The 69,717-nt window shown below is 56.3% G+C and overlaps 1 protein-coding gene across 1 annotated transcript; it reads right to left on the bottom strand.

Moving 5' to 3' along the window:
* Positions 1-1,438: 1,438 nt before the first annotated feature.
* ONECUT3 (one cut homeobox 3) lies at positions 1,439-31,887 on the bottom strand. Its single transcript, XM_014884395.2, has 2 exons — positions 30,858-31,887; positions 1,439-9,489 (listed from the first exon to the last, which is right to left on the bottom strand). Exons 1-2 carry the CDS (start codon positions 31,885-31,887, stop codon positions 9,197-9,199), a joined length of 1,323 nt encoding a protein of 440 aa, XP_014739881.1. The 3' UTR covers positions 1,439-9,196.
* Between the last annotated feature and the right edge of the window lie 37,830 nt (positions 31,888-69,717).

The raw sequence follows: 69,717 nt of genomic DNA on the forward strand, positions 1-69,717 counted from the left end.
TGCGGGTGCTGAGCCCCGAGCCGAGCCCTGCCGTGGCTCCTGAGCCCACGCTGGGTGCCCATGGCTCCGCAGAGCTGTGCCAGCCGCTGGCACCGAGCTCGCCCCTCGCCCTGTGAGCCCCTGGCCCAGCCCAGCCCCTTCCCTCTGCCCTCGGAGCCGGGCATTCCTCTGTGTGAGGCTCATCCCACCCCAGGCTGGACCCACAAAAGCAGAGCTGCTGACCCACACTCATTAACCCAGCTCGGAATTAATTAAACGCCCCGATGGGGAGCAGCAGCGGGGCTGGGTGGGGGTGCAGCCCCTCAGCCTTGCTCATTCCCACCCCTGGTGCAGGGGCTGCACCGGGAATCTTGTTTTGTGTTCTCCACCAAGGGCTGGTGTCAGTCCTGTGGCTTTCCTGTCATAGAACAGGTCACAGAATCCTGGAGGGGTTTGACCTTAGAGCTCATCTCATTCCACCCTCTGCCATGGGCAGGGTGACCCCCACCAGCCCAGGGAGCTCAGACTCGAGCACTGTAACTTCAAAATATCCCCTAATTTCTGGAGAGGTGTGATTGATTGATTGATTGATTGATCGATCACCTGCAGGTTTTTCTTCTCCAGCCCGACCAGCCTGGCTCCTGCCGCCCTCCTTGTCACCCCCCAGCACTCCCAGCTCCCGCCTTTGCTGTCCCTGCACAAGGGGCAGGCTCCTCTCTGTGCCTTGCCCCATCCCCACACCACTCCCTAGGTCCGGTGTCCCCACCTTTGGGGACAGCTTATGGCCACAGGCTCTGCAAAGTCCCAAAAAGTATTTCTGGGGGGAATGTGGATAAGTTCTGCCTGGTGGGCACAGAGCCAGGGCCACCAGCAGTGGCTGCTGGAGAAGTTGTGTGTGAACAGCTGACTGGTGACTGGGTCACCCTTTTCATGGGTTTTGGTTTTTAATTAAAAGGACTTTTTAGCTTTTCTCTCCTCTCCTGGAAATCTCTGCTGTGCCACGAAGGGTGAAAGCAGCACTGAAAGGTCCCGTGGTCCCTTGGTCTGTGCCAGAAGTGCTCGTGCCATGGCAAAAGATAAAGTAGGAGAAGAAATTTGGGTAAAAAGATGCACAATTAAATCATCCATGGGGCTTGGCCCTGCCTGCAGCACGTGATTCCATGCGTTTGTTTTACAAGTGCTTTGGCCTCATCTGTGCTGGGTTTGTGAGAATTAAAGTGTTTCCCTTGGGCTCTGGCCAGAAGGGCCTGGATGGTGCCAAGAAATAAAAGCCTTTCCTCTGGGAAAGCTCTCACTACTGCAACTGCCAGGTGGAAAACAGGGGGAGAAACTTTCCCCAGCATCCTGGGCATGGTCCCTGAATGTCCCAGGCCAGGTTTGTGAGAGGAGTGAGGTGGTAAAAGGGGCATGGGGAGGGAAGTGACCCCCTCACCACCACAGGACATCACACAAGCCAGGGTGAATGACTAGAAAATAATTTATTGAAGAAACAGAAAGCTGCAGAAATACAACACAGTCATGACCAGTAGAGGATGAACAAATAGAGATCAATTTTTTCTCTCTTTTAAAACCTGTTGACAGGCTGGAGTTAAGTTTCCTGATAACTTCCCCTGCGTGAGTCATAGCAAAGAACAAGGAACAAACTCCAGAGCACACAGCACAGTTTGGATAAAGTGCCTGACACATAAGACTCTTTTTTATTTTTTTTTTTTCTTTTTTAACGTTTGTAAATAGCTTAAACAAATATAGTTGCAAGACACAGAGGAGTAACAATTGCATTTCGCTGTAGAATAAAACTTATCCCATGAGAGTAACAATAAAGCAGCAGCAAAAAAAAAATTTAATTAGAAGGAAAAGTCATTTCAAAACTCAGAGATGTGGCCCTCGGACTGCATGGGACGAGGACAAGCGTCACCTATTGCTATACAGAAAAATGAGCAATGTTTTCTGGAGGAGGCTGGGCTGGCAGAGCCAAGGCTGTGAATTCTCCCTGGCCAGGCTAGATTCTGTCTGACTCCTTTGTTTCTTTTAGAAATTGAAGGGAGAAAATAAAAAAAAAAAAACCCAAACCAGAACAAACCCAAATTTTGTTCTTTGCATTTTTAATTTCCTCTCTCTAAAAACGCCAAACGAAGATGTGAGAGGAAGTGGGATCCTTGTGGCAGCTCCTGCAGGTCCATGGCTGGGTGTCCTCTGAGACATGGGAAAGGAGCCAGCTCCGTGCTGGGGACATGTGGTGGTGACAGGGACAGGCAGACAGGACAGTGACAACCCAACAGTGCCCAACATGGGCTGGGGAGAGAGGTAAAGAGGAGCTGATCTTCCCCACCCAGACTTGGGATGTTCAGGAAAAAGAGTGAATTTTTGGCAAAACCATTTCTCTCACTCTGTGCCAATGTCCTACCAGCACAGCTGATGTTAGAGCAAGGAAAGCTTGGCTCTGGTTGTGCCACAGTGGGGTAAAAAGGTTTAAAACTGACCCCAAGAGCCTCCTGCTTTCCCAGTGGGATGGGGACAGCGCTGCCCCATTGCTGGCACGGGGTTTCAAAGTATAAAAGCCATCGCTGGAAAACTTCCACTCCAGGAAGAACTGGAGTTCCTGGAGGCATCACAGGTCATTAAATGACCCAAATACTTGAAAACTTCCACAATTCAAGCAGGAGACAGTGGCCAGGATGAACCAGTAGGTTTTAGTGGGAAATCCCAGGCCTCCTCCTCTTCCTCACTGCCCTCCATCACCCTCAGAGGTGTTCCCTGGGTCACATTTTCACTCCTGCTCCCCACAGCACAAAAATGCCCTTCGGGTGCAACCCTGGTCAAGAGAATTGTCTTTAGGACAGAGCTCAGATTGTCATTACAAGCAGGGGAAAAGAAAAATCTTTGGTATCGTGGCAAGTTGCTCCTCAAGGCATTTTGGTTGGTGTGGGCAGCAGGCACGGCCAGATCCAGTGTGGGCAGGGCTCAGCTGAGCCAGAGAGTCCTGCTGGGCAAAGGATGGGGAACAGGGCTCAGATCTTGGCTTCTCCAGGGCCATCACTCCCCAGGATGGAATCCAGCTGCTCCCTGTAAGGTCCAAGGACTCGTGACTGGGGTTTTATCCCAAACTTTGTTGACCTTCTTGCAGTCCTGGCCTTCAAGCTTTTCCTGGTGGAAAAGGTCTTGGAGGAGGAAATGGGGCATGATGGGGATGCTGAGCTCCCCAGAGGACAGAAAGGTTGGTGAGCAGATGAATGGTGCTGCTGGAACCAGCATCATCTCCTCCTAAAATCCAGGTCCTTGGTGAGTGAGTCTTCCACGACCACCTGGTCTGAGCATCTCAGTGCCAGAGGCAGAGGCTGCAGGGTCATGGCACCAGACAAAAGGTGCAGACTGAAAAACACCTTCCTTGGCTTTTGGGGGCCACTTTGGTGGGGTCTGAAGGAGCTGGGATCTCTTTCCTCATGGTGAGCTGAGCTGTGAGTCCACCTCGAGTGGTAAAGGGGTCGGAAGGGGCTGAGGAAGCAGTTCCAGGGGAAGGGCATCTCAGGGAAGGGCACCACTGCCTCCTCCAGGTCCCCATCACCCTCCTGGCCTCCAAAGATGTGGCTTCTCAAGGCTCCTCTCCTCCTGTCTTTAAGCAGGGAGAGGGGGAGGAGCAGGAGGAGGAAGGAGCCACTCGGGATGTGCACTCTGGGCATTTGCAGAAAGCCCCAAAGCCCTTCCAAAGTGCCCTGAGACCATCTGGTGGGTTGGGATCCTCCAGGGGCTCTTCCACTGCCTGGACTCTTCTGCTCCAGGCAGGGCAGGTGTCTGCACAGAGTGAGAGCCAGGCTGGTGGCACAGGAAAATCTGTCAGGGACAGAGCACTGGGTGTGCCCCTGACCCCAAACCACATTCTTGAAGACAAAGTCCCCAGAATTGGGTCAGTGGGTCACTCCAGCCTGGGTCCAGCTGGGCCTTGGTGCAGAACCATCTTCAGCACCTCCTCCTGTGCAGGGCTGTGAGGGCATCCCAAGGATGGGGGTTTGGGGCATCACCTGCAGAGCTCTCAGCCCTGAGGGCTTTGGGGTGCCCAGGGCCGTTTCCCTTGTCTCAGAGCACACGAGGAGCCCCGTGGCTTTGCCAGCTCAGGTCGTGGTGGTGGCTGATTGTCTCTCCTCCTCTTGGCTGCACTTAGGATTTGACCCACAGAGCTGGATAAAGCAAAAAAACCAAACGCAAAAACCACAAAAAGAACCCCCAGACAAAGAGAAAACACAAAGCAGAGCGAGGAGCCAGACCTCAGGGGGAGGCAGGAGCAGGGTGGGCACGGCAGGGTCCCGTGTCCCAGATTCCCTTACCCTGTTTGCTGGGCACGGGGCCAGGCTGTGCCCCCCACCCTGCCCGGGGGTCCCCCGAGCTGCCCCCGCCTCCCTCCGTGGCTGCCAAGAGATTTTCAGGGTGAGGAAAGGAACAAAAGAGGTGATGGAAGAAGGGGATAAATGATGAATTTCCCATGGTTGTGAGTTGGAACAGAACCATGATCCATGCAGAGAAATCTTCATCAACCAAAAACTTGTGGACAAAAAAAGCACAGTTTGTCCCCTCCCGTCCCACCCGACCACCCCTCCCCCAATAATTATTACATTACTTCAAGAAAGAGTATATTTTTCATGCATAAATCAAATTCTCATCTTGTCTTTTTTTTTCTTTTTTTTTTGTCTTCTTTAAATTACATTTGAACACAGAACACATATAATAAATACTCTTGTACGACATGACTCAGAGAAAAGTAACACATCTGAACGCAAAGGTATCGTCATCATTATTAGTTTTTCTTTTTTTTTCTTTTTTTTTTAAAAGGACTTGTTTAAATATGAAATCTGTAAACTCCAAGGGTCCTTTTTTTTAATCTTTCTCTCTCTCTTTCTCTCTCTCTCTTTCTCTCTTTTTTTTTTAAATCGTGAAACTATCCAGCTTTCATTTCCTTAACATTCAATATGTCTCCCATTGAACGCATCAAAGAAATAAGAACATGCCGTCTTCTGCAAAATTATAATTTAACAGTATAAAGCTTCAAGTCACAAATTCCAAAAACTAGCTAAGTAATTTTTTTTTTTATCACATAAACTATACATTAAATATTTTGAGGTATTTCAGAGAACATTGTCAAAGGCTTGTAAGGTCTGTGCTGGGTGGCAATGAAGGCTTTCTCCTGCATAGAGAACGTCTTTGGTATCACAAGCCAGGAGGGGGCTGGGGACAAGGGGGTGGCGTGGCCAGGAGGGTGGGCAAGCCCTGGCCAAGGCAATAGTGTGGAGGGGCAGGGGGGACAGGGAGGTGACAGGGAGGTGACAGGGAGGTGACAGGGTCTGACCAGCCCTCTCAGGCTGCCTGGCAGGATGGGGAACCCCCACGGGGTTGCTCTCACCAGGGGCGTTGGAATTCTGGAATCTCTTGGATTGGAAGGGACCCCCAAGGATCACCAAGTCCAGCTCCTGGTCCTGCACAGGACAGCCCCAAGGATCACACCAGGGCTGGCCCTGGGCAGGTTTGGTCCAACTCAAAGGAGTCGCCTTGGCCGGAGCCTGAACCAGGCAGGTACAAATCAAGCCAAGTTTTCCCTAAATTGGAGATTGCTGGGGAAGAGCATCTCTGCCAGATCCTCCTGCTGCCTTCTGCTGGAGCCAAGGGGCAGAATGGAGCAGACCTGGCTGCACAGATCGTCCCCAGTGAGCCAAAAATGCCCCTCTGGGGACTGAGAAACAGCTCCTGTTGGAAGGATTCACAGCTCCAATCCATTCCCTAAAGGAAGAGTTTGGAGAAAGCTCAGGGTGAGACTTTCCACTGCTCCTGCCTTCGTCCTTCCAGACAGAAACGCCACAAACTGTGCTGCCAAAAGTGGGAAACAAAGCTCAAATCTGAGCTCAGGGAAACAAAAATATCCCGTGAGGAAACTCAGCTTTGTCACCTTGTGAGGAAACTCACTTTGTCAACTTGTGGGCTTCTGCAGGGTCCAGCACTGAGAGGCTGGAGAAGGACATGGAGCAAAGCCTTTCCCTGGGAGCCTTTCCCTGGACACCAGGTCTGTGCTCCTGGGGCAGGAGGGGCTGCGTGGAGGGACCAGGCTGGGGGACACAGGGACATCTGAGAGGGGGGACATGCTGGGGAACCAGCACCTTGCCCTCAGCGAGGGGGATGTTTTCTCTTCAATTAGGACAAGGGTTGGGTTTTGTCTCCTTCATCCCAACACCCAGAGACTACGAGAGCCGTGGGGATCTGTCCTGTGGAGAGCTGAGGGAACGCTGAGTCTTTAGGATCAAAGCAGAGGAGCAAAGAAATGGCCACACACCTTTGGTACAAGAAAAAGGCACTCATCTACCACGCTGCCATCCCGCAGTCGCTCGCTCGCCTCCTCCCTCGCTCTCTGGGGACTCGCCAGGGCTGGGGCTGGGGCTGGGGCTGGGGGTGGCCAGGGGCTCTGGGCCGGCCATGGGGAGCAGGGAAAGTGGAGCTTCCAGCACAGACCAGACAAGGCAACAAAATCTTTGGTATCAGACGTGATTTTCAAATCACAAAAATTGAAAACTCAAGTGAGGTAGCCTTTAGTCTCGGGTTCTCACTAGAAATGTCTTTGCATCCTTGAGGGCCTGTGGCATTTACTCTTTTTTTTTTTCTTTTCTTTTCTTTTTTTTTCTTTCTTTTCCTTTTTTTCTTCCCTTTTTTTTTTTTTTTTTTTTTTTTCCTGTTGTGTTTTTCACTTCCCAAACCAAGGCCCCCTTCCTGGCTTTTCAGCCCTTGAATACTACTCGATGGGGTTCAGGAATCCACCACCATCGTCACCACGTCACGACAAGACGAAGAAACAACATTAGGGGAAAAAATCAGTGGCGGGGAGCGGGGTCCTGGGGGGATGAGATTCCCATTAGGTTTTGGGTTCTGGTTGGCAAAACACGCTGTGGCACCTGCCCCTTCCCGCTCCTCCCTGTCTCCATCCCTCTGTCCCCCCTCTCTCTCCAGCAATGCTTCATTTGCTGTGACCATGTCCAGTGTGACACCCCCAGCCCCTCCCCGCCCACCTACCCCAGGAGCTCTTTGGTTCAAGACGTCCTCTGACCCTGCCCGCTCAGGGCTTCGTGTGCAGGGCTTTTTTCTTTCTCTCGTCATTCTTTTGTCCTTTCTTTTCTCTTTTTTAATTTTTTTGGGGGGGTGCTTTTTTTTTTTTTTTTGGTTTTGATTTTGTTTGGTTTTTTTGGTGAACACATACTCTTTTCATTTCTTTTCTTTTTTTTTTTTCCTTCTTTTCAACAAGGTGCCTTCCTGTGACACAACTGATCACTCTCAAAGTAAAGTGAATCGAAGAAACCATAGCGCTAGAACACAGATGGTACTTTTTACCCGCATAAATTCAAGAGTCCCTTTTTTTTTTGTTTGCTTTTTTTGGTTGATGGTTGGTTTTGGAGGATTTTTTTTCCCTAAATGGTGGGGGAAGAAGGGGACCTTGCCTCCCCCTTCATCCCCAAGCCTCTCCCAGCCCTTCCCTGTCCCCAGGCACCTCCTGCTCCTCCCGAGGACATCCTGGGCTGGCAAGGAGCCCCCGGGGGAGCTGGGAGAGGGCTGATTGTAAGGGTTTGGCCTCGTGATTGCTTTTTTATATGGCACAAGTCACCATCGAGAGCTCGGAGGAAACGATCCCTTTGAAGCTAAGTACCATTGCTCCAGAAATTCGCGTTTAAGGCAGGTTGTTAATTGGCACAAAAAAAAAAAAAAATCTGGTGTCTTTTCGGTAAGTTGCCGGTCTTTGCTGAGCTTGTTTGGTTGTGGTTTCTGTTGTTATTCCTTTTTTGGGGGGGGACGAGTTGTTTTTCTTTCCCTTTCAATCTCGTTGGGGAGTTTTCCCCCTTCTCACACCCAGGGCTGGATTTCGCCACCAGATCCCTTGGATTTTTCTTTTCCCACCGTGCACCGACGTTGGTTCCCAGGAGGGAATTTTTTTTGGTTGTCGTCGTTGTTGCGTTTTTGGTTTTGTAATTTCTTTGGTAACAGAGATGAAGAGGGGGATGGGAGGGGACAAGAGTGTGTGTCGAGGGGTGGATGGGGCGAGACACAAAGCCAACAAATCTGCTTTGTCTGTGTCCATTCCTCAGCTGAAAAGTGAACCAGAAATCCAGAAGTGAAAGGTGGAGCCAGTCACCAGGAAAGATCAGATCCTTCGCTCCAAGTCTCTGCTCCCGTCTCCTTTGGAACAATTGTTATTTTTAAATACCCGATTCCTGTAGCTAAAATGTGCTTCTTTGACCTGCTGGGGCGCCAGGCGACGCGGAGCAGCCGGGGTCCCCTCGGGATGGGGGTGCTCGGGTCCCTGGAGGCAGGAGGGGACTCCTTTGCCATGGAGCTTCTCTGGGAGGGATCTGGGACCGGGGTGCTCTCGTGGGTGGGGGGCTGTGAGTGCAGGAGGGGCCTGGGGTGTGGGTGCTCCTGGAGTGTCCGGGGGGGGGTCAGAGGAAGATGCCCATAGAGGAAACGGGGGGTACAGGAATGTCCTCAGCCAGGTTTCCAAAACCCTCAAGGGACAGAAGTGCCATGTGGTGCTGGCACAGAGGGTCTGGCTGCCTTGGGGAACCCACTGCACCTCAGCAGGGGAAAGCCTCCAGAAATCAGGGCCCTGGCAGGAGCCCGGGGGCCCTCCAGGAGCACCGGGAGCACTTTCCCTGCTCAGTCCCCTTTGAACCACGGCAGGTGTGGCCCTGGTGCAGGGGGGTTGTGCCAGAGCCCAGCCTGTGACGCCACTTCTTGTGTCACCCCAGCTCTACCCCCCACCCCGTGGGAGCCGTAAGGATGGCTGTGATAGATCAAGGTTGGTCAAGAGGTCAGGACGGGACCCTCTGCCCAAAAACCTTCATGGGCAGGGGAAGACAAAGCTCTGTGATCCCCAAGGACCAGGAATGCTTCCTTCCAAACAGAGCCTGGCTCCTCCCTCCATCCCACGGCACCCCTGGCTCCCCATGGGTTTCCTCTGAGCCCTCCCAGGACGGAGCTGACCTGGTCACCAACCCTGTCCCTGCTCCACGAGCTGGCAGGACGTGGCAGCAGGAGGTGGCAGCAGGAGGTGGCCCATGGGTGACACCCAGCTGAGGGTTTGGGAGGCCAATGGACCCACCCCAAAAGCACCCACCCCGGTCAGGCCATGCGTGTGAGTCTGGGGTTGGCTTTGTCATGAGGGGGACATCCAGGAAGGGGCAGGGAGGGCTGGGGGACATCATGCTTTGGAGAAAGTGCTTGTAGACGACGAGGGGACCCCGGGGTTGGCTCCTGGCTCCTCCTGCCAGCGGTTCATGCACCGCCGGCGGGCGTTCATGAAGAAGTTGCTGACGGTGTTGAGCTCCAGGCCCAGCTGCTGGGAGATGGTCATCTGCATCTCCTTGGACGGGCGCTTGTTCTCCTTGAAGATGGCGATCAGGGTGCGGCGCTGCAGGTCCGTGAAGACCAGGCGCTGCTTCTTGGGCTGCAGGCTCCGGTCCTTCTGCTGCTCCTGCTCCTTGCGTTTGCAGGCTGGAGACGTTCAAAAGAGAGAACAGGGCCATTAATTGGGGCTCCCCACCCTGGCCCGCTTGCAGCTTGCCCGGCTGCCTCCCAAAATCTGGGCCCTTCCCTCCAGGGAACTCGCTGGCTCGTGTCCCACCACTCCCTCCTCTTCCTCCCCACGCCTCCTGAGCGCCTGCAGAGAAGGGACAATGACCTCTTGTGACACCAGTGTGACAAAAGCCTGGGGGAAGCCCAGGAAAAGTCTCAGCATCTCCAGCTGACCCTGGCACTAGAGGCTGAGGAAACCCTTGGAGGACTGCTCTGCTCGCAGAGACTGGCTATTGGGATTCATCCCTAAATTTTGGGGGTTATCCTTCGGCCTCCCTCAGCATGGTCTCACTCCCCTCCTCATCACATCTGTGCATCTCCCTGGAGGACTCAGGGAACCGGTGTCACCACGTCCAGCTGCCAGCTGGGAAATGCAGGGAAGAGCCGGGGACAGGGGCATGATGGAAAGGTCACTCTGCAGCCTTAATCCCACAGCATCAGCTTGGAAGGACCAATCATGGATCCACCTGCTCAGGGAAGGGATTTTCCCTCAGGGAGGCTCCAGGAAATTCTGTGTCCCCTGTGTGCCTTTGCTACCAGATCCCCTGGCACATTTGTCAGCATTGAATTAAAAGCCTTCCCTACAGGTTTGGCTTGAGCCAAAGGTCAGCACAGAGGGGCTGCCACGTGGGGAAGCCAGGAATGCCCCCATGACCCCAGCATGATGCATGAGGGCAGAGAAGGAAGTAAGTAAAATAAATAAAGATATGAATTTTAATTGTGGGGATGTCAAGCACGCTGTTGGTGGAAGAGGTGAGACAAGGGGACCTTTGCTATAAACTATGAACTATAAACTATAAAATGGTGGAGGTGGCTGATCCAGTCCCTGCTCAAAGTAGGGCCCACCCTGAAGTTGTTGAGGTTTGATCTGGGTGCTCAGGGACTTGGCTGCTCGTGATTCAACCAGACACAGAACTGCAGGAACCTGAGATGCCAAGGGCAAGGCAGGGCATGGATCTGACCCTACACGCCTGGGGACAAAGCATTTCCCCCTGAGGAGCTCAGAAAAGAGAAAGCAAACTGTGGGCTAAGGGCTTCCCAAAGCAAGTGCTGCTCTTGCCCAGGGCAGCAGCAGTTTTCAGCTTTTGGGGTTTCTTGGTTCAGATCTTCTGAAGGATTTTGCAGGGAAGGCACAGATCCTTTAAGACATTTGCTGTCTGGGTGACAGATTTCTCAGGCACTTGCAGGAGCCTCCTTGGCCTGGAGGGTCAAAGTTCCAAGCGCCAAGCACAGAGCCCAGAGGGGCCAGAGGCCAAGGCTGAAATGCTGCAGGGATGGGACAGCACAGAACAGGAATTCCCCTTGGGCTAAACCCCTTCCTGCTCTCCAAACACACCTCCAGAGCCAAAGGGGAGTCACTGCATAGCCCAGGAGTACTGGGAGGGTGTTTGGAGTAATTTTTTCCTCGCTGAAAAACGAGCAGTCTCCTCTGCCTGCAGTTCCTCGGCTGCCTCCACTACGAACCTTTTTCACAGCACCTCGAGCTGAGACAGAAGGATGATATCTACCCTTCCACCAGAGCTGGGCAAATCTGGAGCTCACTGAAGCAGACAATTTATCCAGCAGATTTAGCTCTGTGTCCCAGCTGCTGGGCTTGGTCCTCGCCCTGTCCCCACACGGTGCTGGGAGCCACCAGCTCTGCTCCCACTGGGCAAGGGATGGGAGGCACCGAGCTGGACACAGCCAAGCACTCTGAGTCCAAATCAGCCACCCCTGGTAAAGCCAGTGGAGAACCTTCCCCTCCCCTTCCCCCCCCAGGCAGGCTTGGCTGCACACCACCATCCTTAGGGACAGAGGGACACTCTGAGTGATGCCAGGGGACCCTGTCCCAGGGGTACCTTACTCAAACAGCCAGCAGAGAATGTGGAAACCTACCCTATGACCATCAGATGCTTGCAAAAAGAACAAACAAAAAAAGCCTTTATAGAAAATTTGACTTTTTTTTTTTTCCCAGACATGAATTTAAAAAAAGACCCCTCCCAAGCATCCCCCCAAGCCAAACAACAAACAGAAAAATTCCCCCCACGCTTGTGCCCCTTGCCCGCCCTCCCCACGCCCTCCCTGCACACCCGGCATGCTCAGCTCCTGCTGTGTCCAAGGTGGGCTCTGGGCTTCTGCCCTGCAGGACAGCACTTGGAATGTCTCCCCTGTCCCCACGGGACCTGTGGATGTCACCCAGCTGTCACCCTGGCAATCCAGCCCGTCCTCTTGCTCTCCTGCCTGCTGGCCCCCATTCCCACCACAGTGCTGGACATCCAGCCCGAGATTCAGCATTTCAGCTTTCCAACCTCCCATTCCTTTTTTAGGAGTGATTATTACAACCCATTAATAACTCTGAGCTCTGAGGCAAACACAAACCATCAGGGCCTTGCTGGTAAAACGGGCTCCTGCAGTAAAGCCAGTGCCATTGTCAGGCACAGGTGACACCCTGCTCCTCACCCCTAACCCTCCTGCTATTTTGGGTTATTTTTGGCGTGTGCTGCCGCCGGTGGCCGCATCCCACATTTCCTGTGCTCGTTTGTTTATTTATTAATTTCCCTTTCTGCTGATGCAGCCCAACACCCTCTCCCCCAGCTCAATCTAATTACAGCTCCGCACAGCAGCGATCGATGGGGACGCTGCTCAGATCTATTTACGGCAGCCATCAAACCCTCCGTGCAGGATCTTTTTCCCATTCCCCATCCCCTGGGCGCTGCTTTCCCAGGCAGGCTGGCAGTGGCTGTCCCCATGTCCCCATGTCCCCACAGGCAGCCAGGCACGGGGGGCAGCCAGGGGCACGGCTCTGACCCCCACCCATATCAGCCGTGGGTGAGGCATTTTCTTTGTGCTTCAAAATCCCTTTTCCCCCAGGTTCTAAGATCCAAGCATTGGTTTAATGCTGCTTTTCCATCATGTCCTTCCCAGCTCTCTGGGCTTGGCTGTGGTCTGTGGGGATTGGGGACATTTCCACCCCTGCCTCTGCATGGTGTCCCCAAAGGACAGAATTTATTCCTGGGCCTGTCCTGCTCCTCCTGGGGCACAGAGGACCCTGGCAGTGCAAGGACCAACCACGGGAGAGATGGATTGAGGTCTCCCATGGCTGGAGGATGCTCTGTTGGCCAAAAAGGAGTTGGGCTCACCCACAGTGGGGTCTTCTCCTCCCTCAACCCCTCCCCAGCTCATTTCACACCCTCCAAACCCAACCAAGGAGCCCAGAAGTGCCAAGGAGGGGACGCCAGACACGGTGGGACGGGTTGAGCACACAGATCCCTCCACACACCAGGCACGAAATCCAAACAATCCCATCCCTGAGGCAGCTCTGACATGGCTGCAGAAAAAAAAACACAAGGAGCAAAGACAAGGAGGAACCTTGGGCAGGGAAACCTGGAGGAGAGAGCTCCATAAGCAGAGGCATCCCACCCTCCTCCCCAGAGGATTCTGCCGAGGCTTTCTGCCCCCCGGGATCCTCGTGTCAGAGGGAACGCGTTTTCCTTGACTTAACCTTGACAGCTCCGAGCAAAACATCTCCCAAATCATTTCAGAGGGGACATAATAGAGACAATCAAATGGCTGCTGCTCAGGAACTGCGATTATGCCTCGCAGCGTGAACCCCGCGAAGCATTTAACTAATACCTGATGGCTTTGCAGGCTTCCACAGCCTGTCAGCCCCTGCTTTCTCTATTATACCCGCAAACCTCTGTTTTTCGGCCCCAGCGTGCTCTCCCTCTCCATTCACTTGCAATACAACCTGTAATTTTCTGCCCACTTTGCTTAAGTGCTGGTGATTTGTTGAAATCACAAAAGACAGCCAGGGGCTTTCAGAGCCAGCACGGCGGCTGTAAGCAAGGTTAGGGGGGAAAAAATCGGCACAAAACCCACCAGTTTCTCTCTTTTTCTCCTTGTCAAATCATCTCCCAGGGGTGGAAGGGGACCGAGGAGCATTAATGGGCTCAGAGGGAGGTGGAGGAAGGGATGGAGAGGGGGAACCTGGGTGTGGTTGGCCAGGAGGGGACAGGTTTCCCTGGTGCAAAGGTGGGATGAGCTGATTCCACTGGTGGGCACGGGGTGGAAAATGGCCCTGAGCAAAGCTTCAAGCCCCTGGAGTGCCTCAGTTTCCCCCTCTCCTTGAAGGGGCAAAGGGATCTGAAAGGAGGTTGTATCCAGGTGGGGGTTGGTCTCTTCTCCCAAGTAACAAATGACAGAAGGAAATGACCTCAAGTTGCACCAGGGGAGGTTTAGATTGGATATTAGGGAAAAATTCTTCATGGGAAAGGTTGCCCAGCACTGGCACAGGGTGCCCAGGGAAATGGTGGAGTCACCACTCCTGGAAGGGTTCGAAAAATGTGTGGCTGTGGCACCTGGGGACATGTTTTAGCGAGGAACATGGGAGTGGTGCTGTGTTGATGGTTGAACTTGATCTAAGAGGTCTTGTCCCACCTTAACAATCCCATGGCTCTGTGATGTCACTCCCTCTCCCAGAGAAGGGGGCTGGGTTCTGGAAGGTTTTGGGAGCTTCAGCTCTGAGCAAACAGGGATGAGCCCAGAGCCTCACACAGGGTCTGAATGAACCTCATGGCATCTGCTCCCTCAGAGCTGGAGCAGCGTGGAGCAGAGATCAGGGAGCTTTATCTCCAAACCAGAAATCCTTTGGTTCACTGTGGGGCTGGCCAGGTGCTGGGGCAACTGTGAGAGCTTGGTTTGACTTCTCTTTGCACTGCAGGAAAAGAGGCCAAAGAGATTTGTCACAAATAGGGGTCTCCAGCAGAAATTCAGATCTTCTCCAGCTGGGAGAACACAATGCTGACAGGACAGGCAGCAGTAAAGAACAAAGAAAAGTGCTCAAAAAACAAACCTCAGCTTTCTTTTTGCCTTTTTTTTTTTTTTTTTTTTTAACCTGAACCCCTTTGGTTCCAAACACAAACAGATGGGCACAGGGGATGTGGTGTCAACCATGGAATGACCTGACCAGAGCAGAGCCTGCCCTGCAGTGCCCATTCCTGGGATCTCTCAGACTTCAGCAGCACATGATAAAAACCCCTCTTCTGGGCTCCAAGACTTGTGGGGAATTTTGAGTGCCGTGTTCTCACAGCATCCGAGCCACTCTGTGGTGAAATAAAATCCATCCGAGGCCGTTCAGAGTCTGAGAGATGAAGTCAGAAGCTGTGATGTGTGCAGAGCCTCCCAGCCCGAGCTGCCAGCCCCACCCGTGTCCCCGTGTCCCCTCGGTGGGGCCAGGCTTCCCCCGGTGTCCTGGGCAGGACGAGGAGAGCCCCTGGTCATTGGTATGCAGCCAGCGCTGCCGGGGGAGCCGCTTCCCCGAGCCCAGCAAATTAAATCTTCCTCTGAACGCTGCAAATGAGGAGATGAGCCGAGATGAGATGAGATGAGACAAAGCGCTGCCGCCTGCGCTTCCCTTCCCTTCCCACGCCGAGGTTTCGGTGGCTCGTCCCAGGGAGCAGCTCTGATCCATCGGGACGGGGCTGCCAGGCTCTGCCACAGCCCACAGCGAGCACCCACACACTGCCCACGGCCCCGGGGGCATCTGGAGGGGAGGGACTGGAAAGGGAAGCACAAGCCTTCCGTTCTCTGCTCGGTGGGGGTCACTTCTCTTCCTGATTTGGGATCATCAGAGCTGCCCCAACACGCAGAAGAGCCCCCAGGACACTTCATTTCCTCTCCTGCACTTCTCAAGCTTGGCCCTCTCTTCCATGGGTGACATTTTCAGCTTTCCCAGCAGTGAAGCAGACGAGTTTGTCTGGTTTGAGGGTGGCTGAAGCAACACAAAGGAGCTGTGGCTGCTGCAGCTGGGCTTGGCTCCATCCCTCCACATTTGCCCTGGTTTTATTCTTGTCCTTTCCAGGTGAGCTCTGGCCCTGGTGACACCCACCAAAGCCCTCTCAGGGACACAGAAACAGTTTCACATGACTTTAAAAGGTGAGTTTGTTCTTAAAAGCGTTTCCTTTCTGCAGAGGTTTCATTTTCCACTTGCTTTTCCAGAACCTTTGTGCAGGCAGACCTGGTGCCCCACTCTGCTCTTCCCATCACCCAGGGGAACCAGGATCAGCTCACAGCTCTGCTGGCAAGTCGCTTCCCCACGCTTCCCCCATTTGCTCTATCTCCTTCCTTTCCAGGCCTTTTTTTGGACCAGGATCAACTGCTTTTATTGTTCCAGTGGAGGCCACGACCATCGGGAGCTGCTGCCTGGGACTGGAGCAGCTGCTGTGGTGAGGCAGGGCCGGGCAGGAGCCCTGGGAGTGCCCGCGGCTGCTCTCGGTTCTCCTCACTCCTCTCCCGAGTCAGCATCACTTAGCCTGACGAGAGCAAATTGGTGCTAATGAAGTGCTGGAGTCAGGCAGCAGCGGCAGCGCCCGCAGGGATGGAGGGGATGAGGTGGGGGTGCGGCTGGAAAACCTCCATCCCCTGAAATAAGTTTTCCTTGGAGTGAGTGGGACTTGCTCGTGCTCAGCGTTGGTGCAAGAGCCCCAGCTATAGATTCTGGGAGGGAAAGGGGAGTTTGGGGTTTGATTTGTGTCACAGCTGCAGTGTTGGGTCAGACATTAGGGAAAGGTTCTTCCCCCCGAGGGTGCTGGGCACTGCCCAGGCTCCCCAGGGAATGGTCCCGGCCCCAAGGCTGCCAGAGCTCCAGGAGCGTTTGGACAGCGCTCTCAGGGATGCTCAGGGTGGGATTGTTGGGGGGTCTGTGCAGGGACAGGGGCTGGATCAACGATCCCTGAGGGATCCAGCTCAGGATATTCCAGGATTCTGCCATTCTGTGAGAACAAGGTAAGGTTAGACAAGGAGCCTGTGATGGGTACCCAGGGTGGCATCCCTGTGACACTCGTGGCTGAGGGTCCTGTGCATTCCATTCTGTCCTCACCCCTTCCTACTGGAGAGGAGCAGCCAGGATCTCCCTTTGGCATCGGGGATTTCCATCAGCCTGTTCCTGCCTCCACCTGGTACTGTGAGCAGGGACAATGAGCAAGTTCAGTGTCAATGACAGATCTTTCATAAGAGTGCCTTGAGCTGGCCTCAGTGTCCAGAGAGGGCCCAGAACCATCATCAGCCACAGAACATGTGCTGCAGAAAGGGAAAAAGCAGTGGAGGGAAAAAACCCAAGAGTTTCCTGGTTAAATCTGGTCCCAGGTGCATTTATTGGGTGTGAGGTGGGAAGGTCGCTTGGGCTTGGCCAACTCAATTATCAATGGGCTCCTGGATTTCTTCCTCTCTGGTGCAGGGAAAACCAGGACAGTCTGTAATGCTCAGGGTGGTGCCCAAGGTTTGTGCCTCCAGGACCCTCTGGAGGTGGGCAGGATGGTGTGCACAGGGACATCGTCTGCTCGGGGTTATCCCTGAGCTCCAGCAGCGCATGGCAGATCCAGACTGGAGCCCTTCCAAGGAGTGAGGCCCCGCTCCAGGAGACCCTGGATGCTCCAGGAAGTTCCCAGCCCTGTCAGCTCATGTCACAACCCGGCCCCAATGTGACCCCAAATGCCAGCACAGAGCCAGCACAGGAGGCAGGTGCCCAGCCAGGCAGGGTCTGGGTAATCCCAGCTCTGAGCACAGACCGGGAGATGAACTCATGGAGAGCAGCCCTGGGGAGAAGGATTTGGGGCGTTGGTGGTGAGAGGCTCAACCTGCCCCGGCCATGGGCACTGACCCCAGAAACCCCCCCTGTGCTGGGCTGAGCCCCCAGCGTGGGCAGCAGGGCAGGGGGGGATTCTGCCCCTCTGCCCCGCTCAGGTGAGACCCCACCTGCAGAGCTGCCCCAGCCCTGGGGAACAGCAGCAGGAGGACGTGGAGCTGCTGGAGCCAGCCCAGAGGAACCACGGAGATGCTCCAAGGGCTGGAGCCCCTCTGCTCTGGGGACAGGCTGGGAGAGCTGGGGGGGCTCACCTGGAGAGGAGAAGGCTCCAGGGAGAGCTGAGAGCTCCTTGCAGGGCCTAAAGGGGCTCCAGGAGAGCTGGAGAGGGACTGGGGACAAGGCATGGAGGGACAGGACACAGGGAATGGCTTCCACTGCCAGAGGGCAGGGCTGGATGGGATATTGGGAAGGAATTGTTCCCTGGGAGGGTGGGCAGGGCTGGCACAGGGTGCCCAGAGCAGCTGTGGCTGTCCCTGGATCCCTGGCAGTGCCCCAGGCCAGGTTGGACATTGGGATTGGAGCAGCCTGGGACAGTGGAAGGTGTCCCTGCCATGGCAGGGGTAAAATGGGATGGCCTTTAATGTCCCTTCCAACCCAAACCGTTCTGCAATTCTGTGACAGCGGCAGGTGACAAAACCCCATTGTGCTGCTCGCCCCGGCCCCTCAAGTGTGTCCTCTCGCCCCTCACACCCAGGCTGACACCGGCCTCTCCCAGCATGAGGGTGAGGAGGGATCCCAGCCCCGAAGAGCCGCAGTCCAGTCCCCCCCCGCCATTTCGGAGCGCTGGTCCCGCCCGCTCTCCCCGCAGTCGGCAATGGTTTCATCCACCCCGCCCCCCCCCGCCCCCACCCCCCCCCCCCCCCCCCAGCCGCTCTGGGCCGTCCCCGCCGCGCTGGCGCCCCCCTGCGGATGGCCGGGCGCACTCCCCCCCGGGGTGACGCAGTGGTACAGCCCGGCACCCCCCCGCTGCCCGATGGTCCGGCCCTGGTTCCCCCCAACACTCAGCACCATGGGACGGTCCGGCCGCTCCGCACGCACGGGATGGAGCGGTCCACCCGCGCCCGGCGGGGGGCGGAGGAATGGGCAAGCCCGGGAGACACGGGAATGGCACTGCCCGGCCCGGGTGCGGGGCAGGGAAACTCCGTGTGCACCATTGCTGCCATCCCTGCCCATCCCTGCCCATCCCTGCCCAACCCTGTCCCATCCCTGCCCCATCCCTGCCCATCACTGCTCCATCCCTGCCCCATCCCTGCCCATCACTGCTCCATCCCTGCCCATCCCTGCCCATCACTGCCCAACCCTGTCCATCACTGCTCCATCCCTGCCCATCCCTGCCCATCACTGCCCATCCCTGTCCATCACTGCTCCATCCCTGCCCATCCCTGCCCATCACTGCCCAACCCTGTCCCATCCCTGCCCCATCCCTGCCCATCACTGCTCCATCCCTGCCCCATCCCTGCCCATCACTGCCCCATCCCTGCCCATCCCTGCCCATCACTGCCCATCCCTGTCCATCACTGCTCCATCCCTGCCCATCCCTGCCCATCACTGCCCAACCCTGTCCCATCCCTGCCCCATCCCTGCCCATCACTGCTCCATCCCTGCCCCATCCCTGCCCATCACTGCCCAAACCTGCCCCATCCCTGCCCCTTCCTGCCCATCACTGCCCCATCCCTGCCCATCCCTGCCCATCACTGCCCCATCCCTGCCCATCACTGCCCAACCCTGTCCCATCCCTGCCCCATCCCTGCCCATCCCTGTCCATCACTGCCCATCCCTGCCCATCCCTGCCCATCCCTGTTCATCACTGCCCCATCCCTGTCCATCCCTGCCCATCACTGCCCAACCCTGGCCCATCCCTGCCCATCCCTGTCCATCACTGCCCCATCCCTGCCCATCCCTGTCCATCCCTGTTCATCACTGCTCCATCCCTGTCCATCCCTGTCCATCACTGCTCCATCCCTGTCCATCCCTGCCCATCCCTGTCCATCCCTGCCCATCCCTGCCCATCCCTGTTCATCACTGCTCCATCCCTGTCCATCCCTGTCCATCACTGCTCCATCCCTGCCCATCCCTGCCCATCCCTGCCCATCTTTGCCCCATCCCTGCCCATCCCTGCCCATCCTTGCCCCATCCCTGCCCCATCCCTGCCCCATCCCTGCCCCATCCTTGCCCCATCCCTGCCCATCACTGCCCATCACTGCCCATCACTGCCCATCCCTGCCCCATCCCTGCCCATTCCTGCCCATCACTGCCCCATTCCTGTCCATCCCTGACCATTCCTGCCCATCACTGCCCCATCCCTGCCCATCCCTGTCCATCACTGCTCCATCCCTGCCCATCCCTGCCCCATCCCTGCCCATCCCTGCCCATCCCTGCCCCATCCCTGCCCATCTCTGCCCATCCCTGCCCAGTACTCCCCATCCCTGCCCCATCTCTGCTCCATCTCTGCTCCATCTCTGCTCCATCTCTGCCCATCCCTGCCCCACATATGTGTCGGGGGCAGGAAAACCACCCCCAAACCCCCACACAACTCCCATCCCGAGTCCCACCGGGACCCCGCTGCCCCGGGGTGTCCCCGGCCGTCCCCCCACGCGCGTGGAGCCGCTGTACCACGGCCAGCTCTAAGCCAGTGACTCTTAATACACCGGCCCGGCGTTATTAGTTCAGCTCCCAAGGCATTTCCCGCAGTAATTGCACTGATCTGCCAGGGATTATGCGCTGCCACTGTAACGATGGATGATGTTTTAATTTGAGCTGGGCATCTCCGGGGAGGGCAGGGCAGGACCGAGACCCCCTGAGCGCTGGGGAGGACGCAGAGCCCTTTCAAAGTCCCAGTGTGGGGTGAAGGGGCTGCTCAGGGGTGTTTTAGGGTGAGGGGTAGCCAGAACCTGGACCCCGGTGGTCCATCCAGCGATGCCCTGGCTGGGAGCTGAGCCGGCTCTACAGCAGGGTCCCAGCACTGGGACACCAGAGATCTCAGCTGGATGGGGTTCAGCTTCCCCTGCGTGCCTGGGGAGGGCTCTTCCCAACTCCCAAATCGCTGCTGGGGGATGGTGAATGACCACTGTCCCTGCTGCTCCAGCCTTCATCCTGCTGGGAGGGAAACCCACGGGAAAAGGGCTCCTGCCTCCTCCCCTCCAACACAGCAGAGAAACTCCCTCGTCAACGTTACCTTTAAAAATGACCCCCACCCCGCGCTGTTCCTTCTGGTAAAGCAGCAATTAATCACGGCAAGGATGGGATAGATTTGTAATCAGCTCCCCCTTCCCACCGCCCCCATTTCGCAGCCCTGGGTGTTTTTCCTGGACCAACCCCGCTCCCCCGCCCCATTCCATGTGGGGATGGGGCCAGCGCAGCCCATTGATCCTGCCCGGTCGATTTTATTGAAACTCCCACGAGTGGCTTTAACTGCGTGTTGGATATTGCTGGCACATCACTTTGATGGCGACGTGACCGGCGGGAGCTCGCGGGCAGGTTTGCGGGGAGGGCTGCAGGAAGGGGGAATTCATCCCGAAAGAGCTGCCCCATTCCCTGCCCCTATTTCCTGCCCTTATTCCTTCCCTCTATTCCCTGCCCCATTCCCTGTCCCTATTCTCTCCCTCTATTCCCTCCCTATATTCTCTGCCCCATTTCCTACCCCTATTCTCTTCCTATATTTCCTGCCCCTATCCTCTGTCCCTATTCCCTCCCTATATTTCCTGCCCCTATTATCTCCCTATATTCCCTGTCCCAATTCCCTCCCTATATTTCCTGCCCCTATTCTCTCCCTATATTCCCTGTCCCAATTCCATCCCTATATTCCCTGCCCCATTCCCCGGGCGGGAGCTGTCCGTCCCCAGGGCTTCCTCCCGAAGGTGGGACGATGGAATGTGACAGCCCAGCTCAGGGAAGGGGCTTGGGAGTGGTTGCAGGGAATGGATTCTCTTGGAAAGGGGCTGGGGGTAAAATGGGTTGAGAAGGAAAGGAGAGAGTGAAGGGGGGGGGGAAGAGAACAGAGAGAAATGAGTCGAGAGGAAAGGGAATAAAGCAAAGGAAGAGAGGAAAAGGAGAAGGAGATGCAGAAGAAGAAGGAAAAAGGAGAAGAAAAATAAATAAGAAAAAATATAAAAGGAGAAATACAAGGAAAAAAAAGAGAAAGATAGGAAAAGGGGAAAGAAAAAAAGAATAAGAGAAACAAATGAAAAGAGAAAAATAAAGAAAGAGGGGGGAAATGGAGAAAAAGGTAAAGAAGAAAGAAAAAAAGGAAAAAGAAAATAAGGAGGAGGAAGAGCAAAGGGAGGAGAGGAGGCAGCGAGGGGACCCGCGGGGTGTCACAGCTCTGCCCGAGCCCAGTGCCCAGCAGCGCCTTTGTTCGCACCTTCCGTCCCCCTGTCCGACCCTGCCCCTTTCCTCCGCTTCTTGCACAGCAGGAGCCACTGCTGGGGGGCTCTGCCAGGTGACAGTGACATCCCCGGGGGGCTCTGCCAGGTGACAGTGACACTGCCGTGGGGTGCCCCCTCCCACCAGCGGCACCCCCGGGGTACCCGGGCTGGGCTGTAGCACCGAGCTCCAGGAGCCCCGGAATGAATCCCTCATCCAGAGGAAGCACAAACCTTCCACAAACATCCCGAAAAAGTGCTGGGGTACGAGGCTGAGGGGGTCGTCTGAGCCCCCCAATGCCCTAAATGTCCTCCCAGGGTTCCTTTTCCCAAGGAAGAAGAACCTGGCTCACCCCCAGTGGGACAACTACCTCGCCACGGTGACAAAAACAGAGCAAATAAATTATCTGGGTTTTTCTTGGAGCTGTTTAAGAGGAATCACCAATTCGGAGTGAGAAAGATTGTTATGATTTTGGGGAGATGCTTTCAAAATTTTTCCAGGAAAAGCGAGCCAGTTTGGAATCATCTTTCCTCGAATAAATGCCCAGATTTTGATGATTGATTTTTCAATTTCTGTTTTCTGGGTGCCCGTGTGTGTAGGCAAGTGAGCAAGTGGCTTTGGGTGGTCCTGCAGGAGTCCAGTAGAGCTCCTCTGGAAATACCAGGGTACGGATTCACTGCTTTCCACTTGAGAAATGTCACCAAAATCCTGCAGTTTGGCCCTCAAAAGAGGATTAACGTCAGTCATTGATCCAGGCATCCATTTCCAGAGGCCTTGGGGTGACTCTGAAGCCTGGCAGGGCAGTGCCACCATCCCACCCTCCCCCTGCGAGTTGGGGGGCGGATGGGGAAGGGACCCCCCCATTCTGGGGAGGCTCTGGAAACACAAACCCCCTTGGCATCGAGCATCACATTCCAGCCAAACTGAGCCAGGTGCTGCTCCATCCACAGAGGAAAACGCAGCGGGGATCCATCCCCCATCCCGGGCTGGAATTTATCCGGGGGGTGCCGCATCACGACAAACAAGGGACCCTCGGAAAATGGGGAAAAAATACAGAGTAGGGCCAGATCCATGGAAAAATTGCAGGGCTGGGATGCTGTTACTGCGTCCCCCGGCCCCGTGCCGGGGTGTGCGCTGCTCCGCAGTGGGAGCAGCTCCCCCGGAGCCGCTGAGATCTCTGTCAGCCCCGATGTTATCGCCCGTCAGCAGCTCCCGGTGCATTTGCAATTTTATCCCTAATGGAGCGACTTCGCTCATTACCTGCTCTTTATCGGGCGGGAGGAGCGCGGCTCCCACAAAGGGAGCTCATCTCCCGCCTGGAAGGCTCCGTGGCACCGCGGAGCTCCTGGCATTTCATAACCCGGAGCTGCCAAAGCAGCCTCACCCCCCGCTGCCCGGGGAAACTGAGGCACGAGGGGGGTGTGGATGCTCAGCTTCTCAGCCCACGGCCACGTCACGGCTCGTGTCGCTTCCACCTGGTGGCACTTGGTGTGGGGAGGCTTTGGGACATTTCCCAGTGGCCAAAACCAACCTCGCCGTGGCTCTCGGCTTGCCCAGCCAGTGCTGGGCATCGCTGTGGGGACTCTTCGGGGATCACCTTGGAGGTCACTGTGGCCCGAGGTGTTTCCCCTGCTGTTGGTTTTATAGGGTCCCTGACAGCCAAACCTGATGCTTTGGGTTCCAGGCTGTGCCCTCAGAACTCAGCCCCCTCGGCATTCCCAACCCAAATATTTAGGACTCCCTGGTTCATTCCTACAGCAGGAGAGCTCTGTTCTCCTCCAGCCTGCCTGGCAGCCCAGCAGCTCCCCTGGCTCCTGCTGAGCCCTGAGCCCAAGAGAGCGGGCTTGGTACCCCTGGCCATAGCAGCAGCAGCAGCAAAAGCTGCAATTTGCTCTTCTCTCTCTCTCTTTTTTTTTTCTTTTTTTTTTTTTTTTTTTCTTTTTTTTTTTTTTCCTTTTTTTTTCTGTCAGGATGTCGGGATTTTCCTCCCTCCTCAGCAAGCAAGGAGAATATAGCCAGTCCCAGCCTTCCCACAGCAGCCTCTGCTTTCCCCTCCTGCTCCATTCGGAGATTTTTCCACTTCCTTCTCCCAGGCTGGGCAGAGCTGAGCCCTCCTCAGTATGCCAGGGCTGACGAGGTTTCCCAAATCCCAAAGTGAATCCGAGCAGAACAAGGAACTCGAGCACCCCGCAGCCCTGCCCATTGGGCAAGGCATTGACTTCACCAGCTGGGAAAGGTCTTGAACCCAACTTCTCCATAAAACATAAAACACCTTGAACCCCATGGAATGGCTTTTAAATCACTTCTGAACCTCCTCTCCTTGCACTACAGAAACCACCAGTGTTTAGAGTATTGGTGCAGATCTCTAATGGAATATATATATATATTCCAGTATATATATTCCATATATATATTTGCTAAATTATTAGGGTCATCCTTGAAATCTTACCCATGTCCATGCAAACATCTCTCAATTTTAATATTGGTTCCTTATTTTTTTAAATACTCTGGTCCCTCCTTTCAGCACCAGAGAATCCACATTGCCTCTTTGCTTCCCTATTTTTTAGCAACACCAAATGTTTTAAAAATCCATTTCTCCCGTCCAAGCCCTACTTGGTTTATGTCTTGCTGGATACAGAGATCTCCCTGTATCATTCGAGGTATTAACGAGATTTTTGAATTTCCATTAAATCAGCAAATTTTGCCGCTCAGTGGCCTCAGTCCTGCACGGAGCCAGGATTAAACACACTCGGCTGCCAAAAGCTGCTGCTCCTCCCTGCCCCAGCACATTCCTGCATCACTCCCCCCTGGCATCGCTTCTAGATGAGGATGGATGGGCTAAAGGGGGAAATTTTGGACTCCAATTTCCCATTTGGACCAGTTTCAAAAACAGGGGCTGGCCCCAACCTCTCTGTGCTGCCCTTGGTGCTGTGCAGGAGCAGGGTCATGGCCAAGTGCACATCCCGGGTGGATCAGACCATATCCCAGGCTGATGGGACACATCCTGGGTTCATGGGACTCATCCTGGTTCCTTTGAGCCTCAGCTTCATGCTAAACTACAGGAATTCGGACATCTCAGCTCAAATCCAAGAAGGAAGCCGGGCCAGAGCCATGCAGGGAAGGTGGATATGGGATGAGGGCAGATCAAAGCTGCCCAATGCCTCCATTCCTGCTCAGGGTGCCAGCCTCTCTCTGCCTGCACCTTTTCAAACCCTCAGGAACCTCAGGAGACTTTTCCTCTGCGGCCAGCGAGGTTCTGGGGCTGGGAGGTGACTGCTCCAGTTCTGTCAGAGCCAGGGATGCAGCAATTCCTGCAGGGAGCACGGCCCATCCTAAGGCAGCAGCATCCCAAATTGCACCCCAAGGTCTGGAGCAGGATTTCCGTGCCCCCACCGAGCTGACAAGCCTCAGTTCTTTCAAACCAGGCTCTGATGGAGTTTATTTCATTTTAAATCATATTTTTGTGTTCGTGTTTCAAGTCAGCCATTGCCACCTGCTCCAAGCCCGCCGTGGCCTCACAGCAGGAGCCCCCTGTGCCAGGAGGTTCCTGCAGGGATTTTTGTTTCCTTTCCACCCAGGTGATGCCCAGGGTGAGGTAGGACATTCCCAAGGCAGGAAAACAGGAGCCTGGGCCCTACCTCTGGTCTTCTCTTGCCTTCACCATCCCTCTGCTTCCTCTGCTTTTTTGGCACCAAGGAAGCTGGATGGGAGCACAGAGCTTCCTCCTCAGCTCCTCAGTGGGGCACGGCTGCCCCCCCAGAGCCACAGGCTCCCCGGCCCTGCAGCTGCCTCTGAGCAGAATGAGAAAATATTGGATTTGTTTTGTGAAGGGAAAAAAAATAAAAAAATAATAATAAAAAAATCCAATATTCTGTCTGCAATCCCAGACTCCGTGCCTGGTTATGGCAAGAAAATGCTGTAAATCTCCCCTTTCCCCACCAGCTGGGAGAGAAAAAAAACATTTTCTTTTAATATTCTTATTTTTCTCCTGGTCTAAGCCCCATCATTTTGCAGTCAGCTCTGCAATCTCTTTGTTGACCAGGGCTTAAACCTGCTCTCCCGGCTCCCCCGACCCCGGGAAGTCGCCTCGCACACCCTTCCCGGCAGCTCCCAGGCAGCGGCAATGAGATTTTAATAGATGTATTTTCAAATTAGTTCTGGGCCTTTCAAGACTTATCAGTTAAATGAGGTTTTTCAAATTGATTCAAAGGTCACTCCGAGAGTTTTCTCTTCTCTGTTATCTCTCCCTTATGGTTTCAGTGGCGATTGACAGGACAAGGAAAAAAATTATCACCCCCGTGCTGTACACCCAGAAGAAGATAAACCCAACAAAAACCCACCCAAAATGTGAACCCGAAATAAAAGGAGGCAGCAAGAAAGGCCCCAGGTGTGGCCCCCGGGGCTGGGGCGATGTGCAGAGCCCGTGAGGGAATTTGGGGAGCAGCGTTCGGGGGAGCAGAACCCCAGGGCCGCGGGTGGGGGGCAGGCGGCACCCCGAGGAGAGGGGAGGCTGTTTCCTGGGGGTGGGGGGAAGGAACCCCATTTAATGTTTAACCCGCGGGAGGTTTATTGGCCCCTTCTGACGCGCAGATTAGGAGCAAACAGAAAAACAGCGGCGGGCGGAGCGAGGCGGCCCCGGCGCGCTGATAAGGAGGCGGCGCGGTGCGGGGCGCGGTGCGGGGCGCGGTGCGGGACGCGGGGAGGTGCGGGACGAGGGGCTCAGGCACTGAGCGACACCAGGAGCTGCGGGACACGGCGCAGGGACAGGAGCGCAGCCGGGGACGCCGGCGGTGGCTGCTCCGTGCGGGCGGAGAAAGTCGCGTCTAATTCACGGAATCCCAGAAGGGTTTGGATCGGAAGGGACCTTAAAGCTCATCTCGTTCCAGCTCTACTTATGAGCTAAAAAAAAGATAATTAGCACGATAAAATTGTAATTTAAGAAAAAAAAATTAAGAAATATAAGTTCAAAAAATACAACCCAAAACAAAAACAAAATCCCCCCTTACTATTTTGGGTTTGTGTTCTGTTTGGTTTTTTAGGTTTCTTTTCTTTTCTTTTCTTTTTTTTTTTTCTCAAGGGGACAAAGCTTTACCTCCTTTCCCGAATCTTTCTCCGATTCCCTAGGTGTGCAGCTCTCCCTGGCCGGGAGGAGCCGCTGGGAGCCGAGACCCCAAAGTCTCATTTTCGTCCATTTTACAGCGACAAAACCCATTCGCTCCCTGTCCTCCAAAACTTCCCGCGGTTGCGGCGCCTTTTCCCATCACCTGCGGCCACGCGCGGATCGAAAGCAGCGGAACCGTCCGCGCTTTTCCGCCGCTCTCCCGGGCCGGGGTCGGGCCCGGGGCCGGGGTCTCCCGGAGCCGCCCCGGTGCTCGGTGGCCGCGGGCCGGGAGGAGCCGTCGTTGGGCCAAAGTCGTTTGAAAGAGGCTGAAATTAAAACAAAACTCGTGAAGAAAAAAATTAAATAATATATATGTATTTCCCGAGGTTTTATTCAGCGCCATCTTGTCTCTTTTTCTACCACGTCTGTGTATTAATTTTCGGTATTAATTAGTGACATTAATTATTGGTGTTGTCAGAGCTCTTGGGCATTTGCCTTGGCCCAGCCCCGCTGTCGGGCTCGCAGTTTCAGGGTGGTTTTGGGGTTTGTGTTGAATAACAACGCTTCGTGCTGCGGCGGAGACACGTTCGGGGAAGGGATTCATAGGAGGAGAGGAAGAATTAAAAAAGAAAGGAAAAGAAAGAAAGGAAGGAAAAGAAGAAAAGAAAAGAAGAAAGGAAAAGAAAAGAATAAAGGAAGAAAGAGGAAGGAAAAGAAAGAGAGGAAAAGAAAGTAGAAGAAAAGAAAGGAAGGAAAAGAAAGGAAAACAAGAAGGAAGGAGAAAAAGAATGAGGGAGAAAGAGAGAGAGAAAGAAAGAAAAGAAACGAAGAAATAAAAAAGGAAATTATTAGAAAGAGAGAAAATAAACGAAGAAAGAAAAAAAAGAAAGAGAAAGAAGAAAACCAAACAAAACGAACAAAACCAAGTTAAAACAAAAAAATTAAAACTGAGAACGAAAAAACCGGCCTGAGGTGTAAGAGGTGGAAGTGCGAATGGAAAAATAAAACGAAAGGTTGGAGAAGGAATGAAAAAGCAGGAGGAATTGCCCGGCTCCGAGGGCTGCCCAGGCCCACGGCCCCTCCGGGCCAGCCGCACCCCACCCACGGGGTGAATTCCACGCAGAGCCGGGGAAAACCACGGGAGGAGGGAACCCCCGAGCGCCCCTTCGAGTCAGGCACGAAGGAAGAAGTCGAGCGGGGAGCGCCGTGTCGCAAAAGGGACACAACGGGGTTGTCGCCCTCCCGAGAAATAATCACGAGGGAATTTCCTGGCCCTGAGTGTGGGGATAAATCCGCGGTGGAGAGGGGGGCTCGCACCGGCGGGATGGGAGAGCACCCAGAGCCACGCGAGGGATGCGCAGGGTGGGAAGGCACCCACTGCCCTCCGCGGACACGCGGGGGGGAAGCGCAGGAACTCCCCCAGCTCCCACATCATCCCTCGGGGATGAAGCCGATGCCTTTTCCGCCCCCAGGGCTCGAGGGACCGGGGTTTAGCGGGCGGGGTCAGACCCGTGCAGGGAGTCCCAAAAGTGCCACCGTGGGATCTCTCCGCCACCCACGGGCCTCGCAGGCCTCGTGGGGCGGTCGCGGAGTTTGAGGAGATGAATCTGGAGCTGGCCCGGGGTCTGCAGCAGCGGCCTGGGGACACGAACGGCCCGAGGGGACCGGCTGGGCACCGCCAGATGCTGCCCAGATGTTTCTCCGTGGGACCCCTCCTCTTTGCGGAGCCCCTTGGGTCAAGCGGGGCCGGAGGGAGCCCGGGGCGGCCGGAGCTGCAGCCCCCTCATCTCCCAGCTGAATAATTAATGGTTCATCTGCGGAGGGGGCGGCGGGACGGGGGGAACTGGGGTGGAAAGAGGAGAAAAGCAGCGGGTGCCATTTCTAGGGGCCCGGCTTGGTCATCGATCCGCGACTCACTGAGTCGGACTAATCCATCAGATGGACTCCTGCGGCCGGGCGGCCCCGGACCGGGACCGGGACCAGGACTAGGATCAAAAATAGGAACAAAATAAACAAACAATCAAACAAGAATATGAATAAGAACAGGACCGGGGTCAGAACCAGGACCAAGACCAGGACCAGGAATCGGAATAGGAATAGAACCAGGAGGAAGGAATAGGACCAGCAGAAGGAATAGGACCAGAAAGAGAAATAGGAATAGAACCACGACAGAAGCAGGAATAGGATAAGAACCAGCACCAGTCCTTGCCCCGGTCGTGCCACATGCCGAACATTTTTTTAATTTCCTTTTACCGGGAAGGAAAAATTCCGCCCTCTGCCCAGGTCCCCTCCCTACTTGCCGGGGGGCGAAGGTTGCAATCATTCGGACCCCTCCAGGCCCCCAGCCCGGCGCAGCCGGAAAGAACGAGCGGATTCAACCCGAGGCCTCGGGCCGGGCCGGGCTGCGGCTTCACCTGCATCGATCGGGGGGCTCGGGCCCGGCCCCCCCCAGCACGACCCCTTCCCCCCGATGCCGCAGCTCGGGGCAGCCGGGCCGGGGCTGAGCCCGAGGGGCTGGGGGGGACCCCCAGGGCCGGGCCCGGGCGGGCGAGAGGGCGGCGGGAGCGAAACGAAAGCGGGAACCAGCGGGGCTCGGGGCAGGAACAAAGCGGCAGGAGCGGAGGGGCAGCTCGGCCGAGCCCCTCCACGAGCCGCGTGGGGCGGCCCGGACCCGCGTGGGGAGCGAGGCGCAACACGGGCGGGTTCATGACGGGAGGTTGGGCTGGTGGTTGGTGCCTTTTTTCCTGTTTCACAGACAGCAAATGAACAAATCCCGTTCCCCGGAAATCTGGGGGGTTAATTCCTGTAAATAATGGGGACATGGCGGCCCTGGCGCCGAGGGAAACGGCGCCAGGGAAGGAAAATCATTTTGGGGAGAACAAACCTCCCACGGCGGCGCGAGGAGCAAAGAGGTGACAGCACGGACAGGGACCCTCCGAGCAGGTTCGGGGACAGAGATCCCTGAGCCGGGCCGGGACAAGGACCTCTCTAGGGTGGCAGGGTTCTCCCTGAGCTTCCCCCAGCTGCGGCGGCCTTTTTATCATCACCATCACGGTTATTTTAAATTACTATTACTATTATTATTTTTGAATTATTCATTATTATTTCCAATTCTGCCGAGGCAGAAGCCCAAGCTCGCTGCTCAATTAGCCCCAACAACGGGGGCATTAAACGGCCGATCGCAGTAGTGTTTAAATCTTTATTTACCAGAACCTTGTAAAGCCAGGAACAATTTGCATTCTATTAACTGCTTTTCAATAGGGCATCGACTGGAACTAAAAGATGCCACTACCCTGCCCTAATTAAAGAGCAACTGAATTACACTAAATACATATGAACGCTGCTCTTCCCCATAAATAACGGCGGGTCCTCGTCGCTGGCTTTGCCGGTCCCCACGGGGAGCTCGAATTTCTTAAAAAATAAATTAAAAATAACTGACGTGTGTTTTGTCCGTCACGACTCGGCCCCGCGGAGCCAAGAGCTCCGGTCGTTTCCGGGGGGAGCGGCTCCGTGTCGGGGCTGGCGGGGAGCACTGGGCAGGTCCCCGCTGGCCGCTGTCCCCTCTGTCCCACCCTCCGGCCCTTTCCCCCGCGACCCCCGCCCGCCCTCGGCACAGAAATCCCGCGTTTCTCCAGCAAATCCTCGGCCCGAGACCGCGGGGAACGGCGCTGCGGGACCTCAATCCAACTGGGAACCGGAGCCACGGGGCAGGAGGGGCTCGCTCCTTCTGCCGAGGCAGCCGGTGCCTGGAGGGACGGAGCGCGGCCCCGGCGGGGTGGCCCAGAGATTCCCCTGAGCGCGGCCCCGGTACCGAGAGGCGGCGGCTGAACCGTCCGTGGAGGAGTTCCAGGACACTGCCGGCGTCACGGGGCCAGTTCGGCGGCACCGACAGGGAAATCCCCGAGGCAGGCGGGCGGGCGGTGGTGAACGGGCACCTCTCGGTTCCCTTCACCCGCGATCCCGCATCTCTCGCGGGCAGCAGCAGGCCCTGGGAGGTCGCCTTAGGTATAACTCACCTTAAATATAAATCCCTTCCCTTTGGTCTTAAGGTTACAAACTGGGTCGGTAACACCGCCCGAGCCCGGCCCCAGTTCGCTATGGCAACTCCGGAACCGTCGAGGGTTCCCACGCGTGTTCGCAGCACCCCCTGACCCACTCGCCCGGAGGTGCGGGGCGAGCAGCCCGAGCCGTGCCGTGTCCTACCTGCCAGTCTGAGCGCCGACATCCTCTGAAATTCCGGCTCCTGCAACCATTTCCACATCCTGCGGAAAGTCTCCCGGCCGGACTTGAGCTTACTCCAGGGCTTGGGGTTCCGCAGCAGGTCCGAGAGGGTCCCCTGGGAGCGGCACAAGATCCTCTGCGCGAAGATGGCCTGCGGGATGCTGTACCGCTTCAGCTCGGCCGTGATCCGCTGAGCCACCTCCTTGGTGTTGATCTCCTCCACCTGCCCGGAGCCGCCGGGCTGGGAGCCGGGGCCGGGCGCGGGGCGCTCCCGCTCGCCCAGCAGCGAGGCTCCGGGCTGGCCGTGCGGGTGCCCGTGCGGGTGCATCCCGTTGAGCGGCGGCATCATGGCCGAGCTGGGCGCCGCCAGCCCCCGCGCCAGGTGCTCCTCGCCCCGGGACAGCATCGCGGCGTGCGAGTCGAAGCCGTTGGGCGAGAGCATCTTCTCGTTGGGCAAGTGGCCGGCGGGGCCGTAGGGGGCCAGCGGCTGCTGGGCGTTGTGGAGGCTGCCCAGCCCGTTGGGCAGCGGCGATAGGGGCTGCCCCATGGCCGGCATGTCCTTGGGGTAGTGGCTGTAGAGGTTGCCCATGGAGGCCAAGCTCCGCTCGTCGCGCATGAGGGTGAAGCTGCCGCTGACGTTACCGGCCAGGCGCTGGTGTGGGTGGTGGTGGTGGTGGTGGTGGTGCGGGTGGTGGAACTTCTCCGAGACGGTGGAGATGGGCGGCAGGTGCTGCAGGGGAGTCAGCGTGGTGTAGGTGCTGCTCAGGCTCATGCCGGAGGGCGACTCGCAGGACATGCTCATGGCGGGGTGCAGCGGGGCTCCCAGGCTGTGCTCGCCGCGGTAGTCGCCCCCCTCCAGGATGGAGGCCATGCCCGAGACCATGGCGGGCCGGCCGTGCGGCACCAGGTTGCGGTGCGAGCTCTGCCGCCCGTGCGCGGGGCTCAGCAGCTCGGCGGGCTGCGAGTGCGGGACGCCGTGCAGGCTGCCCAGGTTCTCCATCGCCAGCTCCATGGTGGCCGCCGGGCTCTGCCGCTGCCTCGCCCGCTCTCTCGCTGCCTTCCTCCCCCACCCCCCCGCCGCCGCCGCCGCCGCCGCCTCCTCCTCCTCCTCCTCCTCCTCCTCCTCCTCCACCGCCGCCCCCCCTTCCCGCGCCGGCTGCCCGGATTAATTCAGACTCCGCGCCCGGGGATCGATGTCCGCGCCCCGCGGTCAGGCCGGCATGGTGCGCCCGCCGCCCGCCCTGCTCGGCGCGGGGCTCGGGGCTGGCGCGGGGCTGTGCGCGGGGCGCGGGGCTCGGTGCGGGGCGGCTGCGGAGCCTCGGCCGCCGGCTCCCGGCTCCCGGCAGCCTCGCTCTGGCCCGCGGCGTGACGTCAGCGCCGCCCCGCCCCGCCCCCCGCCGGACCGAGCCGCCCCCCCCCCCCCCCCGCCCCCAGCACCTCTCCCGGTGCCGCCGCCGCCGGGGGCGGGACGGGCGCGGGGAGCGCGGGGCCGCGCCCTTACCCGGACCCCCGCCGGGGTCACCTTCCCCCCGCGCCGCGGTGACACCGCCGCTCCGGGGTGACCCCTGTCACCGGGGTGACCCTCCCCGGACCGCCTGTCACGCCCTCCCGGCCGCACCCGGTACCCAGCGCGCGTCCGGCAGCGCTGCAGGTGGCGAGTGCCCACCTGCGCCCCCTCACATCTGGCTGAGCCCAGGCCGGTCTCTGTGCACACATCTGGCTGTGCCAGCCACCCCTGGATGTGCCTGTCCCCAGCGTCCCCAACCTCCCGCTTCCCTGCCCCGTTCTCCACCCCGTGCCCCTCCCGAGGGCCTGGTTGTCCGTGTCTACCCCAAATATCCTGTCCCCGCATCCCCGTGTTTCCCCACGCCTGTTCCCCCATCACCGCCTTTCCCCTACCCCTCGGGAATGGTGAGGTCGCCTTGGCACGGGGAGGGGAGGTGACAGGGACACGCTTGGGGCGACACACGGTGCTGCAGGGCGCTGAACAGGAGGAGGGAAAAAAAGGAAGGAAGGAGGGAAAGGCAAAAAATAAATTGAAATGGAAAATGGAAAGCACAAAGGGAAAATGGAAAATGAAATGGAAAATGGAGAATGGAAAGAGAAAACTGAAAGGAAAAAGGGAAATGGAAAGGCAAAGGAAAGGAGGGTGAGGAAGACTGGGTGAAGAGCCAGCGTGAGCTGGTTCTAGACCACCGGAGGGGCTGGTGCTCCGTGGCCTTCCAGGCACGTTTTCAGTTGCCCCCGGCCCCGTTATCCCGAGCTGGGCTCTCCGGGCAATTCTGGCCTTTCTCGGCCGCGTCCGCTGATCCAGGTCGGCACATGCCGGTTTCCCAAGCTTTATTGAACAGACCAAAAAAACGAAAATAAAATCCATAGCTTCCTGCGGGTGGGGCCCGCCAGCCCCGCGTGGGCTGCTCAGTTCTCAGCCACTGTCGGGCTCCAGGCGCTTCCACAGCCGAGGGACGTCCGGGAGGACCTGGGAGCTGCGGTGCGGGACAGCAGGGTCCGGCCCTTCCGGGGGTGTTCGTGGTCCCCCACTCGGCCCCCGCCTACCCAGGGAGTAATTCAGCCAAATTTCACATCCCTTTCAAATTCAGTGCTTTTAACACATCCCATCCCATCCCATCCCATCCCATCCCATCCCATCCCATCCCATCCCATCCCATCCCATCCCATCCCATCCCATCCCATCCATCCCACAGTTTTCTATCCCATCTGACACCCTTCCCGGGAAGTCAATTAAGTGCCCAGTTCATTAAAATAAAGCCCTGCAAAATCCCGGGACGTCAGGGCAAGGACAGGTGATGAACAGGTTGGGGGTGGGGGGTCTCCCCTTTTCTGCCCCTGACACCGCGATCCAGCCCTGGAGCAGGGATATGGAAGGGATATAGAACGACCTCGGCCCCTCCTTTGGCCTCCCCCCCGGTTCATTCCTGCCAGGACGGCCCGCGGGACCCCCGAAAAGGAGAGAACCGCGTTCCGGGGGCTCTGCTGGGGATGCGAAGTGCCCGATATTCTGCTGGGAGGGGGAGCTTTCAGACAGGTAACGGGACCCGGAGCCGGGCAGGGATGGACTGGGCGGTCTGAGATAAGCGAGGGGGGCGGAAGTCGAGGTGCCAGGGGAGAGCAGGGAGCCCCAGAGCCGGACAGGGGTGGGCAGGGAGGCCTGGAGCCGGGCAGGGGCGGGCAGGGGGCCTGGAGCAGGACAGGGATGGGAGGGGAGAGCGCGGAGCTGGGCAGGGATGGGCAGGGAAAGGCTGGGAGCCAGGCAGGGATGGGCAAGGGAAGGCTCGGAGCTGGGCAGAGATGAGCAGGGGGCCTGGAACCGGACAGCACCAGAAGGTGCTGAGCGGGGGTGCCGAGGTGAGCTGCGAGGAGGAGGTGGGGAACAAATCAGGGATGAAGCAACTGCGTCTGGAAGGGTTTCATTGAGTGTAATAATGGCGATAGCGCATCGACCGCCCATCGATAGATCTATCCCTGCAGCTGCCGTCCCGCACCGCGGCCCCGTGCCAGGCTCCTGATGCTCCCCCCATCCCCGGCACCGCCGGGCCAGCAGCACCGGGAGCCCCCCGGGACGGGCGCTGGCTCTGCCCTCCGCCGAGCTTCACACCGAGCAAACAGCAAAAAAGAGAGAGACTTTTTAGTAATTAGTGCAACATAATTGAGTAATGCGGTAGCCCCGCGCCCCCCTCCTGCCCCCCCCGGCCCTTCCCCGATCGATGCAATATCATTAGGGCGAGAGGCACCGAGACACGCGGGGCCGGGGCGCGGGGAGGCGGCGGGAGCCGCCCGGGCCGCCGTGCGGGGTCCGGCCCCGGGCCGAGCCGCTGCGGTCCGTGAGAGCTGCGGGGTTCGCTGCTTGCGCGGCGGCCCCGGCCCGGGGGAAGCCCCTCGGAGCTCCGGAGTCTCTGGCGATGGGCCGGGACCCAGCGCGGGGGAGAGGCCCCGGCTCCATTCGCCAGCTGGATGCTATTGATCCCTTCCCTCGCCACCTCTTTCTTCCTGAGCTCCCTCTCCCTATTTAATTCCCTTCCCTCTGCTCCTCCGCAGCCGCCCGGGCAGCGCTCCGAGAGGAGCCGGGCAGTGCGGGCACCCAGGGGTGCAGAGCGGTAAGTGCGGAGGGGGAGCGGGGATCCGGGGCAGCCCCCGCCCCCCACACCCCCGCCACATCCTCGCAGCGACCACGGAGCGAGGCGAGGAGCAGATCCCCCTCCCCAACCCCCTCATCTTCCCAGAGCTGCTCTCGGCGTCCCCGCCCGTGCCCCGCTGCCCCCGGGGCTCCGGAGGGGAGACGGGGGGTGCGCAGCCCCAGAGCCGGGGGAGGTATCGAGCCTTGCTGCCGCTACCCTGCCCGCCGGTGCTGCTGAGCAGCTCGAGGGCTGTTTTGAGCTCAAATCTGTTTCATTTTTATTTTTTTTTTTCCCCGTTGCACTTAGGAACAGCGCGAAGGCACAAACGCCCCGGCCAGGACCAGCCCCAGCGGAGGGGCCGCACCGGGCACCGGCCAAACCGTCGGGTTTTACCGGGCAAGGAAAGAAAAAGAGCCGGAACGCGGCTCCGCGCACCCCGCCGGGAGCAAAAAGTTCCTTAAAGTTCTTTAAGGCTTCAAAATAACAGCACCATCGCCTGGCAGGTGAATTATTTAGTGCCTATAGATCCCTCGCAAACCCTTTCATTTCGGTTCCAAACCATCCCCAGCCCAGCCTTTGCCTATGGATGTCTCGATTTTCCAACAATCAAGCGGGAGGCAAAGAGCGTGGCAATTCCTGCTAATCGATTTTCCATACAATGGGCCCCAGATGATGTTTTAAAATGTGAGAAACTAAAATGTGTTGGTTTAAATAAGACTTTTGCAATCAATAGCTTTTAAAAAAAGAGTCTTTGATACCGGTTCTTGAAGGGGATTCAAACGCTTTCGCTTCCAAAACAAAACAAAGCAGGAAAAAAACCCAGCCACGCCGGAAAAGTTCCGCCTGGATTTGGGGTCATTAAAGCGGGATATGGAGAGAGCCGCTCGGGGGGCGCAGCGCCGGGACCGCAGCCCCCCGGCCCCGCCGTCCCGACCGCGCCCCCTCCGCGGGGCTCGGCTCCCCCCGGGCCGGCCGCGGGCTGGGGCAGCCCCGCGTTTCTGCCCCTTTCCCTCCCTGTTCCGCCTGTTCGGGTGCGATTTTCCCTTCCCCACTCTCTCGGCGGCGCCCAGTCGCGTTGCACTGTGGTTTGTTGCGCCCCGGGAAGGAATCCAGCCAGGAAAAAACTCCGGCCCTTTCCAAACCGACAGCTTCTTCTCCTTAAAATCCCGGCTCCCCTCGGCCGATCATCGAGATCTGCGCCCTCGCAGGCTTTTTATTTTTTTTTTTCCAATTTTAAGACAGTTTTAGCCGCAAGATCAGGCCCTTTCCCCACCCCTCCCGACTTCGTTCCCTTTCCCTTTGGCGGGATATAATTTTTTTAATGCCCTACCCGCGTGAAAATTTTAATTTTCTCCGCAGATTCGGCCCGGGAGGTGTTTAGGGACAGGATCAGAGCGGGGTTCCGGCCGGGACCTGCCCCCTCCCGCGGCCGGCTCCGCCGCCCGCCTTGCCCCGGTGCAGGTGGGTCGGGCTTGGGCCGCGCTGGGAGGGGGGGAAAGGGGCAGCACGGGGGGGAAGCGATGCGGAGGGGTCGGGAGGGAGGGCGAGAGGCTGAACCGACCCCTCCACGGCCTTTCCGGAGACTTTTCTCGTTTACCCGGAAACTTTGGGCGGCCTCGAAACTCAGCGGGAGGCAGCGGAGGGGTCGCGGCGGCGGCGGGGAGTGGGGACGGGGGGGTTTCTATCTGATTTCTCCCCCGGGGGGGCAGTTTGAGGACGGGCCGTGTCTCTTTTCGATGTAACTCCCGCAGGTTTTCCCTGAACGAAGCGGTCCCGCGGAGCTGCGGCGCATCCCGGGCCGGGGTCGGGCGCCCCCGGGGTTCCGCACCCACCTCGGCCGGGGCCCGGGGCCCGGGTCCCCCCCGCTGCCTCCTCCCCGCGAGCACCACCGAGAGCCTCCGGGAGCCTCTTTCAGCCGCAATTTGTTTTCAAAAGTTCCCCGCAGAGCAGCGCTGAACTTTACACCCTGGCAGCGGCACGGGGAGGGCTCGACCCCGTCGGAGCTTTCGGGGGAAAAGCGTGGAAAAATCACTGGGATTTCGCCCAGTTGCGAGATACAAAATTTATACAATCGAATTTTTATTTTATTTATTTTTCCCTAATTTTCCCCCTCCCTCTCGTTTTCTCTCTGCCTTTCCCCGGTCAGGCCTGGCCATCCCCGAGCCGAGCTGGGGTGCGGGTGTCCCCCAGTGGGACACACGCATCGAGTTCGCCCGTGCTTTACGGGACGGGACCGTGGGTGTCCTCCAGACCTCCGAAATGTCTTTGCTCCCCCTGCTCTGCCTTCTGCCACTTTTTGGTCCTTCTGCATTTTGGAGACCTTCAAACCCGAGTCTCTGAGCATCCCAAAAGCTCTCTGAGGCTCGGGGAGTTGGAGGCAGGAGCCGGGGCGGGGCCGGGGTCGGTAAAACATTGAGAGAACGGGAGGAACCGAGCGCGTTCTGCCGCGCCGCAGCCCCTGTGCACCGACAGCACGCGAGCCAGATGCAGTCAATTTTATACACAATATAGATAATCTATAGTATATATATCTTATACATGATATATATAGAAAGCGAGAGGATTTTTTAATATAAATGCGATTTTTAAATTATATGCTATATATATTTAAATTTTTTCCCCTCTGGTTCTCTATTTCCCGCAGATATTTTCCTGTCTCTTCAGGTTCCTTCACCTGGTTCGGGAGGAGCTTTTTCGCTAAGATCCCGGCTTTGGACACTTTTCTCGCGGCTCCCGAGGGCAGAGGGAAGGCCGGGCCTTGTGCGATCTGCAGAGCGGCCCGGGGAGGGGGAGCGGGCCCGGCCCCCCCCGGTCCCGGCGGCTCAACCCCGCAACAGGTACCGGGTACCCCCCCCCCCTCCGGGGCTGCGGGACCCGCCCGGCCCGAGGGAAGAGCCGGGGGAGGCCGCGGTGGGGGCAGGAAGGGATGGGCTGAGGGGAAATGGGAAATGGAGCTGGGATGGGGACAGGCAGGGACAGAGACAGGCACTGATGGGGGTGAGGGGAGACGGGAAGGGGACAAGGCGAGGGTGGTGACACGGCAGGGAGGGGGATGAGGAAAATGGGAAATGATGCAGGGATGATGACAAGGCAGCGATGGGGATGAGAAAGGGAAGGGGACGAGGCAGGGATAGAGACAAGGTAGGGACGGGGATGAGGGAAAACAGAAATGGAAACAATCAGCCGGGACGACGCAGGGACAAGGCAGGGACCCGCCAAGCCCCAGCCAGAGCAGCAGCTGCCCTGGGGGACAGGCAGGGGGTCTCTGCAGGTTGGGGTGCCCAGGCCTGCCCCTCGCCCACCCGGACTTGCTTGGGACACGGAGCGTGGGTCTCCAAAATCCTCCCGAGCGGCTCAGAGCCCGCCGGGGCCGCTCCCCAAGCTCGGAGCAGCCACAGCCCATCCCGCACAGACCCGCCCGAGCCCACCTCCCCCTACCAAACCCCGCCACCTCCCCGCGCACAAAGCCACCCCCGTGGCAGGGTCACCCCCGCCGGTGACAAATGCCACCCGAGAGCCAGCCTGGCTGGGGCACGAGGTGCTGGCACCCCTTTTCCCGTGACCTCCTCTCTCCCGCAGCAGTAATTGCTGCTGTATTTATCCAAACTAGGAGGGGGTGCCAGAGAAAGACTTCGAAGAGTAATTTTCCGGGAATTCTCCTCGGTGTAATTGTCTTGATAATAAATCCAGACGCTTAGCCTGTGTATGAATTGCTTTTTACCATTTTCATTTATTATTGAACACAGTGGGGAGAGGGGGAAAACGTAACAGGGCTCTTTCTTGTGAGAGAGAAGGGGCGAAGGGGCTGAGGAGACAATTTCTCTGCAGATCCGGGAAACCTGGATGTGTTCATCATCCTGCTCTCTGCTCTGCTGGGTTTTTTCTCCCCTTAATACCTAGCCCGTTTCCCCACCCCCCACTTTTTTGGGGGTTATTGAAAACTAATTAAATAACCCGTTAGCTAACACGTTAAATTAAGATCCACTCTTGGATTTAATGATGTCTCTGGAAGAATTGACAGAAATGTGAAGACAGACTGTCAATAGATTCCTTCCCCTGGTTACAGTGTATAAATGTGATTAAAACAGATCTCCAAGAAGGGTGTCCCGACGCACGGGGATGGAGCCAGCGGGGCACCTGTGAGCTCTGGAAGGAAACATCTCCTGAAGCGGCTGCTGAGTGGGGAGATGGATGGTAGGACAAGATTGCTGCTCCCTGGAGGATGAGAAACCACCCTGAGCCGTGACTTGGGTTGGAGGGAGATCCTGGAAAAAGCTCTGGGAAAGAGAGGAGCATCTCACAGACATTCCCAGGCTGTGCAGTGCAGCACCAGAGCTGCTCCTTCATCCCCGGCCCTTGCAGCGCTCCAGGGCAGCCTTGTGCCAGCAAAGCTGAGCCCAGCCGTGCAAACAGCCGGCGTGGTGAGCACACACCCATGGCTTTCTGCCTAAGCTCTCAGGTAAAGGTTACCTTAGCATCCAGGCTGGAAAAAATCAATGGCTGATACAGCATGAGACTCAGAGAGACAACATACATCTATCACTTAGGGATTCGATGGGCTTAGAATAGTCTTGTCAACAAATGATTGTTTAAACAGAATATCTCAACTGTTTATGGCACCCTTAATCCATACATCTGAGCACCACTGGAACAAGTCGGGAGCACGGATTGCTCTTTGGAAACCTCTGTCGTTAGGTCCGGGGCTGCAGAACACTTAAGCATGTGCTTAAGTCTCTTAGACTTCAAATTAATCATGTACTTAAGTGTTTTGCTCGGCCAGGCCTGGCTTAAGAACAGGGAAATACCTGTCATTATGTTAATGGATGAAGTTTTTGTTTCCTGCTCTTCATTTGTAAAGGGCTGTGCACGTGTGCTCTGGACACGGAGGCTCCTGGCTGATTTATCCAGTGTGCAAACAGAGCCGCTGTCACCCGGCTGCCCGGGTTATTCCGCAGCTCTTCCTTCTCCCCTGGGCACTGGAGTCCTTCGTGTGGCATTTCAGGGAGGCCTCGGGTCAGTGCAAAGGGGGGTGGTGGGTGAGAACCCCCCAGGGGCTGTGAGTTAAATGATGTGGAGAGGAGCAGATGGAGAGGGCTGCAAAAAAAGCTGCAGGAGAGTGGAGAGGAAAAAAGCTGGAAAAGCACCACAGAGAGAGAAGTTCCACATCCACATGTGGACACCTGCAGCCCCCCAGAGCCTCCCAGCACCCGGAGATGGGACCCACTGGGAGCAGAGGCAGCTGCTGGGGAGATGCTGTCACAGGGCTCTTGGTCCCTACATGGGTGGCTCGGGGGTGGTGCCTAGAGGAGCTGGAACAGAGGCTGACAGAGTTAAGAGGAATAAAATGGATATTTACTGAGGGGACTTCGAAGGCCACACCTTGGCAATGCCAGTGCCTCAGCCGTGGCTCTGCCTGGATGGCTCCAAGATGGAAGCAAAAGAGAGCTGGATCATGAGATCTCAAGTTTTTATAGGTTTTAGTGCATTTGCATACAGAACTGTCCAATTAATAGCCTCAAATCATGAAGCTTCATCTTCCTTCCTTGCTTGCCCACCCTCCTCTTTTCACATTGTTTATGCTTAGGGCCTGAAGTTTGAAGAGATTGTCCTTGAGTCCCCAGCTGGAATGGGACTGTTCTGTCTTTACCACCCTGTGGAAAGATCCTAGGAACCCTTAATATAAAACTAAAAGCTGCACACCCAAGCAGAACAGAGAAACTTAAGGCATCATGGGGAGCCCAGGGAAGTGGTGGAGCCACTGTCCCTGAAAGCGTTCAGAAAAGCTGTGCAGATGTGCTCAGGGCTGTGGTTCAGTGGTGGACCTGGCAGGGCTGGGTTAATGGCTGGACTCGATGATCTTAGAGAGCTTTTCCAACTTAAACAACCCCATAAGGGATCTCTGGCTGTGGGCTCTGCTTCTCCACACTTGTCTCACGTTAATCACACCACAAACTCATCACCTTGGGAAAGTGAAACTTCTGTTTCCTCCCCCAAACTTCCAAGTGAATTTGAAAGGAGTCTCTCAGGTGTTCATGGGCTTCGCAAGGGAACAGGAGCTTTTAGAAACAGGACCTGAAGAATAAAACCCGCAGTGTTTATCCTAAAAATGTAGAATGAATTTTCTTTTCTGCAATACTGATAATCTCACATTGTCAAGGGTCTCTCTCTCCTTCCCACTCGTAGTCCTTCTCTTCCTCCCTCTCCTTGATGTTCTCACAGAATCCCAGACTGGTTTGGGTGGGAGGGACCTCAAAGCCCATCCAGTGCCACCCCTGCCATGGCAGGGACACCTTCCACTGTCCCAGGCTGCTCCAAGCCCAATGTCCAACCTGGCCTGGGACACTGCCAGGGATCCAGGGGCAGCCACAGCTGCTCTGGGCACCCTGTGCCAGCCCTGCCCACCCTCCCAGGGAACAATTCCTGCCCAATATCCCATCCAGCCCTGCCCTCTGGCAGTGGGAAACCATTGTCAGATACTGTCCCAGGCCTTGCAGCACCGAGGGAAGGATGCATCCCTCTCCTGTGGCTGTGAAGGAGCTTTTCCCAGGGCAGGAAGGGAAGTTTCACCCTTGGTGTTTCTGTGCTGATCCTCTCCAGAAGCCCTTGGCCAAAACCAGAGCTCAGGGAGGAGAATCCCAGAGCTAAGCAGCCACCACCAGGCTCTGTGGGGTAGTTCACATCTCCCCAGGCCACTACCAAACAATTCCTTCCCAATGTCCCATCCAGCCCTGCCCTCTGGCAGTCGAAGCCATTCCCTGTGTCCTGTCCCTCCATCCCTTGTCCCCAGTCCCTCTCCAGCTCTCCTGGAGCCCCTTTAGGCCCTGCAAGGGGCTCTCAGCTCTCCCTGGATCCTTCTCCTCTCCAGGTGAGCACCCCCAGCTCTTAAGCCAAGCCCTTGGTTAATGCTTTATGCCTGATGGGTCTCACTGGAAGGGACTGGGGTAATTCTGTCCCAACATGTCACCTCCCTCTCTTCCTCCCAAATCCATGTCCCAAGCTCAAACCCAGCAGCGAGTTCCTGAGCCCATGGAGACCCCCCCACCCCCTCCTGAACCCTGGGCTGGTGTCCATGGGGGTCTGGGGGAGGCTGGGGTGGGGATGGTCACAGTCCTGCCCACTGTGGGGACACCACGAAGGGCTCGAGCTGGGGATCAAGCCCAGCCCCAGGCTTTGGAATGCAGCAGCTGCTGGAGCTGCTCACACCCGAGAGCTGGGAAAAGGAGGTCGGGAGCGCCGGGGAGCATCCAGCGTGCCCGGATGCTGCGGCTGAGGATCAGCCCTGCGGGTTCCTGTGGCAGGCAGGACCAGGAAGATTTTCCCGAGACGCTGCTCAGCTCTCGGGGCCAGGGCAGAGCTCGTCAGATATCGAGCAGGGCCGTCAATGCTGCAGCTCTAAGTGAAAGCAAAAATCAGTTAATGGTCCTGCCGAGCCCTGCTCTGGGCGTGGGGAGTCCTGCAGAACCCGGGGAGGGTGATTTGTGAGGGGCTGCTTAGTAAAGTGATCATTCAGCAGCCATTACCGTGTGTATAAAACAAAATATCCCAAAAATCCCAGTGGGAAGAGGGAAATCACTGCCCCGATTCGAAGAAGTGCTGCTATTCATCAGAGCCTGTAAGTACCTGATTAAACCCCCTGGGAATTTGGAGAAGGGATTTGGGATCTGACAGAATCCTCCTTTTGTGAGGATTTATGGGAATTTTAATGTCTTCATGTAGGAAAAAAAAAAACAAACCCAGAAATTGAAAAAAGAAATCCCAACCATTACAGACATTGTCAATCAAGGCAGGGGGTTCTGACAGACTTTAGAGCAGCAGCCAAATTTAAGTTCAGGCGTTTTTTCAAATTTCCTTTTAGTGTAAATAAATCATGATTTTAAAACAAAAATAAAATCACACGGGGCTGGAAGAGGGAAATTATTCCTGTGGAAATGCTGAAGTGGGATGTTCTGATGAATCCTGTTCTTTTCACATGGCAAATGAAATGTTTGAAAAGGGACATTTCAGGAAGCAGTGGCTCCTTGGGAAGAACATTTTTTTAAAAATAAAGTGACTTTTTCTTATTATCCAAACTTTTGGAATATCCCTGATCTCTGCTTGGTGTGGAAAGGCTGCAGATGCTCCCAGGGACAGAGCCCTGCATCGATAGGGCTCTCAACTTGTCCTCCAAGGTTTGTGTCCTGCCCTTCCTCTTGGTGAAAAAAAATTAGTGTAGGACAAGAAAATTCCAAAAAGCACCTGCAGAGGAGGAGAAAATTGCAGCAGCAGAGTCAGGAGGACTCCTCACAACAAAGGATTTGCTTCTTTTGGCCACCCTGAATGGGGAATTCAACCCTACCTGGATGCCTGGGTGTAAAATCTGAGTAACTGCACCTGCCTTGGTCTGAGTTATGCTCAGCTCTTCTAGATGAAAAACGACTGGAATTTTTAATCTACATTAAGATAATAATTTATCTTTCAGTATAAGAACGTATCTTTAAAATAGGAGGACAATCTATCTTTAAGATGGGATAATAACACTCCTGTCCTCTGCTGCTTCTTCCCTGGGCTGAAGGTCAGAGGAGGGTCCATAAAGCTGCCCACAGCGTTCAGGGGTTGGGATCAAAGCCCATCCAGGAGGATTTCTTGTCTCCATTGCGAGCCAGAGTCTACCCAGATGTGAGGCAGGCCCTTGTGGACTCACCTTTCCCACAGAAAAAAGCTTCTCCCCCCAGTTTGACCAGGAACTGTTCTGATGCAGAGCTCAAGAGCTGAGTGTTGAACCCCAAAATTGATCCAAGGGGTGACCCAGGGAGCACATGGCCCAGTGACAGCATGGAGATGCCCGTGTGGGGGATCCTGGGGTTTGCTGCAGTCAGAGGTTGTGCTGACAGCTGAGGGCTGGGATCAGAACTTCCCTGAGCCAGCTCTGAGCTCGTTTTGCATCTGGGGAGCATCTCTGGGTGTGAGTTACCTCCTGTGGGAGCTGATCAAAGGGGTTGGGTTTGAGGACCCCAGGGAAATGTGGCTTTGCCCAGATTTTGTGGCAGCTTTTATGGCAGCCCACCTGCCCTTGTGGAAATGAAGCCACTTCCCATGGGTGTCTCCCCCAGTGAAACATCCACTTGGGAGCAACTGTGGTCCAGTATTGACCCCTCTGTCCTGTGGCCATGTGAGATAATCACAAAACAAGGGCTGTAAACTCTGCTACCAAGTTCGGGCTCCTCTTGCAGGGATTGCAGTAAAAGACACACACGAGGTGCCTCCATCTGGAGTGGGGTGGAGCCACAGCAGCATCGATACCTGCACAACAAATACTCTGCAGCACCTCGCAAAGCACCTCCCCACCCTGACCTACATCTGATGGAGGAACAGCAAAACCTGGGCACCGCTTTTGGGATGAGTTGCAAAGACAAAGCTGTTGGGGAGGCCACGGGAGCCAGAGCTCCGAGCCTCTCGTGGCCTGGGATTTGCCTAATGAGGGGCTCTTTGGGAGGAGGGATGGACCTTGTCTACACACAAAATTGCAAGCCAAAATTGGTCTTGTGTAGACACTCTTAAATCATTTTAAAGCAGGTTGGTATTGGTTTGTATAATTCGATTCCTTTACCAAAGCGAAGCGAAATCGATGCAAATGGGGTTTACATTGATCCCAGTACATCCGCACAAAGGTTTTGCCCCAGTTTAATGAAATCAGTTTAAAAAGACACCTTTAGCTAACCTGGCATAACTTTGTGTCCAGCCAAGGTGAGGGAGACAGGGAGAAGGGAGGACAGGAGTGAGATGTGCCCCAAAAAGAGGCGGGGATGGGGAGTGTGCGGGCTGGTGCAGAGGCTGCGGTGGCGAGAAGTGATAAGGAATGGGTCAATAGAGTTTTCTCAAAGATTTTTTTTTTAAAGAAAGGTTAAATGTGAGGTGCTATCGATTTCCCTTTTCTCCTCGTCCCTCCTCTTGCCACCCCCCAGCCCCTTCCCTTCCTCCCTGCCCTTTCCCCACCTCCCCGGCGCCCGGAGCCAGCCTTGGAGGAGGACTCGCAGCCCAAAGTGGCCAAGTGACCAGGGAGGACCACGGCACGGCCGCGGCGCTGGCCAATGGCCATCCCAAGGAGCCCCCGTTGCTTAGCAACCCGCGGCAGAGAGAGGCAGGGAGCGCAAAAAGATGGATTTTCAGATTGCAGCAGCCAAGCAGATCAATTCTGCAACATGGGCTACAGTGGCCAAGCGGAATCTCTCTTGCTCCCAGCAGGTATTGATCCAGCCATGCTATAGGCATTGAATGAGCTCTAATAAGTCCTGAGTAAACAGGAACAAGGACTTAAGTGATAGCCCAGCAGTCAAACATCAACTCCCTTTGTCTTCTTCTTCCTCCTCTTCTTCTTTTTTTTTTTTTTTTAATTGCTGAAGGGTTTGTGAGAAAAGGACAATAAACTTTATTGATAGAAAAATAGAGTCAGAATATCACTTCCTTCACAGACTAGGAGGATTTGGAGGAGGAAAAGGTCCCTGTCTTGAAATTCCAGATTGGCTTTGGAGAGCGGTGGCCTGTGGACACACATGGTGAATGTGGCTCCCAGCTTCTCTGAGCTTCCCTGGGCATGGCCAAAACTCAATGGCAAGGTCTTTCAAAGGGAATTTTTGTGGAATTCCAGGCTGGTTTGGGTTGGCAGGGACATCAGAGCTCATCCAGTTCTATCCCTCTGCCATGGATACCTTCCACTAGACCAGGTGGCTCCAAGCCCCATCCAACCTGGCCTTGGACATTTCCAGGGATGGGGCATGGAAGTCATCATGGAAAACACGGAGTTTTTCCAGGAACAGACTCGTGTCCAGAGCTGCCCATTTGAAACAGACTTGGGAGTGAGTCCAAGGAGTTTGGACTTCAGGTGGAATCTCCTCCAGATGTCCAGGGGAGGAAAGGGGAGGTTAAACCTCCTGGCAGGGAGATGTAACCCAGGCCAGCCTTTGGGAGGGGCTGGGAGCAGGGAAATGACCCCTTTGGAGATCCAGGACAGGCAGCAAAGCTGGCACAGGGACAGAAGGACTTGTCCAGAGCTGTGGGGTGCTCAGGAAAAGGAAACAGCAGATCTGGCTTGGCTGTGAGAGGTTTTGTTTGCTGAAGGGAGATGCCCAGTCTGGGAGTGGAACCAGGCAAGGAGGAGTCTGGGGACTCTGAGGTCAAAGAAAGGAACCCAGGATGGCATTTTGAGGGACATCACCAAGCTTGAAGGACCTGACTGTAAAGGAAATGTGTGGCTGAGACCAAGGAAAAGCCCAAAATAAGTGAAAAAACTTGACTCGGCAGTCCCAGACACCGGGAAAAGTGTCTTGAATGGTTTGACAAAAGCCCTCAATTGCTTGGACTTTTCCAGCTGCCCTACCCATGCTGCAGTGCCCAGCCCTTTGCAGCCCAACAGCCTGGAGAATAAAAACCCCATGGTCAAAATCTGCTGTCCCTGTCCCCTGTCCCCTGTTCCTGTTCCCTGTTCCTGTCCCTGTCCCATTGCTCCCATGCCTCCTCCATGCCTCTCCACCTCCTTTCCTTCCCCAGCCTTCCCCTCCCTGCAGTGAGGAGCCCCCCAGGCTCAGGACTCTCCATCTGCTCCCCTCAGCTTTACCTGTTCTGTCCTCAATTTCCTTAAATCTCTGAAATTTCCCCCTCTGTCTCCGTGCACAGTGAAGCCCCCAGCCCCTGCTGTCCCCCAGCTGAGGACAGGATCCATCCAAGGGGCTGCACGAGGCTGTCCCCAGAGGTTCCCAAGTGACACCAATTAAACACCTGGAGCTGCTCCAGGTTTACCCCGGTGTAAGCGGGATCACAGGCCAGGGCTGTCTCCAGCGATTATGGGACTGGGGAAATGAGAGCTCTGTGCTTGCACTCCTGAGTTCTCCCAGCCCACATTTCAGCGGCTTCATCGTAACAGGGCTGATAATTAATTGATCTGATATTAAGGTGGCTGCTGCCCGTGCTCCCGGCCGCAGCTCAGCACCAGTTCCAGGAGGGAGCCTGAGAATCCTGAGCAGTGAGAGGGAGCAAAGGGAGCTCTGGGTGGGTGCAGGAGTGTGTGGTGCCCGTGTGGGGGTTTGTGAGGTGTGGGGCTCGGTTACTCCAGGGGTGGGAGAAGGAGCAAATAGCCGAGCACTTGCTCATCCCCAAAGATATCTGCCATTTTCCAGGATGAGGGAAGACTTAGTCTCTTTTCTGAAGATTTCTGCATTTCAAAGTAATATCAGAAGGGCTCGAAGCTTAATCTTTGTTACCCAGGAGGCTCCAGGAATCAGGCAAAAGGAGGAAAAAATCGAATCAATCCCACAGTATGAATTTATTCCCAGAGGGTCCAAGGCACCAATATTTTCTCTCCCCTCCATTAAAGAGGTAACACCAGCCCCACACAGAAGCTCCTCATGTGTCAGGGCAGGAGTTGGAACAGTGACACAGGGGATGAAACCCACTGGAGGTTAAATGGCATCACCTGGAGGGCTGGGAGAACCCCTGATGGCACCAAACTGGGGCTTGGCCCCTTTTGTTTGCCAGGGCCCTCTCGGCTCTGCGTGGTGCTGGAGGCTGGGGATGAAAGGAGAGGGGCAGGGATGCTGCAGGGGTTGGGATGCTGAGCAGATCCCAGGGCTGCTGAGCTGGAGATGTGGGAGGACAGGAATAGAATCACAGATTTGCACAATCATTAAGGTTGGAAAGGGCTTCCAAGAGCACTGAATCCAATCCCTAACCCAGCACTGCCAGGTGCCCCTGAGGTCCCTGTGGGGCTGGGATCCACCCACTCTGGGTGCTCTGTGGCTGAGCCTCAGCTCCCTCGGGGGATCATTGTCTGCCAGAGGGACTCATCCTGACCACAGGGAAGGCAGGGAGGTGCAGGGTCCTGGGGACATCCTGGTTGAGTCGAACATTGAACCCTTCACCCTGAGGAGGAGCCCACAGGGGACCCAGCAGCACGGCCAGGCAGGGCAGTCTCCATCTGCTCAGGGCTCAGCTCCTGCCACCAGAGCCATGTCCTTGGGGCTGTGATCCAGCCACAGACACACCAGCTGGGGAAAACAGAAACCCAGCCATTCTCTGCACAGCAGAACCAGCTGGAGGTCACCTTCTCACCTCCTCAGTCCCTGACAGGGGTGTGAAGCTCCGGGTGTCCCATGGGATGTGGGTGTCCTCTCCTGGCATGAGCTGTGTTCGGGAGGTGGTCCCAGGTCTCACCTGCTGCAGGTTCTTGCCTGGGGAGATGTGAACCACTCCACAGAGCCTGGTGGTGGCTGCTTAGCTCTGGGATTCTCCTCCCTGAGCTCTGGTTTTGGCCAAGGGCTTCTGGAGAGGATCAGCACAGAAACACCAAGGGTGAAACTTCCCTCCCTGCCCTGGGTAAAGCTCCTTCACAGCCACAGGAGAGGGATGCATCCTTCCCTCCGTGCTGCAAGGCCTGGGACAGTATCTGACAATGGTTTCCCACTGCCAGAGGGCAGGGCTGGATGGGATATTGGGCAGGAATTGTTCCCTGGGAGGGTGAGGAGGCCCTGGCACAGGGTGCCCAGAGCAGCTGTGGCTGCCCCTGGATCCCTGGCAGTGTCCCAGGCCAGGTTGGACATTGGGGCTTGGAGCAGCCTGGGACAATGGAAAGTGTCCCTGCCATGGCAGGGGTGGCACTGGGTGGGCTTCAAGGTCTCTTCCAACCCAGTTCTGTGATTCTGTGATTTCCTTTTTCACACAGTGAGAAAAAAACCCTCCTTTTCATTCATTGCCTTCAAAGCTCAGGCTTTTCCTTCACAGGTCAAATTTAGAGCATCCTCAGGAGCTGCATGAAACCACATTAAATCCAGCTGAGCACCAAACTGGGTGCTGCAGTGGAGCTGCAGTCCGAGCTCCGTGGTCTGTGCTGAGTTTTGGGGAGGGCAGCAGGGCCAGGGGCTGGGAGGGGCTGGGACGAGCAGCCCCGGGTATTTATGGCTCTGACTGCTCGGCTCCAACCAGCGCTATCAGCTTCCCACCACAATGCTCCCAATCGTTTGAAATTTAAAACAAAATGTAAAACAAGGAATAATGGTAACAAAAAAGGCTTAATTAATTGAAGTAAATTGCATCACAATAGTGATTTCTCAGTAACTTGGCTAAGTGCCCCATTATTCTAATTTCACTCAGTATTCATGGATACTAAATAAATCACGGGCCCTGCACTTACAGCCTGTGCAGAGGGGCAGGGGGATGGAGGTCCTGCCATCTCCTCCTCGTCTCCATCGATATCCCAGCACTTCCCGAGTGTCTGCCTTAAATGGCAGCCAGAGAAATGACCATCAGAAGGAATTAATTGTTCAGTAGGGGGGTTTTTTTGGTTTTTTTTGGCAGGGGGTGAGGCGTTTCATTTTTTTTTTTTTTTAACCTTTGCAAAAAATTTTCCCCGGAGATTCACCAGGAAGATTTTTCCCAGGTTGTTTCCCCTCAGTGCTGCCCTGGTCTGGTTATCAATATCCTATTGCTGCCAGTTTATTTGAAATAATTTATTTCCTCACTGCTTGAGCTGCCTGGCTGCTCCCAGCAGTGATGGGCTCGGCTCAGCCCTGTGGCTGGCACCTCCCTGGGCATCGTTGGGTTTGCTGGAAGGGGCCGGTGACCTGGCACCTAGTGAGGGCCAGGGACAGCGGCTGGGTCACTCTCAGCAAGCATTTGCTGTTCCTGCCTATATCCACGGTTATCCAGGGCTCATCCAGCTTTGGACCCTGCCGAGTGCCAGCCTGGAGCAGCTTTGAGCTGGTGAACGGCTGGTCTGGGTGGTTTGATGAGACGCCTGTAGGGGAAAGATGCCTCTAAAGCGGAGATGAGGAGGATGCTGGAGCCCTGGAGTGAGATCCCGATCCCGGCATTCCCAGCATGGACACACCGGGGCACCACGGGCTTTGTTCTCCCACCCTCGCCAATCACTGCTGGATGTACCAAGCCTGAGCAGCCCAGAGGCGTCTTCTCCAGGAGCCTGACGATGGAAAAATCCCTCCGAGGTGCTGCAGCCCCGTCCCTCCTCCCCGCCGGAGCGGGGCTTGGTACGGCCAGCATCGATCCGATGGCCGCTCGATGGGATCAGCAGCAGGGAGGCTCCGGGGGGGGACAGACCCTGCCACAAAGAGGCTTCCTCAGCCTGTGGCTCGGTGGGATCCCGCTCCGGGATGGGCTGCCAGGATCTCCGCAGTGTCCCCGGCAGTGCCGCGGTCGCCGTGTGCCATGGAGGAGGGGATGTGGTGCAGCCTGTGCTGCCGCGTTATCCCTTTTTTCCTTCTCTCTTCTCCTCAAAAGCATCATCCCCTCTCTCCTCTCAAGTGTCCCTGGAGGCCCCAGCCCCAAATCCCACCCAGGGCCAGCCACCTCCCCATTGTGCAATTCCTGCGGAGCGGCCACTGCTGCGAGGGGCCGAGGAATCGATAAATCAATGGCAATCAAGATCCCAAGGTGCAATCATAATTAATGTTCATCCCTGATGGATCATGTCATAGTTTCGCCGTGTTCACTATAGCCAGAATTATAAACCCGACTGTTTAATGGCGCTTCTGCAGATCCCTTTCCGTTCCCAGCCCTTCCCAGGTGTTCCCTCTCCGGCAGGAGGGACAGAGGTGACACCCCAGGAAACCCAAAGGCCATTTGGAGAGCCAGGCAGTGCGGGGGAGGCTCGGAGCGGGCTGGATGTGCCGGCAGCGGGCGGTCACAGGGTGTTTGTGCTCAGGGTGGGTGACAGCAGCGCTCCGGGCTGGGCACACTGCCACAGCAGAGGGCACCGCGGGTGGCTGGCACCGCTGGGTGCCACAGGCAGCGCTGGGAGCTCCTTCCCCAGCTCGGCACTCCCAGAGCAGCTCCCAGCCGTGCAGGCTCTGTCCAGCCCGAATCGCTGCCGGGGAGCCCTGTGGGTGTCACAAACGCGGAAAACCAGACTCGGATCAATCCATCAATGCGCAGCGTGGTCAAACAGCGCTGTGCTCACCTCGTCCCAGTCCAGCCATCGCTCCTGAGAGGTCCCTTTGTGCCGCTGTCCCCCCTCGGGCCATGGTGACAGTGGCCGTGGCCCGGGGGTCGCTCCCTTGCCCTGCCGCGCTCGGACCCGCGCTGCCCGCGGGCACGGAGGGTGCGGAGGTTCCCTCCGGGTGGCTGCTGGGGAGTTCGGGAGGGGATGAGCCCCAGGAACCACCCGTGTTTTCCATCCGAGGTGCAGATGGAGCGGGGGGGAGCAGAGCGACGCCCTGCTGTGTTTTGGTCCCCGTTTGTGGCTGCGCTGCTCGGTGACCCCGACGGACGAGCCCTCTCCAGGGATCAGGGATGGCACTGGCTCCGGTCCCTGACTCCATGGCTGCACCCTCCACAATCAGCTGGAGCTGAAACTCAGCTTCATCCCTCCCTTCCCGCAGGGATTCAGCCCCATCCGAGCCCCCTGGAAAACTCAGAGCCCTGCTCAGCTGCACACCTTTGTCTGTAGCCTTTCACTAACAGCTGCTTGGATGCCAAAATTCCTCCTTTCCCACCTTTGGGGGGCTGTCCGGGGGTGCAGAGGCCGGGTCTGTCCGGGGCCATTGCAGGGGGTGCAGGAAGTTGGGAAGCGCCCGGGGAGCGCAGCAGCAGCAGCGGGGCCTGGCGGGAACCCACGGAGCAGAGCCGGCTATCGATTTCCCATTGATCCCATGCAACCACATTCTGCAGCGGCTGCTGTCCTACATTTCAATCCCACACCTTCGCCTCTGACTTTAATGGGCTTCATCACAGCCCAAAGCTTTATTTAACCAAGAGGGGAGGGAACGGCTGCCAGAAATAAGAGCGGCCGGGTCCCCCGGGGTCTGCCCGGGCATAGCCGGATCCCAGCTCCCAGGACAAGTTCCCTGGGTGTTTTAGGGGACGTGGGTGCCCCCACACCCCCACAGCCCTGAGGACAGGGTGCTCCGGGTGTCGGTGAGAGCACCTGGCTCTCCAGCAGCGCTGCCACCTCCAGGTCTCTCTGCAGCCCGTCCTGGCTGTACCTGCACAGCTCCAGCTCCCGAACAAAGGGCTCCAAGCGCTGCCGGAAGGGCAGAATGAGGCTCCACCTTAGCGGGGATCTGCACAATAACGTGTGCGGGAGCGCTGCCGCCCCCCCAGAGCCCAGATGTGAGGTTACAGACGACACGTACACCCCCGCGACAGCTGGAAGATGAATATGGAAGAGCTGGGTCCGGTTAGGGATGCCTGCGTCTTCCATGGGCGTTCCTTGAGTATCCATCAATGCAAATCGATGTTCCGGCGGTCCGGAGTGTTGGGATTCAGCTCCCGCCAGCAGCCTGGGGGACTGGAAGCAGGGAGACAGTGCAGACAGAGCCCGAGAGAAGCAGCTGAGCATGGGGTCACCCCTGGGAGCCGGGATGGAGAGGAGGCTTGAGGAGGCCAAACCCCCCTGGACAAGGATCCTCAGAGATAGGAGAGGTGGCACGGAGGGATGGTTGGTGCTCCAGAGCTGCTCAGGCAGACACCCCGGGTAGAGGCAGGGCAATGTCCCTGCCATTCCCCCTCCTTTTCCAGGTTTTCCTGGACTGTGTGGGTGCCAGGCTGGTGAATTCTCCCCACACTATTCCAGCAATCCAAAAATGCCTCTCCAGAAGCTGCCAGTAGTTCAGGTGAGCCATGGCTGGGAGCAGGAAGAGATGCTAGACTTGAGAGCAAGAAGGGTGGAGGACCTGAGAGCAGGATGGATAGGGGACCTGGGATGAGGAAGAATGGAGGACCTGGGAACAGAAGGGATGGAGGAGCTGAGCACTGGGAAATGCCCAAAAGCCCTTCAGGATTTCCTGGTGGTAGCAGATTCACAGCCCAGCTCCACTGGCCCATTTCAAGTCTCCTCTCAAGAAGCCTTTAGTGCTGATTTCAATGGGAGAAGCTCGAAGCCAATGTCAGCCTCTTCCACAGAGCCCCCACTGCCATCCCATCCTCCCCCTGCACCAAGGCAGATCCCAGCCCATACTCCTGCTCCCTCCCTGGGGCAGAATATGGATGCTGTGTTTATTTTTGATTTATGCCAAGCTGAAAAAGAAATACATTTTCTTCAATTATTAATCAGTGAGGTGTGAGAGGGGGGCACGAGCTGGAATTAACTCTGTGACCTTTGGGGGTGGGGTTTTGGCTCCCTGCCTCCCTCCACTCCTGAGCCCAGTGTGTGTTCCCAGTCCCCTCAGCAGAAACGGGGCTGCTCCCATGAGCAGGCCCCTGGCAGATGTCCCCAAGGCTGCTGAGGGCGTTTAGAGGATGGGGACAGTGTAGGACACAGGCAGCCAGTCCAGGCTGGGGGGACACCCAGAGTCATCCTGGTGTTCACACCCACCCTGCTCATGGGTGACCTGAGCCCAAACCAAGCTGTGGCTGTCCCTGCCCTGCCCTGCTCCATCCCACCAGACCTTCCTCAGTGCCTCTGGTCACACAGAACCACAGAGTCACCTCGCTTGGAAAAGACCTCTGAGGTCATCGAGTCTAAGCTGTGCCCCATCCCTATCTTGTCACCAGCCCAGAGCACTGAGTGCCACATCCAGGCCTCCCTTGGACCCCCCCAAGGGATAAGGATGCCACCACCTCCCTGGACAGTTCCAAGGCCTGACCACCCTTTCCAAGAAGAAATTCCTCCTGATGTTCAACCTGGACCTCCTCTGGTGCATCTTGAAGCCGTTCCCTCTCCTCCTGTCCCTGTTCCCTGGAGCACAGCCCGACCCCCCCGGCTGTCCCCTCCTGTCAGGGAGTTGTGCAGAGCCACAAGGGCCCCCCTGAGCCTCCTTTTCTCCAGGCTGAGCCTCCCCAGATCCCTCAGCCTCTCCTGGTGCTCCAGACCCTTCCCAGCTCCGTTCCCTCCCCTGGACACCCTCCAGCCCCTCGATGTCTCTCCTGCAGTGAGGGCTCAGTAATGGACACAGAGCTCGAGGTTTGTCCTCAGCAGTGCCAGCACAGTGGGACAACCCCAGCCCTGGCCCCGCTGGCCACACTGGTTTTGGTACAAGCCAGGTGCCATTGGCCTTCTTGGCCACCTTGGCCATGCCCTGGTCCTTGGACAGCGTGGGACACCCCAAGCCCAGCTCTGCTCCTACACAGCCACTCTCCTACAGAGGGACCCAGCAGGATCGAGTCCCCCACACTCCTCTGGGTGCCCTCAGGGGGTTCCCAGCCAGGACAGGACCACATTTCCCTCTCCCTCCCTTGGCTCTTGGCTGCTGCTCTTGGCATTGGGTGGACACTCCGAGTGTCTGAGGAGGCTCTGGCAAGAATGGTCGGGCAGGAGAGAGGAGATTTTTGGACTGCTCCTCCAGCGTCCTGCATTGAAAACACCCCCTGAGCCAAGGCCCGAGGCCTGAGCTCACCCTGCCTGCCTCAGAAGGCTGGGCAGGCCCTGAGCCCAGCAGGCCGAGGCCAAGTTGGCCTTGGGAAGTTGGAGCATCCCCGGCGCAGGCGCGCTCCGGGCTCCCTGCCCCCTCCCTCCCTCCCTCCCTCCCCGAAAGCAGCACTGCGGCAGCAGCACCAGCGAGCTGATCAAGGCGAGAGGACTGATCAATAGGTGTATTGAGCACTGTTCAAGGTACGGTGATTTTTGCGGATTCAGTGCTCCCCTCACGCCGGAGCCCCGGGCTGCCTCTTCTCCCCTGGCGCCCCAGTACTGCCCGGGCCACCCTCTTCCAGAACATTCCTCCTGGGGACAGCCAGCCTGCTCCCAGCAGGAACAGAGTCCTTGCAGGTTCGAGGCACTGGTGGCACTTTCAGCTGGAGGGAAAGGGGACAGTGAGCAGCTCCCAGGGACATTTCTTCACCATGGGCTCATGGCAGAGTCTTGGGGACAACCTTGTTCATGGGGTTCAGCACTCTTGGACAGGAGCATCCAAGCTGTGACATTCCCAGGGATGGAGATGGAGGGGCTGTGGTCATTGTCATGCTGAAAAGAACAGAACAGCACCTCAGGCTGTCCTTGCCCAGAGCGTGAGAAAAGAGACTCTGCCCCTCTGCCCCACTCAGGTGAGACCCCACCTGCAGAGCTGCCCCAGCCCTGGGGAACAGCAGCAGGAGGACGTGGAGCTGCTGGAGCCAGCCCAGAGGAACCACGGAGATGCTCCAAGGGCTGGAGCCCCTCTGCTCTGGGGACAGGCTGGGAGAGCTGGGGGTGCTCACCTGGAGAGGAGAAGGATCCAGGGAGAGCTGAGAGCCCCTTGCAGGGCCTAAAGGGGCTCCAGGAGAGCTGGAGAGGGACTGGGGACAAGGCATGGAGGGACAGGACACAGGGAATGGCTTCCACTGCCAGAGGGCAGGGCTGGATGGGATATTGGGCAGGAATTGTTCCCTGGCAGGGTGGGCAGGGCTGGCACAGGGTGCCCAGAGCAGCTGTGGCTGCCCCTGGATCCCTGGGAGTGTCCCAGGCCAGGTTGGACATTGGGATTGGAGCAGCCTGGGACAGTGGAAGGTGTCCCTGGCCATGGCACAGGGTGGCACTGCAGGGGCTTCAAGGTTCATTGTGCCCCAAACCATCCTGGGCTGAACCGAAGGCAGCGCCGGGAGGGGGGAACCCTCAAACTTGCCAGCAGTGCTTGGGTGGAAAATGCAGCATGATCGCAGACACACCCCATGCTCCGTGGCATGGCAGGAGAGGCCTCTGGAAGGCACCTCTGGAGCCCTGGCTGAGTTCCTGGGCTGCAGCTCCCAGGAAAAGCCCTCGGGATGCTCCTGGCTCGGGCTCTGCCCTCTCGGCATCGCCCTGCTGAGGTTTTGATGGAAAAGGATTTTCACATTTAGCATCCCCCAGCTCGCTGACAGCCACGAGGGGAGGGATGGGGAAGGCAGATAGCCCAGAGAGGCTGATAAGGTGCTGGGAAAGATAACACAGAAATTGAACAGAAGTTCATGTGAAGAGCTGCTGCTTTAAACCTGTCCCAGCCCCTTTGCTACCGAGCACGGAGGGACATTACACCTTGTGAGGTAAAAATAGCACATTTAATGAAGCTGGGAAAACGTCAATTGTATTTGGTTGGAATTGCAGAGACCTCATTTCCATGTTCCCCGTGAAAACGCTTCGGCTTTGGAACAGATATGAGAGCTCCACATGTTGATCTGCAAAATGAGCTTTGAGCCAGAAAAGCAGCAGGAACCAAACACAAAACCTTGTCCCACACCCCCAGGTTTGACCATTATCACTCTCACACAGCTCAGGGGTTCAGGTTTTGGTCACCTAGGGGGGGAAAAAAGCACATTTTAAACCTGTTAAATTTGTGATAGAAATTTGCCATCTAAGCTGAATTCTGCTCCAAAACCGAGGACGTTTCAGAGTGAAAGTTGAAGGGAATGGGAAACCATCCAGGCTGCAAATGCATTTAGGGGGAAAGGGATGGACCATTGGCCTCTCAGATGCTGTCTTTGATTTAGGAGGAAAGGAAATGTCTGTCTCTGGAGAGGAAGGAAATGTCTGTGCTCACTTTAACCTGGAGGGAAGGACGTGTCCTGGCCCCTGTCCCAGTGCCACTCTGGCAGGACGGTGCCAGGCTGGATTTTGGGGGGAGGAGAGCAGTGTGGAGGCCGGGGGATGCCACTGATGCCATTTCATTGCACTCTGCAGCACTTGGCTCACACAGTGTCCAACGGGCCCATCCGTCACACTCCTCGTTAGGGAAAATCTATTCTAAAAACCTCTAATTTTTATTTTAAAGTCTAATAGAGCTCGGTGGTGATTTTCACTTTAAATAACGATTACACACTTTGAAGCACAAAGTGTGCCTGAGTGCCCCTGCCAGGAGTGAGCAGTGGGGCCTGCTGCTCCCTCCCCTCTGGGCAGGACCCAGTGATGGTGCACAGTGCTGCACAAGTGCAATTCCTGTTTGCGCCCCTTGAGCTGGTCCTCTTTATATTTAGAAGGAGGGATTTCATTGGGATGTGCTGACATCTGGGCTGAGGTGATGACACAAACTCCATCTCTGCTCACAGGAGGGCTTTGGGAAGGAGCAGCTCCGAAACCCAGAGTGAGATGTGACACCTCCCAGGCAGAGCTGCTGGGTGCTAAAAGCACCCTGAGAAAAAAGGTGCATGATAGAAGGGGCTCAGCCCCCGAGGTTTCTCACCCTGTTCCCATCTCTCGTGTTCCCTGCTCTCTGCTGACCCCTTCCCCTGCCATTTCCATCTCCCTGGCCCCAAAACCTGACCCAGGAGCCACCTGGAGAGGCTGGGCTGGCTCTGCACTGTCCCTGGAAAAGTCCTCTGCTAGAGAGTGGCATTTCCCATGGGAGCTGCCAGGGGACTGTCCTGCTGGGAGCTTCCTCTGCCAAGCCAGGGAGCTCACAGATCCCAAGGAAAGCACAGGCAAGGGCTGAGCTCAGCTGAGGAAGCTGCACGTTTTCTGCAGCCCAGCAGAGACCTTGCAGGAACTGGAAGCTTGGCTGGAACTGGAGCAGAGCACTCAGGGAGAGGTGGGAGGGAATCAGACACTCACTGGGCAACAGCTTGGGACTGGAGCTGGGACAGCCACTGGGATTTGGGCAAATTAGAGCTGGGAATGCTCTCCGAGTGTAGGAGCTGCTCTGGAGCCTTTCCTCAACCTCCTCTTCTGTTTTCATCTGCTGAACCACTCCTCATCCCTCAGCTCCATCCATTCCTGACCTCCATCTATCCCTGACCTCCATCCATTCCTGACCTTCATCCATCCCTCAGCTCCATCCATCCATCCATGCATCCATCCATCCATGCATCCATCCATCCATCCATCATCCATCCCTGAGCTCCATCAATCCTTCAGCTCCATCCAGCCCTCAGTCCATCCAGCCCTGACCTCTATAAATTCCTCAGCTCATCCAGCCCTGGCCTTCATCCAGCTCTCAGCTCCATCCATCCATCCATCCATCCATCCATCCATCCATCCATCCATCCCTGAGCTCCATCAATCCTTCAGCTCCATCCAGCTCCATCCATCCCCCAGCTCCATCCAGCCCAGCTCCACCCACTCTCCACCACATCAGCTCATTTCACAAGGTCTCAGCCCACCAAGCAGGGCTGCCTCCATCTTCTCAGAGCTCCCAGGCAGACAAACTCTGCTCCCTGTCCCCTGCACTCACCCAGCTCCATCCAGCCTCACTTTCCCTGGTAGATTCCAGCTCCTCCTTGGCCTGGCCAGCACCCAGAGGATTCTCGGGGGGAGTCCTCTGAGGCCTCACAAACCCACCCAAGCAACAAACACAGAAAGAGATGCAAGGATGGAAAATTCCCCTTCATAATTAATAAATGAAGAATATTGTTGTTAATCGATGTAGCTGTGAAGAGAATATCGATCCCAGCCTCATGCTATTTTTTGTGCGGCTTAGATTTTTACACCTCATTTAGAGGCAGGTCTCTCTGGGGACCTCTTAACACCAAAAGATATTTGCAGGAGTCCAAAGTAGAAGGGAAGAAAAGGGGGGAAAAAGATTAATTATTACCAGAGCTGGAGAATTATGTGTGTGTCCCATTGTGGCCAACTGCAGCACAGATTTGAATATTTGATTAATAGCGATTCTAGCCAGGGTTGATAACTTATCTCCACGCTGGGTATTTAATAAACAAGTGGGAACCATTAGAAACATTTTTAATATTAATCCCAGGAAATTATGCTGATGAAGGCCAGCCCTTTGCTTGTTAGGACTATGCAAGGAGGATTCCCTGCTCGCTTGCCTCACTCCATCTTCGTGTTGTTTAAATCCCTCTGTGCCTCAATTTTCCTTTTCCAAGATGGATAAATGCAGAGTTGCAAGTGGCACTGGTTAAAACTCTCCTCAGAGCCAAACCTTTAAGGAGCAGCCAGGGAGATGCTTGGGATGAGCAGTGGGAGCAGCAGGCTCGGGGAGCTGCTGGGGCATTCTGCAAAGTCTCAGTGCCAGGATGGGCTCACTCCAGGATTTCATGGCAGCTCCTGGCTCTGGGATGAGGCAGAGCAGCAGATGTGTGTGTACCAAACCACATCTGGTGGGGATACGGTGCAGGCTCCTGAAGTGTTGTCTTGGGGTGACTTTATGATGCTTGCATCCCAAATTGTCTGTTCTGTTGGTGTTGAATATTGAGTTCAGCTTTAAGGCTGGTTCCAGGAGTGAAGGGGGAGAGCAGAGGTGCAGAGTTTGTTATCAGGGACTGCACTGGCTCCCCCACATCCTTCACACAGCCTGGGCTGTCTGCAGTGGGCAGCAGGAGAGAGCTCTGCTTTGCTCTTGGTTAGTTTCTGGCTAGCTGAGGCAGAGAAGCTCCCTGGACTGGGTTTTTTGGTTTTTTTTTCCTTTTTCTTGAAATTATTCGAACCTGCTCTGGACTGAAAACTCAGAGGAGCACCGGGAGCTCACACCTGTGTCCCACCAGGCCTGGCCTGGGCTGTGACATTTCCCAGCACCAGAGGGATTGAGAACAGACTGAGTGAGCTGGGCTGCAACCCACGGAAGGGACTCTTCTCAATTTGTCATCTCTTCAAAGCAACAAGAAGCTTTGTTGCTTAATATTGTTCATTTTTGTGCTGGGAAGTGCTTTGCCTGTTAAATAAAGAGGTTTTTTTTCCACTTCTCTCTGAGAAAATATTTCCCCGAAGCAGTTGGGGGAGGGACTGCTTAAATCTGTTTCCTAAAAAACCCCATTCAAAAATTTTCTCCCAAATTTCCCCTAAACCAAAACAAATACAAGTGCTCAGAACAGGTCAAAGAGCTGAGGAGGGGTGACATTCCTGAAAACACTGGCAAAATCCAGATAATCCATCCAGAGAATCCAGAATCCATGGGAGGCAGCAGGAGGTGCTGGGACAAGGCTCATCAGGGACACGACAGCTTGTCCTGGCTCCCAGATGCTCCTCCAGCAAACCACACTGGGGATGTGCAGCCCATGGGAGGTAGAGGATGTACAAAGTGCTGGGAGGTGGGAAAAAGAGCCATGGAACCTCCCCAAGGCAGCCAGGGATCCCTCCTGCTGAGAGGCTTCACGAGATGGCTGGAGAGGGGAGAAATTAATCCCTAAATAGGAGGATGGGGATGGATCCTGATCCACACGGGTTCTGCCAGTGCCACCTGGAGTTTGGGTTTGGAGGATGCTCAGAGCAGATTGGTAAATGTAGGTCAAATTTCAGCCAAGCAAGGAGGGAAAAATGTGTGAGGGAAAAAATAAAATTAGAAACCACCAAATGTTTGGCTTTCCACTGTCACAAATCATTCCTGAGAGTAAACACAGAGTCCCCAAATAGGAGAGGCTGAGCCTGCCTGAGGTGGATTAGACTCAGCATTTAGGCATGATGCAAAGGGGAAATCAGCAGGAGTGGGATTCTCCTCGGCAAGGCAAAGGGAGATCTCTAAAGTCCCTTCCAAATCAAACCATTCCATGATTCTTTGAAAGCAGCAGCTCCCGGGCTGTCACGGGTGCCCCACAGTATTTGCTGGGTATGAGATGGCAAAAGGGGCTCAAAAAAAACCCCAAGGTACAACTTGGGAGATGGGGAGAACAGCAAGGGATGAAGGAATGTGCACAGAGGGTGGGACAGGAGCCACCCAAACGAGTCTCTGCCACTTCCCCTGGCCCTGCTTTGGGGACAGCTGTGTCACCCGTGTCTGCGGGAGCCTCGGGACAGGGAGGGACCGGGAGGAGGCTGCGGGAACGGGGGCGGGATGTGCTCCCTCCTCCACCCTCCAGCAGGGCTCAGCATCCATCTCCTGCTCCGGCCGTGATAGGCCCTGGTGCTGCAGATCCATGCAGATCAATGCAAAATTAATTAGAGTAATCAACTCAGCTGTACCACAGAGATCATACAGGCAGGGTTTTAGGTGACTAATTGGTGGAAGCTGACAGCCAGTGTCCCCGGTGTCTTAGAGGTATTAACACTTTTTTCTCTGTAGATTAATTACCTTTTTCCACCTTTCACTTGATGGGCCTGTCCGTGCTGTGCTGTTTGGGGGAGGCAGGGGTGGAGGCCGGGCCTGAGGAGCATCCCATGGATCCCAGTGTCTGCATTTGGGAGCAGGCAAGCCCAGGTTCCACTGGGGGCACAGCTTTGGCACCAACAGCTGGATTTTAGGGAGGGATGGGTGTCCCTGTGCCCTGCTGAGCCTCCTGGCCACAGCAAAGCCCCACTTATGCACCTTTACAAGGAGCCACTCCACTGTTGTGCCTGTCCCAGCAGATCCCTGGAGCCTCCAGCTCCCTCCTCTTCTGCCTGGGATGGGGCTGACACCACTGGAACATCTTTTGGCCAAGGCTGATGCCCACACCGCTGGTCTGAGGCTGTTTCACAGGGACATCAGGAGGTTAAAAAAGGTGGATTTGTTCAAATACCAGCATGGGAGCTCCGGGATAGAGACCTAATGAGACTCTGATGCTGCTGGAATACGAGCTGGGAGCCAGGGAGAGGCTCTTAATAGCCAGGGTAATTAATCACCACCAGTTATCCACCACCAGAGATGGGTGCTCCATCACCTGCACTCTCAGTTGCCACTGGGCATCTTCCTGCTGAGAGTGCCCTGCCTTGAATGGAAATCATGGCACAAGAGAGAGAGAGAGAGAGAGAGAGGGACAAAATCTTGGCACTGCTGAGACCTCACCTTGAATCCTGTGTCCAGTTCTGAGCCTTTCACTGCAAGAGACACTGAGGGGCTGGAGCATGTCCAGAGACAAGAGCTGGGGAAGGGTCTGGAGCTCCAGGAGTGGCTGAGGGAGCTGGGAAGGGGCTCAGGCTGGAGAAAAGGAGGCTCAGGGGGGCCCTTGTGGCTCTGCACAACTCCCTGACAGGAGGGGACAGCCGGGGGGGTCGGGCTCTGCTCCCAGGGAACAGGGACAGGAGGAGAGGGAACGGCCTCAGCTGGGCCAGGGGAGGCTTAGATTGGATATTGGGAAAATTTCCTCACTGAAAATGTGGTCAAACATTGGCACAGCTGCCCAGGGCAGTGGTGGAGTCACCATCCCTGGGAGTGTTCAGAAAGCAGAGGAAATGTGGCACTTTGCCATGCGGCTCCGTGGGCAGGGAGGTATTTGGTCAAAGGCTGATTTTGGAAGAATTTCCAACCTCGGTGATTCTCTTGCTCTGTGATTCCAAATCCCTTGGGATGCTCCTGGTGACCTCCACCATGGTGAGCCTGGGAATGAGGGGGAATCTCCCCTTGGCTTTGACACACGAGGGGCCAAAGATATTTCCTGCCTTAGTGAAAAACATCAGAGGCACTGGTTGGACATGGAGGAAGGCAGCAGAGTCCTCCTCCTGCCCAGGATCTCAGCACTGAAACCCCACAAGTTTCAGGTGCCACTTGTCCCTGGAATCACTGGAGATTGTGGAGGGAGTGTCTGCCAGTCCAGGCCAGCAGCAGCTTCCCCAGCCAAGTCTTCAGCTACCCAAAGGGAAGGTTTAAATCCAGGCCAGTCTCCAGACTGAGGCCACCAGGGAAGGATCTGCACCCTCAGAGAGCCATTTGTCCCCTCTGCTGGCCGCTGTCCCACAGCCAGGATGGATGGAGCTCTCAAGGACAGATGTCCCCACCCTGCTGCCACGGCCACCTCGCACTGGTCCTGCTCAGGGGCTGGGAGATGGATCCTGCCACCATCGATCCAGGGCTCAGCCTCAGAGCAGCTTTTATTGGCAGGGATAACAGAGAGGGCAGTGGGAAGTGCCAGCCAGGGAAGTGAAAGTCTCCAAGCCCAGGAGGTTCATGGGCACAGCCCTGGTGAAATGCAGCTGCTTTTTGGGTGAGTAGGGAAGTGTGGAGTCAGAAGATGTGATTGGTTACAGGAGCTTCCTGACTGGGGGTAGTGCCCAGGGACAGCACCTGATCCAAGGAGCTGAGCAGCATGGACAGGCAATGGATTTGAACTGAAAAAAAGTAGGGATAGATGGAATATTGGGGAAAAATTCTACCCTGGGAGGAGGGTGGGCAGGGCTGGCACAGGGTGCCCAGAGCAGCTGTGGCTGCCCCTGGATCCCTGGCAGTGTCCAAGGCCAGGTTGGACATTGGGCTTGGAGCAGCCTGGGACAGTGGAAGGTGTCCCTGCCTATGGCAGGGGTGGAACTGGATGAAATTTAATGTCCCTTCCATCCCAAAGCACTCTGTGATTCTGTGCTGACCTGCAGAGCCAGGGACCAGTGATCCTGGGGCAGAGCCAACACCTGACTCCAAACCTCAGCAGCATCCGACTCACATCAAAACCTTGACCCTCTCTTTGTGTTTATTGTTCTTAAAATAAAAAAAAGCAAAATGCCTGTACCTTTCCTGCAAGATAAAAGGCAATTTTCCAAGAAAAGTGCCTCTCTTTCCATGCAGCTTCAGTCAGGCCCCTCCAAAAATCCACCTTCCAGCTGTGGTGGCTTCCCTTGGGAGGGGTTTGGGGCAGCACTGCAGCACTCCTGTCCCCCTGATGCCCCAAGACAGGGTGGACAGAAGCTGCTCGTGCCTGTCCATGTTCCCTGTCTTGGCTCCCAATTCCTGGTGGCACCGGGTGGGTCACAGCACCCCGTGGGCTCCCTAAGGCACCACAGCCCAGCCCCGGAGTGAGAATTCTCTCCTGGCTCCTGCGGTGACCCTGCTGCCACCTGGCAGGCAGGCCCAGGGCTGAAGGAGGGGCATTATTCCCTGCTCAGCTCCAGCACTTTAGAGTGCTTTCATCCTGAAAGCTTCGGCGGGGAAGAAAGGAGAGTGGCCTGAGCCCTGTAAGTGCTTTCCTTTTTTAACAAAGCCCCAGCGAGGGGGAGGACAGAGCGAGGGCTGAGCGGCCCCACAGCAGCACCAGGCACGACCCCTCCCACCGTGGGTTATCGGGATTTGCCCACCCTTAAAAATAAATCTTCCCCAGTTTCCTTTTATAGGGCCTTTCAAGCTGTATCCCCCAGGTCCTCGTGGAGGGTAATGAACGCACCAGGCAGGGCTTAGAGCTGCCTGAATTATTCATTGGGAATAATATTTGTGGCCCTTTCCTTCTCGTGGTGAATCAATGGAGAATTTATGGGTGAGGATCCCCACTACTGGGGGGCCATTGGCTGTGGGAACAGCAATATTTGCTGAAAATGAGGAATTCATCACAGAGATCCCAACCCCAGGCACAGCCACAGGGATTTCGCTGGTTGGTGGCCAAAGTCAAGCCTGGCCTTGCCTGGGGGAGGCACAGAAGCACAAGAGGAGGAGGGTCCATGTGAGGGGTGACTTCAGACCCCCCTGAACCACTGGAGCAGCACCCAGGGACACCATGGACACAGAGGTCACCTGGCAGAGCACAACGTTCCCTGAGGTGTCTCCTCACATCCCCGCTGGCTCCTGAAGGAAGTTGGGCTTGGCAGGCCTGGGCAGGGGCTTCACTTCGTGAGGAAACTCTTCTGGAGGAACTGAAAGCAGGATGGAACTCCCAGGGCAGCTCCATCCACGGTGCAGCCACTCCAGAACCTCAGGAAACCACTGAGTGGGAAACCAAGGAAAGCTCCAGCAGAGGACCTGGACCCTCTTCCCACCTTTCCTGCTGGCTCTGAGTTCTCCCTTAACCCAGAGCAGGCCAAGGGGAAATCACATTCCTGCATTTCTGCATGGGCAGCTAATGCTGCCATGAGTACTGATCCCATCCCATCCCATGAGACAGAGCAGTGCTTTTGAGAGCTTCTTTTTGAGGGAATTTCAGTTTTAAACCTGAACTGAGCACTTTTGCAGGGGTCCATCCCATCTTCCTGCTTTTCCCCCTGCCAGGGATGAGGCTCCCAGCAGCAGCAGCATCCAAGCACAGTGGGGGAAGCTCCATGAACTGTTCTTGCAGAGCCACTGAGGAGCTTTGGGAAAAGGCCCTTTCTCAGCTGCTTTTGGGATGGGAAGATCCTTTCTCAGAGCAGAGGGACCTCACAAGGGATTGGCTGCAATTGGCTCAGAGTGGGCAGAAGCAACTCCCTGGTTTGGATTTAAAGAACACATCATGGAATCATGGAATGGTTTGGTTTGGAAAGGACCTTAAAGCCCATCTTATTCCACCCCCTGCACAGCAGGGACATCTCCCACCGTCCCAGGTTGTCCAGCCTGGACACTTCCAGGGATGGGGCAAGATCAGATCATGCTCAGCCAGGTGCAAACTACACTGACCTCAGCGGATCTGAGATCAGCTTTTGCTGCAGCAGCAATTCCTGAGATGGAAGACTTGGCTTTTGGATCTGAGATTTGCACCTGCACCCCCTCCACCCAAACAAAACTCCCCAAGAGGGCTTCACAAACCTCCAAACCTCTCCCCCAAATCCCAGCAGTGGTGGGGCTGAACCCGGGGTCTCACCCTTTGTCATCCACCACGTCCAAGTGACAGCGAGAAGGTGGCTCTGGCTTGTCAGGGTGGCACATCTCATGGCCTGGGGCTGGCCCACGGGAAGAAGAAGAGCCCTAATGCAGTTTTGACAACGAGGCCATCAGTTAAGTGCTCTGTGTGGATATTTCCCCCTCTCTCTATTGTTTATTATTGGAAGTTACAAGTAGCTAAAGACCTCCCCAATTATCTGGGAGCCACTTAAGAGCAATTGAGCACCTGTCACCCACTGAATGGGCTGCCTCGCCCTAATGACAGGAGAGGAGAAAAGCTGCAGGTCAGCAGTGCCGGGATGCCGGCAATTTACAGCCGAGCACGGCCAGCTCCCAGCGCCCAGACGGGAAAAACACCCCAAGAGGCAGGAGGAGGAAAGGAACAGGGATGAGAGTCCCCAGGGCTCCCTCGTGGGACGGGAGGGGGGCTCGGTGACCACAGCTCGAGGGTCACTGCTCGGACAGTGGAGCTCTGCAGCATCCCAGGGGATGTGGAGCAGGTCGTGCCATTAACGGCACAGTCCTGTAAACAGGAAAGGAAAAACTGCCAGGAATCATTCACTGACCATCAGCCAGCGTGACCAAAATTCACCTGTGCTTCTTTCCCTGCTTGGGAAACCACACCAGGGTTTGGTTCTGGTTCCTGGGAGGGCTGGAGGTGCTGCAAAGCCCCAGCACAGAGCTTGAACCTATGGGATTGTGGCTGCATTTCCCATGTGAGGCCACTTCAGACAGCTTTAGACATGAAAAGTTTTGCTTTTGAGGCATCATTTGGATTAATTATAATTTCTATGTAATATAAATGTATCAAGTGGGTCAGTTGTATAGAATGACGTGAAAAGAGTCTGACACGATACCAGCCTAAGCTGAGGTGATGCATCCTCACCATGAACGAGAAAATATGTATGGAAAATATCCCAAAAATCGTGTTGTGGGAAGGAGGCTGCACTCAGCTCTCTGGAACAAAGCCTGAACCCATCCTCTCCCCTCTGACTGTGCCTCAGGAGCAACTGCGAACCCCCTTCCCTGCAAGAGCTGAGGATTTTCTCCTGAGAGAAGAAAGCTGCCCATGCACAAACAGCCTCTCCTGCAGACAGCTCTGGGTTTGTGGATATGGGAAGAGGCCCCAGCAGTGATCCCCAAACCTGGGAGTGTGCCTGGCAGGTGGGGGGCTGGGAATGGGGGAGAAGGTGCCAACCTGGAAAAGTTCATCGATAGAAACATAAAATTAAAATAATTTGCGTCAATTCTGCTGAGTGGCTGTTAGGCCTAATTGTTATTGACTCGTCACTGTAATTATTAAGGCTTACACAGAGCTGGGCTGGCAAAGGAGGTGGATTTGGGACCCCCCCACACTCAGAGTGTCCCCCCACATCCCTGGGAGTGGGACAGGGACGTGTTGGCTCCTCGGTTCTTGGAAACAGCCCCCAAAAGTCACCAGCGGAGCAAAGGGGGGAATTTGGCCCAATTTTGGCGTGCAGGAATAAGGGGGAAGATGGAGAAGGGCCAAAGGAGGAGAAAACCAAAGGCAGGTGGGAGGAATGGGGAAGGCTGAGGGGGCAGCTCCAGAGAGACCCCATGGATGCTGCCAGGGCTGCTCGGTGTGGGGTTGGGTGAATTCCTCCCCTCCTTCCTCCGGCCTTTGTTTCTGCTGCCAGCACAGAGCCCAGGCAGCAGAGGAGGCTGATCAATAGGAACACGGTGTTTGCATGGATCATACATGCCAAGAGCACGTTCCCGGATCAATGCCGAGGTCTCGCAGAAGGAGAGGGAGGGAGGGGAGAGCGAACCCGCCCTGGCAGGATGCGCTCGCCACAGGATGTTCCGTTTCCATGGCGATGGGCTCGGCCATCCCCTGTCCTCCGAGCCGGGCTGGGGACCCCTCCCAGCACCCCAAGGCAGGCCAGCCTTGCCCTGGTCCCACCGGGACCTCCCCCAGGTCAGGGGGGTCCCGCTGCCCCCACAGCCTCAGCAACGAGGCTCAACCCCCCCAGGCTGGTCCTGCCCCTCACACCAAGTGACAACGAGGTGTCACCATCACACACCCAGCAGTGCAGATGTTTTTCCCCCATCCTGTTTTTCCTCACTCCCACGGGCCAAGATGAACCCGCAGCTCCCGTGGGCTCGTGTGGATCCCGGCCCCACCTCCCTACCTGCCTCCTTCCCCCGGGGCTCCCAGGAATTAATTCCATCGTGTCTTTGAAGTGCTCTGGCAATCAAAAGCACTGGAGAAAAGTGGGCAGGAACATGAAGGGAACCAGAGCTTGCCCAACCAAGGATGGACATCCCCTGCTTTGTCTCCATGCAAGCAAAGACACCCTGAGCCACAAATCCTCCTGCAGCCCCCCAGAGCAGCCCTTGGGGGCTCACCCAGGCCATGGACCCTGGGGTTTCCTGGCCCACCTTCCCCTCCAGGTTTCACTCGTGCCTGGCTGCACAGAGGAGGGAGGTTGGCGCTGCAGCAGAGCCAGCCAATAATTCCCAGCCAATAAAGTTATCTAAGGGTAATCATTAAGCCCTTACGAGCAATGCAGCTCGTGTGGAGCTGGGGGAGAGCACGAGCGAGGCACTGCTGCAAATGTCCTTGCAGCCAGAGGCTGACCTTGGCCAGGCACAGCCACACTGCTGCTCCCAGACCCCCCCAAACCCGGGCATGGGACATCACTGCAAGGGAGGTCCTTGCCAGGACTCCAAGGGCTCGTGGTGGCCACAATGGCCAACTCTGTGAGTCCCTCCTGCACTGAGGAAAGGGAACAGGGTGGTGGAAGGAGGATGGGGAGGAGATGGGACGGGCTGGAAGCCCTCAGAGTCACCACTGGAGCTTGGAGAAGAGCTCTGGAATGTCACCTACACACCCCCTAAAGGTGGGCAGTGATCCTCCACACTTCTCCTGGGCAAACAATGGGTGAGAGGCTGCCCCAGCCATGAGTGTTGGCCCCCCGAAACCCCCCCTGTGCTGGGCTGAGCCCCCAGCGTGGGCAGCAGGGCAGGGGGGATTCTGCCCCTCTGCCCCGCTCAGGTGAGACCCCACCTGCAGAGCTGCCCCAGCCCTGGGGAACAGCAGCAGGAGGACGTGGAGCTGCTGGAGCCAGTCCAGAGGAACCACGGAGATGCTCCAAGGGCTAGAGCCCCTCTGCTCTGGGGACAGGCTGGGAGAGCTGGGGGTGCTCACCTGGAGAGGAGAAGGCTCCAGGGAGAGCTGAGAGCTCCTTGCAGGGCCTAAAGGGGCTCCAGGAGAGCTGGAGAGGGACTGGGGACAAGGGATGGAGGGACAGGACACAGGGAATGGCTTCCACTGCCAGAGGGCAGGGCTGGATGGGATATTGGGAAGGAATTGTTCCCTGGGAGGGTGGGCAGGGCTGGCACAGGGTGCCCAGAGCAGCTGTGGCTGCCCCTGGATCCCTGGCAGTGTCCCAGGCCAGGTTGGACATTGGGGCTTGGAGCAGCCTGGGACAGTGGAAGGTGTCCCTGCCATGGCAGGAGGTGGCACTGGATGGGCTTTGAGGTCCCTTTCAGCCCAGACCAGATGGGATTCTGGAATTCTGTGCAATCTCATCCTTGGAGCTTCAGAGCTGTTTCCTAAAGCAGCCCCTGGGCAGAGATGCCACTGAAGTATCTCTGACAGGATTTGCACCACCTTGACCCCTTCTATTGTGTAAAACATTTTTTTTTAATCAGCCAGGAGACAAATTAAAAAAGTTGGCTGTGCAGGAATTAGGCCTTTTGGCTGATAGTTTGGGAAGCATCTGTCTCCATTGCCTGTAAATTAGTCTTCCACAGGAGAGTAATCAGATGTTTAATGCAGCCACAAATGAAATCACCCATCATTAACTATTCAAACCAAGAGGTCTGCAAAGGCCTGGCCCAACAAATCCCCCAGGACTGATGCAGGGGGAGCTGGGGAGGGGTTGGTGCCACATTTTTGGGATGGGGGCAATGGAGCCCTGAGAGCCCTGCTGTGATCATGAGGCTCCACCTGCCTGGAAAGCCTCTGGACGGGACAGCTCTGATGAACCAAAACCCAGCTGGGGTGTTCGGAGCAAAGCCAGAGATATGAGCCAGGAAAATACAGGTTTGTGAAGGATGAGGGGTTGGTGAGGTGAGCTCTCACAACCTGCTGGTCACCCAGGAATTCACTTCCAGTTTGCTAAGGCAGCATCTCCTCAACCCCTTGGGTTCTGCTGTCCCCTCACCTCAGGGCTGGCCATGGGAATCACTCTGGAGAGGCAGCATTGGCCTCATCCTCCTCTTCCTCCTCCTCCTCACACCCCCCTGCCCAGACATCACACACCCATCCTGGAGCTCCAAAGGCAAAGGTGATGGAAGGGACACAGCACAGGGAATGTGGTGGGATGTCCTGGGACAAGCAGAGCCTGGAGTGACATCCCTGGTGCCGCAGGAGAATCGCTGGGGTCTGAAGGCTGAGTGGCAGACTGGTGGTTTGGAGCTGGCAGAAACAAGGCTCAAAGGGCCTTTTCCCCTAGTTCT

The sequence above is a fragment of the Sturnus vulgaris genome, chromosome 26 (assembly GCF_052056855.1).
Source record: "Sturnus vulgaris isolate bStuVul1 chromosome 26, bStuVul1.hap1, whole genome shotgun sequence".
Classification (NCBI taxonomy): domain Eukaryota; kingdom Metazoa; phylum Chordata; class Aves; order Passeriformes; family Sturnidae; genus Sturnus; species Sturnus vulgaris.

Excerpts from the sequence above, each read along its gene's own strand:
- ONECUT3 (XM_014884395.2), bottom strand. The coding sequence starts at position 31,887 with ATGGAGCTGGCGATGGAGAACCTGGGCAGCCTGCACGGCGTCCCGCAC. Across the intron at positions 9,490-30,857 it reads GTCGGCGCTCAGACTGGCAG|CCTGCAAACGCAAGGAGCAG; the intron begins GTAGGACACGGC and ends GAACGTCTCCAG.